This window comes from Corapipo altera, unplaced genomic scaffold, assembly GCF_003945725.1.
Source record: "Corapipo altera isolate COAL_440 unplaced genomic scaffold, ASM394572v1 1b, whole genome shotgun sequence".
Classification (NCBI taxonomy): Eukaryota; Metazoa; Chordata; class Aves; order Passeriformes; family Pipridae; genus Corapipo; species Corapipo altera.
In genome coordinates, this window is record NW_020884881.1 from 4668725 (window position 1) to 4737106 (window position 68382).

Here is a 68382-nt window from a genome sequence, read left to right on the forward strand (position 1 = left end):
GGAAATGGAAATGGAAATGGAAATGGAAATGGAAATGGAAATGGAAAGAGAAGAGATCGGGGACAATATGCTTTTGTCATGTTGCACTTTGTAATTTTCTCTGTACATCTATTTTGTTACTGTTGTGGGAATACAGCAGTACTGAGTTCCTGAACAACAAGTTGTGTAAATTCCAGTTATGAACATATGACCAAACCTTGTATAATCAAAAGCACTGCCTATATTTTGCTTGCGTTCTTGACAAAAATGCATCTGCCTGACTCCTTGCAAAATTTACATTAATTATCAGGTTTGTTTGAACTGCTATGAGATATGCTCCACAGTCCAAAGCCTATAGTTATTTCATCATTTTAGACATTTCACAATGGGGTATTTGAGTGGTTCTCCCACTTCTGTGGTGATATGAATTTTACAGAAGCACTAGAAAGAACAAAATCACTATGATCCCTGTGTTCACTAGAGGTTCACCAGATGTCACTGGGTTCATCCAAAGCCCAGTCTGCCACAGACCTGTCAGGTTCTCCAGAGCAAATCAGGAAACCAGAAGGAGGCTTTGAATAGCAGTGACTATGTGTGGCCACTAAGACCACTAAATTTTCTTGTTAATGTCAGTGTTTTTTATTCCTGAGTCTGGCCTCCAAATTCAATCGGAGGCATGTTAAGAGAGATGTTATGTTAAGAGAGGTGCTTTCCTATGTTAAGAGAGATGCTTTCCTATGTCATACAGGGATAACACCATCCAAGCCAGCTTGTCAAGCACCGGCCAGCCCAAAGGATAAAGCTCAATGGGGCAAATGATCCAAAAATCACAGAGGCTGTTTACAACAAGACTAGATCTAGAACTTAGAAGTCACATCCCTGCCTGTGCTCCACCAGACTGTCTTTTGTCATGGATGTGTTTATGGACATGTTATCTGAACATCCTACACTTTCAAAAAAGTACCTCAAAGGTGGCCCTGGACAAACTCCAAGCAATCTTTGTTATAATCTTGCAGCATGCAACTGACTGATGCCATGCCTTGGTGTGCTGCCATTACACACATCCCCATTCATCAGTTATCCCTCCTTGCTGACAGGTGTAACTCAAAAAGCTTTGAAGACATTTTCCACAGTTCTTCCTGTGGAAGAACCAAGGCAAAATGTCAGCATGCTACTGAAAGGACTTCTGTGGTAAGGGCCTGTTCATTCCATTTCACTGGCATTGCCTTCACCACATATTCAGGATTATTCTTGTTTTCAGAAGATTCTACGTTTCGCTCCACGTCATCACATCTATTTTTTCCTACAGTCGTATTGTCTTTTTAAAAAAATTGTAGAGGTGAAGCTCACCTGCAGTTTGGATACTTTTGTAAAAATCTTCTGCCTATTCATAGAGGACTGCAGGATTAGAAGCAGTGACATTTGCGATGACAAAACTCACCAGTGACGGTTTCCCACAAATTCTTTTTTTAGCAAGTCCCCATCATCTCCTCCTTCAACCTGCTACTACGAATCATAAGGGTTTTATGGCTTTCCTGGAACCTTAAATACAGTTGCCAAGCTTAGTTTGCAGAATTATGACCTCTTTTTCTCTTTCTTTGTATTCGTAAACACAAGGACTGAGAACAAATATTTTGCCTGTCCATTCTTCCACTGGCAAATTCAGAAGACCACAATCCCATGATAAAATCCCTGCCCACTCCAGAGAACAGTGAAACTTTTTGTCATGGGATGAGTATTTCCTGGAACCATTTTTAAGTTCAGAAATAAACAAATTTTTCATGGAAGTTTATTCAACTCCTATTCAAAGAACATTAACTCATATAGTTGCTTCTTTTCAGTACTGTGCTTCTAACTCATGTAAACACTGTGTTCTTACTTCACATTGAGGGAAGTCCAAATATTATTATAATACAGAATGCAAGCCAGTAGGGAGCACGTACCTCTCCAGCTGATGATTTCCCTGGTAAATATCAGCCTATTTTCAGAGTAATAGCCAGTAACTCTTCAGAAGTACTACATATTCTTGTTTATAAAATTCTGTGAAAACTGGCAGGTTTTTAAATTGATGTTAACAGACACATAAGTTCATAGGATTTAAAACACATGCTCTGATACAGCCAAATTCAACAACTGTGCGTGTTTCCCATGGAAGTGTGAGATGTAGAACAGGGATCAGCATCTTTTCCAGTGCACTGTGACAGACTTTATTTTTTTCACCTACTAGAGGCTAAGTGTAGGTTGTAAATTGATAATAGAAGTGGTTCCATTGGTCTCAGTGCTTTAACAATCCTGGGAGCTCTAGATGTGGCATCAAGAATTCTGAAGAGGTTCCAGGTGTTTCTGGTCACCTCATTGCTCTCCATGTGATCTGCATAAAACATACATTTGTAGGCAGGAGGAAAAACTGGCGATACAGCTGACTGGCTGAGGGAAAGACTGAAAAATAGTGAAGGAGAAAGTTGTGCTTTAAATAATCTCTATTTGTACCTATGAGTAATGACATAAATATATAGTTTTTAGAAAAAGATTTGAACCTTTAAAAATAAGTCATACTTCTAATGAGGTTTACATCACCCTGTCAAGAATTGTGAAATGTGTATTTGTACTTTGTACTTGACTATCACATTGCACGAGAGATATGCAAGCTATGTATTATTCTTCTCAAAGTATTATTTTCCAAAGAAAATATAAAACTCTGTTCCTCTGTTATTTGCTGAAAAGTTTAGAATGTATGATCTAATTTTGTAGTATTATTTGTAGTAACTTTGTGTACAAGTCTGTAATCCACAAGTCTACAAAGTTTTAGGATTTATATGTGTATAATAGAGTATTCACTCTATTAAATTTTTTCTATTAAAGGTAGCAGAACTGTTGTTTTGAATAAAAATGGAATGTAAATATAAGAATTAATAGAAAATTTGGATCTAGCCAAGGTGGAGGAATGGTCTAACAGAGACTTATGAAACTCAGAAAGAACAAACTCAAATTGCTGCACTTCGGAAGGAAGAGCCCCTTGCAGTGATACTGGCTGGGGACTGATAGCTGGAGAGTAACTCTGTGGAAAAAGCCCTGGGGATCTGGTGGGCAGTGAGATGAATGTGAGACAGCAGCACCCTCCGAGCAGAGAGGGCCAGAAGCCTCCTGGAATGCATTAGCAGGAGCAGAGCCAGTAGATCAAGGATTCACAGCAACGTGTGGCAAGAGGGCAAGAGAAAACAGGTGTAAGTTTGAACAAGATGGGTTCAGCCTGAATACACAGAAGAACAATTTGACTGTGAGGATAGCTGCCAAAAGAGGATGTGCAGTTTCCATCCTTACTGGTGTTCAGGAGTGGGTAAGGCAGATACTCAGATCTCACAGCGACCCTGCTTCAGCAGGTGGTTGGATGAGAAACATCCTGGAGTACCTTCAAACCTGAATTTCTCCATTTCTAAGATTATATTATACTGAGAAGATCTTGGTTTGTGCTTTTGGAAAGAAAGCAGTGTAGGTTTATTCATAAAGTATATGACCTATTCAACACTTTTACTTAGGTGCAATGAGGCTCATACAATTAAGAGCTCACATTTCCAGCCCCTTCCCTCAGTACCATAACTCTCTTTGAAGCAGTAACCTCATGAAGCATCCAATGTAACAACTTACTCTTGGAAGCTTAAGAGTACCCTCTGCTGGCTTAATACAAAGGTTGTGAAAATCTGCAGCATAACATACTGAAACAGCATCACAGAGATAAACTCCTTTCCCAGAGTAGCACAGCTGTGCATCTCTGCATGGGGCAAACGGCTGTGCGGTAACGTTTATCACCTACAAAGGGAATGCCTGAAGCAACACCGCACCACCCGGGCCACAGAGCTCTCTTTCTCAAACAACTGGAATTCCAGGGCTGTCATCCCATTAGGATGCCTGTCTTGTCAAATAGTCTGTCAAACACCATCTGTGTAAGAGCTTTAACATAAATCAAAACTTATTCTGGGGACCCTCCGTTTGTTTTGAACATGAACAGTGTGCAAGGAATTGATAACAGAATCATGTCCTAAAAGATAGAACAGCTTGTGTCTTAATGACTCATCTTTTCTCCCTTGCAAGCTCATGGAAAGAGTTTATCCAGCTCGTACAGCTCACAATGCAATCAAACTTCTTGTTGCAAAAGTTGACATCAAGTAGGAAGAATTTATTTTAATCGCTGAATATATTATGATGTATAATGAAAAAAACCCCAAAGTTATGAAGTCCTTCAATTGAAAGGTGTTTATCTATACTATAGCACAAAGGTCAATATATATATATATCTACATATGAAAGTGTTTCCTTAAAACATAAGCATTTAGATGTATAGATGAGTACACGTAAAAATGGAGTAGAGACAATTCTTTATTCCCTAACCTGAGAAACTGCTGCTTCAGTACAGGATCTTGGACAAAATTATTAAAGAGATCCAAGAGACCATTGTTGGTGGCTACCCCACCACCCCTTTCTGGTCTCTGCTCCATGCACCTGGTGACTTCCCACATTCCCTCTTTTCCACTCCCAGTGATGTGTGATCTTTCTATTTGCTAATGCTGAGCAGCTACAGCTAACCTTGCTGTTACTTGATAAATAAATGATAATAACTTTCTTAAAGTAAGTTACAAAATCACTGATGGATGCACTCACACAGTAAAAATTCTGAATTTCCCAAGAGTAAGCTGATCTTAGCTCTGAAACTAAGTTTCACTGCTGCCAAGAGTTATGGTTAGACATTTTCTTTACATAACTGCTTTTCATATGAAAATGTCAGCTGTTGTAATGCTTTTCTAAATGGTAGTTTCTGGCTTTCTTAGCTTCAGTGTTTGATAATGTGGCACTGCTTATTCCAGAAACCAAAAACTTTGAAAGTGAACTGAAAAATATGCCTATTTTTTATGTTAAAGGTCAAAGATGAGTCTCAGTTCTCTGAACCTGTTCCTCTTCCACCTTTTGCAAAGCAAAGATCTTACACAGGACCACATTTTTTTCTGTGCATTACCTCAAACAAATGTGGCATGATCAGAGCTGCATGTGGGAGAGTTCTTGTTTATTGTCCTAGTCATTAAAAAGAATCACTGTCAAATGAGTACCTGATCATATATTATGACAGATAAAATAATAGGGAATTATGGAAAAGACATTACCTCAGCAGTTTTGTAATTAGATACTGCATTTCCAAGCAGTACAGAGAGAATAATTCCACACTGGCAAGAGAAGAATAAGATGATGTACAAGGTCTCACCTTGTTTTATTTATTCACGCATCCCTGTTTTTGGGTAGCCATTTTTATCTAGGAAGAAAAAACCCAAAACCTAATAAAAGCCCCCAATAAGTAGGACACCTTATTTCTTAAAGTTTGCATTCCTTATTCCTCCTCGTCATTAAAAAAAAAAAAAAGAGAAAACTTTTTTTTTTTTTTAAGTAAGAAATATTTAAGAAAAACTGTTTGGTTTTTCATCAGAAGTAACTTATTATAGGTATGCAAAATGGGCAAGAATAAAAGGATCTGGACCACACTCCTAGAAGACACTGAAAAAATCAATGTGAAGCAGAACTGATTTTATTTAAGTTGCCTTTTCTTTTTTTCCTCAAAAAGATAAATTTGCTTAGTCCAGGTATGGTATCTATCAAAAAGAGAACAGAAAGTACAGAAAGATTTATAAAGTTATTGTATACATAATCTACCAAAAATGATACACTATGTGGACATCACAGATTTGCAAAAAAAGAACCACCACTACCACAGCATCCATAATTTCTCAAATATGCTTAGAAATACTGACATAGCAGTCCCAAGATGTATTTAAATAATAGATAATTGTCCAAACATTGACAAGTGTAACATTCATCTTACAGTTAGTATGAAATCCAACTCTTTTCTTTTTGTTTTTTTTTTTCTTCCCTCTTGGACTTACTGTGCACTGTGAATACAGAAGAATTTAGCAAGAGAAGTGTGTTTCTCCTAGCTGCACAACTTTCCAGATACTACTCATGCAGTTTCTTCACTGGTGGATTCACTGGTAGATGTGAATCCTACATATTGAATGCTGTGATGCAAACTCAGGGACATGTGAGGATTAGGCCATGACTAATAAAAGCAAATCAAAAAGATAACCCTCAGTCCCAAGGATCCTACAGTCACCTTACTGACCAAGGTTAAATTAAAAGGGTTGAATTCAACAAAAAAGCGTCATTAAGTAGAGAGACAACATTTTTACCTCATCAGCAGACCAAGTAGTGTAACCAAAGACTATTTTGCCTTCAAAGCTATAGCAGGATCATAACCCTTTATGTTAGAAGAGCAGGCCTTGGCCAGTTCAGGGATCAGCATGGGAGGAAAGCTAAGGCGGACAATCCTAGACAGAAGGGTCCAGGGGAGTTGGTTGATTTTCAGTGGTCGCCTTCTCCAATCCTGATGTGTGGGAAATCAAGGAAGGTAGCAGGAAGCTGACAAGAATGAACAATGAGGTCCTGACTAAACTCAAGACATAAAAACGAACACACAAGGTGGAAAGAGTAGCAAGTTACCCTGGAGGAATACAGAGCCATTCTCTCAACATGAAGGAATGGAGTCAAGAAAGCCAAAGCTCACCTGGAGAAGAACCGGCAAGGGATTTGAAGGGTATCGAGGGTTGCTATAGGCATGTCTGCAGCAAATGAAACCCTAAAATTAGACAAGGTGTGAAGTTGCTAAAAAGGATGAGAATTCCATTTTGGTCCAAGGAAGAAAATAAAAAAAAAGCACAGACAGTTTTGAATAACCTCAGAAGATTCAGAATAGAAAAAATATAACCTTAGAAAAAAACCCATGGTAGTCTGACAGACAGAGGGAAGGCAGGAGTATCAGGAACTCAGCTAGCATCATTATGGAGAACTGTTATTTGTATTATTGCTACATATGATCCAGGACAATATGGGGTTCGTTGGTTGGTTTGGTTTTTGGTGTGGGGTTTTTGTTTGTTTTTTTCTCCCCACACATTCTTTTCAGTTAGTCACTTTTTAAGGCAAACTTGAATTATCTGTGTGCCTAACTCTGTGTTGTATTAAGAATGGCCTGAAAGCAACCTGAGGGGCATCGAGGACCCTGTTTGTCAGGGAGAATTATCTTAACATATGCACATAGAGCTGCACACAACAGCATATGCTCAAGATGTGATTTGGCAATTTTCACAATTCTTAATGCTTTTTCAACTTGCAAATGTCATTGTTTGCCTTTTGAACTGACAATTGCCTGAATAGTACCTCTCTCATACATATTAGGATGATGCATGATCAGTTCTCAGCATTCTTAAAAGGAAAAAGGGTTGTGTTTGTACACTACGACTCATATATTTTACAGTTACCTGTATCCTGATCTTGTCTATAACCTCTTGGCTTTGTCATCTTTCTTGAGAAAGAAGATAGTGATTTGAACACTTTCAGGTTATCTCTGACTTCCTGAATTACCTAAATTATTAAGGTATTCTGCAAAACAGACTTCATTTACCCTATTTATGAATAGATGGTATTATCCTTTGCAGAGAACTCAGTTCTATTACAGACATGCTGGCAATTCACATCAAAGAAAAAATTCACTATTTATGTCCCGATGTTCAGATGAAAACATTTCAGCACATACTTTGATTTCTAAGTTTAGACACTGCGGGAAGATTGTGGTATACATGCTGCATATTTCAGACTGCTTTCCTGGCCTTGTTTAGAGCTTGAAACATGCAGGTCTCCAGATTTGCTTGCTACTGGAAAGTGTTCCTGGACTTTCTGTGGATTCCAGTTATCACACACCAGAGAACCTTGTCCTTTAAAGGGCAAGATAGTACTGAATAATGTACTTCTCATTGCAAAAAGCACTTAGTCTTAGGTCAAGAAGCTCCAAAGTAGTAGCAAAACAATCTAGCAAAAGGGATGCCACTTTCAGTTTGATACCACACAGTATGAAGTTTACAAAATAAATAATAGGTGTGAATCTAGTAGTTCAAGGTTCACCTTGGTATTTATGATGAAAGTACCCAACTAGCACTTCACTAAGGAACAAATCTTGTTTACTGGGTATCTTAGATGATTTCTGAAGTATTTACCAACATAGTTATATAGTTTGACTAGAGACCTATAATTTCAGGTTACCACAAGTATAACATCTTTTACAACATAACCATATGTCCCTACAAACGCAATGAAAAATTTAATGGCAACGGCTCATTTTTTTTAGCACTAAGCTGTTAATACATACAGTAGAATGCATTGATAGCCTGGACTGGTTTGATTATCACAAAGCACTTAACCTTCATTGTCAGTTTCTGCTAATCAGTTTAAATCCTGCTTCTCCTATCCCTCCATTCTGATTACAAAGGGCAAAACCCAAGACAACCAAGTCCAATCCCCACTTTATTCAAGGTAAAGGGGGGAAAAAAGAGTAAGTTCAGTCAAAACAGTTTCTGTTCCAACCTTTAAAACAGAGCAGTAATTACAGTCTGAAGTAGTGAAAGAAGGATACAGAATAAAACAAGAGAACTAACTCTTTAGAACCTCAGCATTGAGAGGGCTTAAGGTAGTAGCATAGTATTAAATATTTATCACATACGTAACTTGGTCAATATTCCTTCAGAGAAAGCTCTAACTATTTGAATTCACCTTTTTGGACCCCAAAATAACTTAATGCAGAGCAACAAGTGTCTATAATTGGTGGGCAGGGGAGGATTGAGGAAAGACTATTATTGACTTCTAATACCTAATGACTAACAAAGACAAGTTACACTCCTGCAAGATCCTTGAAGGTTAATGCTATTGTAACTGGCTACACGTGTATGAAAAAACCCTAAAGATCCTTGATCTGTATTCCCTGTGTTCTCCAAACTGCATGCTTTTCCTCCTTTTAATTTAGCACTTATTAGATACAACACCTACCCTATAACTTGCAACACATGTGGTCCATGGGCCCAGGTCCGGCAATTACAGCTGTGAGAAGCTGTGAAGATTTCATTCTCAGACTAGAAAGTTAAGAAATATCTAAATAAAACAGCTGAAGGCAACTGACTTACAGAAAGCTGTAACAGATACTTTAATATGACTAGGTATTTAGACTACCACACACAATATCAGCTTAGACAGTTTTTAATGTAAGAATCCAACAGAATCCTTTTCTATAAAATATTCACATAAGAATCTATTGCACATACAAATCCTACATGCAGTGTTCACAAACTGAACTGTGACTTAGTCTAAACAAAGAAGTCTTCAGAAGAATAGAGATGTCTGGCCTTCAGTGCTCAACAGGCCAATCCTATGTATAGCCTTTCTATTTGCCCTTACCTCAGGGTACTGTTCATAATGTCTTCATAGCCAAACCTAAGCTATGCTCTTTTTAGCTGTATTCTACAAGCCCTCTTTATACTCCCTGTATCCACCACCACAATGTATTCTAAGCTTTACTCACTTCCACCAGATCTTTAAACACTGAACCTGGATCGTCCTTACCTTATTCACAGCTGTGAGAGTCCTACAGAATATACCCATTTTAGCTTTTATACTTGTCTTTAACCTTAGAGACAACACATAGTAAACTGTGTTTATGCTATTCTTATAAGCTTTCCCACTGAAATGGCACAAGAGACAAGATGATAAACTGATTGTGGTATGCTTGGTTTGCAAAAGACAGGAAGCTATTATACATAGCAGTAGACTGTAGTTAAAGTCATCTATTCATCAATTTTAGAGAGTATTCACATAACAACTGTGAGCCACTGAGTGCAGGTGTTAGCCAAACCTGCTTTTCATCACTGCATAAACTAGTTTACATAGTTAATGCAACTTCTGGAAGAAAGACTTGTCTACCTGCCTTTGAAAAGCAAAGTTTGACATAATTCTTCCTTTAGAGGAGTGTGTATGAGAGGGGGATGTTGTTAGGTTTTTCTTTTTTTTTCCATATACATTCCAACTGAGTGCTGGAATTCAGTCGTGAACTGAGAAATACAGTTTACAAGTTTCTGGGGTTTTGTTTTTTTGAGGGTTGTTTGGTTTTGTTTGAGGTTGGTTTTCCTTTTTTCAGATTTAAAAGAAAAACAGACATGACAACACACAGTAAGGTATTAACATCTTAAAAATTTTAAGGCACATTCGAACAAAATAAACTTTTATTGAATGCAATATTAGGCATTCTATTTTGTTTAAGGGAAGTGCTTCCCCCCCAAAGAGATTCCCTTTGACAGTTTCCAAAAGCTGTATTTCAGTTACAGAAATATTTCTCATTATTAGAAACATCAAACTTAAGTCTAAATTTTCCTTGAATTATGAAGTGCAACTCAATTCTTCCAAAAGATAACAGTTTTCAGTAGGCACTAGAACAAGAAGCCTGTAAATTGTTTACATTTGCTGGGTACAATGTTATGTTCATTCAAATTTTATACTAACCCATCTAAGTGTTGCTCTTGAAGAATTATATAAAAAGTGGGATTTAAGAATAAAGAAATGCAGCTTAAAGAGCAGGTTATCACCATTTAAAAAAAATCTTAATGGCAACCTGCATATCTAATACCATTTCCACAGTATGTCAGCTAGGAGAGGCTTAGTCCAATAATTTAAAACTTTAGATAGGAATGTCTTTTGGTTCTGAATGAAGATCATAAGTCATCATGTCCATTATGTGAAGGCTCAGTGTTTTCACTCTCTAATTCCTCTCCTGTGAAGATAAATATCACAATTAGAATATAAATCTACTATTAATTATACCATATGATTTTTTTAAGAGAAACCCAAAACATGTTTATCAAGACCAGAGAAGCAATTTTAAGCCATATAGAAGAGCTACTTGCACCATCCTCCTAGTCTAAGCTTACTTTCTTTTTTTTTTTACCAGATGCAAACAAAATATTTCAAATAAACCAGTATTATACTGTTAGAGGAAGGGAAAAAAATCAGCACAGATATTTCTATTCTAATCTTTTGTTTTCAGCTTTTCACAGTGAATTTTCTCCTTTCCACATGACCCATCAGAAGTAGTTCTGGTATTTGAAAAAATAAGGCAAGTCTTACTCAGAGTTGTTTTCTATAGTACAAATTGCTCCATTCAGACATTAAAACAGCTTTTAAAAAAGCAGTATGATTTTATTATATTGGGAAACGTATTATCTAAGAAAAAAAACTAAGCCAATTTGTCAACTTTTCATTTTACTTTTAGTCTCATAAAATGTCAGGCCACGTTAAAAACACAGTAACTGATATCCTGAGTATCTGCATTGGAGAAGCACGTAACTGATTTTAAAGGACTAATAACAGTGATTACTGAGAGTATAAGGCATGAACTAAGTGGCCTTGAGTAGCAACACAACACAGATCTTTACAACTTATTAGTACAAGAGCAATAAGCAGTCTTGGGGATGGAATGAGGGGACAAAATAACCAAACAAGCTAAGAAATACAAAGAAAATAAAGGTATGAAATTCAGTGTCTCTCATCTATTCTTCTACAACAGTTATTGCAAAATAATTCCAGTTTCCACTTTGGAATTGTAGATGGAGTTTGGCCTAGATGGAGTAATGAAACATTTATGAACGTAACGCTGTCTGTAATGTGTCAATAGATCCTAGAAAAAAATTGAATTTCTTGACTGAAGGTATAGTTTATGTCAAGCTAAACAGTTCCCTATTGAGAGACCACAGCTGTAGGATGGTGAGAAATTATACAGAGGAGGTTATAAGCAATTAGACCCTTAGACTCAAACAGAACTGTTGATGTGGCATATTTTTAAAAAAATTGTCACTGAAAAGCTACTTGCCTGGTTTTACAGTTTGAATACATGTGCCATCCTTATCTTCAAACCCTTTTGAACATACACACTTGTAACTACCTGATGTATTAACACAGTCCTGATTCTCTTTCAGGCAGACCTTTTCAGGAAGGTTACATTCATCTATATCTAGAGACAGAATAGGGAAAGAAAGAGTTCACTGCTGTTTTGTTACAAAAGTTACTCATGCTCAGTCATATAAACAAAATTCTATTCAAATACAAAAAACACTGAGTAGCAGAATGCTGCTGCAACAGATTTAACTTCTGTTAAAATAATCCGATTCCTCATGCTTTAGACTGTGTTTCAAAGTAATTCAGACAGTACTGGGGGTTTTTTTATGTTTTGCAGGTCCCTGTGTGGGGAAATGTACTAAGCAATTACATTCCTCACAATTAAGCAATTCCTCTTAATCCACTGAACATTTCCCCCACAGTCATCTTCTATTTATGCCATCAAAGTATAGCTAAAGGGAACAGAGCCTGTAAATACTACATCATCATAGTTAATAGTTACTTAAGATTATGCATATGTTCTGCTCTTCCCCACAGAGAAAGTCTAATGTCACGTTATAATTCACTACGAATGAATATCATTTGAACTTGGACACTAACGGATTAACAGAAAGGCAGCAGAATCCACACTGTGTTCCAGCCTTTCTGTTACAAAATGAATAGAGATGCACACACCCGATGACGGGGTAGATGACTGAAAAGAGACTCACGTGGCTGTTTCCCAAACATGCTATATAATACTTTGTTCCCTTGTACAAGTGGTTCATTTTAAGCCTTGTCAAGCATATTAGCTCAGTAATATAGAGAAAGTTATTATGAACATCTTTGCAGCCAACACCAGAATGACTAGGTTCATTCTGACAGGCTTGGAAATAGAAGCACACAAACATGAACATACTTATCTGCTCCTCAGCATGGCATGGCTAACCAAGAGTGAGCTAACCAGTGGTCTACCATGTACTGCTAAATCCACCAACCTGTGCACTTTTCATCTTCCTTCACATATCCAGATGCACAGGTCTTACATTTGTCAGAACCTTCTCCCGTGCAACCTACACAGCTGGCATCACATCCTAAAGACAAAATATTTTATGAATAAAAAAAATTATGTGTCCGAGGTTTAAAATACCACCTTAAAGCCAGACATCTTACCCACATAAGGAATCATAGAATGGTTTGGGCTGGAAGTTGACCTTAAAAGATCATCTAGTTCTAACCCTGCTGCCATGGGAAGAGACACCTTTCACTAGACCAGGTTACTCAGAGATCCATCCAACCTGTCCTTGAACACTTCCAGGGATGGAGCATTCACAGCTTCTCTGGTTCAGTTCCCCACTACCCTCACAGTAAAGAATTTCTTCCTAGTATCTAATCTAAACCTACTCTCATTCAGTTTGAAGCCATTCCCCCTTCTTCTGTCCATTTGTAAAAAGTCCCACTCCACCTTTATTGAAAGCCCCTTTAGGTACTGAAGGGCTGCTACAAGGTTTCCCTGGAGCCTTCTCTTCTCCAGGCTGAACAATCCCAGTTCTCTCAGTCTGTCTTCATAGGAGAGGTGCTCCAGTTCCTCGATCAAAGTCTTCATGGTCACATCCTCTGGACCCACTCAAGCAGGTCCATGGCTTCCTTATTTTGGGGGCCCCAGAGTTGGATGCAGTACTCAAGGAGGTCTCACAAGAGCAGAGTAGGAATAACCAGAAATCTCTTGCTTTCATCATACAATAGGTCTAAAGCCTCATCCTCCCCATGCCCAGCCAGAACCAGACCACACTGCACCAAATGCCCAGCACCAGGCCTTTTCTAGCATTACCTCTAGCATTAGATTAGGATTCTAATCAGTAAAATACAACAACAGATTAAAAAGAAACCTTTGCATGAGAAAGATCCATCTGTGTTCAAACAATACTGGTGATCTTTGCAAGGAGAAGTAGCACACTCATCTAAATCTGAAAGATAAAAAGTGACAAGTTACCTAAGAGTTTGGGATCGGATATGCAACATGTTAGACACAGAAGTTGCACGGTAAGATACACTGTTTTGTTCAGCTTAAAACTACATTTAAAAAAAAAAAAATCAAAACTAATTCTTAGAAGATGTTTTGTGATGACACTGATGTATTAGAAATTCAAGAGCTCAAATTAAATAAACTTCCATAATACCTGCAATCCTTGTAATTTTCAAGTCAGTCATTTTCAAGTCTTGCTTTATGCTTTTTATGCAAATATCATAACAAACAAGCAGACACGCTACTGTTCTGGAATACTGTTCTCTCCCCTACTCCTATATTACCAAGCTATTTTAAGCACTAGAAAGCTTATAAAAATACACACAATACAAAGCAAATTGGAGCAAATCAGGTTACGGTTAGGACTGGCCAAGTGAAACCTTCTAATGGAAAATTAAAATGTGCTAGTCTTGTGATTTCGAGGAAAGGGCACAACAGTATTTAATTAAAAAAATTCAGACAAAGAAAGGCTATTTCAGTCCCCTTGCTGTCACTCTCATCCTGTTGCTGCTACTGATTCTATCATTCCTACTGATTACTCAATTGAGTTATACTTGATTAGTGGCAATGATTATTTGGAATAAAAGAGCTGTACAGAAGACAATACTAAAGCATCATAAAAACACTCTTGGAATGTTTCAATAGTTGCCTAAGCAGGCATTGCAGGAGCTGTAATTCCAAGCCCAGGTCTCACTGACACTCTGAAGAGGAAGCAGTGTTCATATAATTTCTAAGATACTGTTTCCAGGCATTATGCTAAGGATCTTTAATGGGTCAAATTCAACCAGTTAAACAGAATGTGTTACTCTCCCCTAGCGCACTCCTGCATTGGGAATATTTTTAGTATTTGCTTTTTTCCTGAAGTGTTTCATTCTTATCTCCTCACAAACCAAATTAAATGCTAAGGCAGAAACAGGTAAGAGATTAATGGAAGCACTGAGCTTGATGCCTCCTGGTATTTTTCTCCGATAACAGGAAAAGTTAGCATGCATAGCTTTTAGTGAAATGTTTGAACTCCATTAGGGTTGAGCATTTATGACAATAAATGTGAAGGCATTTGTGCAATTACTACAAAGTATGCAGGTAAGTTTACAGGAATCTTCCAGTAGTTGACAAAATAGCTTAAATCAAGTGCAGGGCACTGTTTAGCATTTAAACACCAGGAAAACCCATGTCTGAAAAGAGAGTGTATTCCACCAAACTAAAAAGATCTACAGTGAATAGTATTATAAAGACAACCAAAATCACCAGCAATCAATGGTGAGGAAATACTGCTTTCCTGCAACATGAAACAAGTTAGAAGAGAGAGACTACAAAACCTGTAGAAATCTAAACTGACAGAGCTCTTCCATAAAATACAGTAAAACTCAAAGTGATGTCATCTAATGTCACCAGCCATTGTTACAAAACCTCTTTGAAGTCTGCCAAGCATTACTCACCCACACAAGCTCCATCTTCATCTTTAATCCAGCCTTCTTTACAGTCTTGGCAGTCCTTGTTACTTGAACCAGTACAAGTTTTACAGGCAGTGTGGCAGGCTGAGAGTAGAGAAAATTACAACTTGAGGTTTGTTGAGAGATTCCAAGACAAAATTGGGCACACAAACACTCAAACAAATTTATTTAGGATTCACTGAAAGTTATTATATTTTAAGAGCTTGAAACTCCTGTTCACAAGATGGCATCTCCATAAAGTCAAGATTTAATTTATAAACATGCAGCTCTATCCTACCAAAACAAAAGCCTCAAATACCCCCAGAAGCTCCTGGAAGCCAAACCTGGCAATTACAGTCATCTTCACACTGAGAAGAGCACCACTCTAGTGACTAGAAGTGGCAGGTCCAATTTCCAAAATATTTGGGAAGAGGAGATCAAGTAAGTAAACTTTGCTCAGTCCCTCAGGGATGGGACATCAGTTTAAATATCAGACTTTGCAGTTCTACCTAACGAATCCTCACACTACTTCATTTGCAACCAGCTATGAGAGCAATATGTGAAGTGATATCACTCTGAAGAGCTTCAGAAGGAAATAAACTAGAAATTCAGCTGCATATGCACATTATATATATATTACACACATATATAACACACCATATATAACATATGTATGTTATAATATAAAACAAATCATATAGAAGAATTACTACACAGTCAGATTAAAAAAAGAAAAACACAATATAGAGTGTTGAAAAACAATCTTATTAGACCCTGGGATCAGGATGTACGTTGTTGAAGAATCTCATCAATGGTGTAAAAACAGTTAAAAATCTGACCAATTGCAAAAGTTTACTCCTGGGACCTGACTTTGTTTCAAAATTAATCTTAGACATACCTAACTGGAATCTAAGTAGTCTACAGTACAGATCAGCTGTTTCCATGCCCATTTATTCCAGTTAAGCTTATTTGAGACCTGAGGAAAACCTAGCTTTCTAAGTAGTCCAGCAGGCATTAATTTCAGCTCAAGACTTTAGCAGTACATGGGAAGGAGAGGGACAAAGCTACATATGAATTCTGCTTCTTAAATTAAAGCAGAAAAAAAAAACCACCTCAAGGGCAGCCTGGAATTGTAACTTAGCAAAACCTTAGAATTCCACCAAAGTGACTGACATGTCATTTATGCTTAAAGCTGAGTGACCAAACTATGTTTTGTTTCTACATTTGTTAGTTTAAACTGTTTCTAGTTTTCTTTACAAAAACTGAAGTAACATAAAGATATAAACATGTGTTAAGACTCCATTACCTGTACAAACAGAATGTGTCTCATTTCTCAAGGTACTGAAGTAACCACTGGAACAGTCCAAACAAAATTCTCCTGTGTACTCCTTGTTACAGCTACATGAGCCATCTCCACCTCGGGTACCATCACCATCACAGTGGCCATTTCCATGGCAAGGTCTTTCTGATCCACCACGACAAGCTAAAAAGGATCAAAAATACTTTTAAATGAGATGTTAAAGGAAATAACATCCTATTCTCAGACATAAGCACCTGAAGTCCCTCTCTCTTCATATAGAATAAAATAAAATGAAAATTAATAAAAAAGAGTCACACTAAACAAAGATATAATTTCCAAAGTCTTTTCTACCCTTTAGAATAACCAAAAGGTTTGCAACAAGGGAATGTTCAGTAATATACTTAAGTATAAGAGAAACTCAAACCCATCTCCTGGAAAGTTCAGTTATCAATTTAATTTTGGGCAAAGACCACATCTTAGAACTTTTATTTTCCTAGCTTCTTGGACAAAGTTGGAATCTTTCCTTTTTCTGGATCTCTGAGAAGCCTGATATCTCAATGGTAAAAACCCGCCAGAAATCATTTAGATCAATATAGAAAATGGGCACTTAATTTTTAACAATACATAAGAGGCCAAAGTTGATCTCTTAACACCATGTAAGGTTTTAGAGATTTAAAAATTATCCAAGCTTCAGAGGCCAAAATATCTTTTATCACTTTTTCAAAGACCTCATTTTCATTTCCCACCTACTTTTACCCCATTTCTCTCACTGCCTTTTTAACTGATCCTCAGATGCAAACTTCTTAAATTAATTAAATTTCTTAATTTAATTCCCCAACAGTGTCTTGGCTGTTTTACTCTTGCAAGTGAAAAAAGATTCTTGTCTATGAAGCTTCTGAAAAGCCACCTAAACAACAGACTTGATGCCACAGAGAGTCTTTAAAGATGGGTCAGGTGTGGATGTAAGCATCAGATCAGATGGATTCTGTACATCTTGGTACCCTTGACAGCTTCGTACATTACTTCATGCCCAGAAGACTTTTATTCAGGCAGGATATTCACAAGGGAGCCACCTAATTATCAGGCACCAGGCAGGTACGCTACACAGCAGCCAGTGTCTCATGTAAAATATCATACTTCATGTATACGTCAGGAAAGATTAAAGTAAATAGGTAAAAAGAAAATATCTGCTACTGAATTTTTCAGAAGAAAAATTACCAAGGCAATCAGGTCCATAAGTTCCAGCAGGACAGCAAACTTCTATTGTTTCAATGCAAAACCACTTAAACAAATCAGGATACTTCTTCTTTCTGTATATGAAAGACATTAATTTATAAACAAAAAGAACAAAGATTCTTTAAAGGTCAACTCGCACAACTGACCCAGCACAGCAAAGGAGAGAAATCTATTCCACATGACAGATTAGAAACCTACTTCTTCTGAAGATGATCCTATTTCAAGAACCAATTTCTAGAAGTCCTTCAATTTGAACATCTACCTGTTAAGCTACAACACTATTAACAAACTCTACCCAAGTTTTATAGTTTATATTTAAGAAAAATGTGAAATAGGAGCAACAAATAAAATCAATTCATCTTCATACATACACAACTTATTAACACCTTACTTTTAGGGAAGGTTTATATACACTTTAGAGTGTATTATTTATGTCTTCTCTTAAAGATAAATGCTGTGTCTTTATCTCAACTATACAGAAGATAACCCAGGACAGATATTAACATTTGCTCAAAGTATTGGCAACTTGATGATAGGGTTAAAATTTCTCCTCTTTTTTAGCATTAATCAAATATTATTTTAGAGGGATTCTTTTTCTAATATTAAGAAGTTAGTTACGTGCTACTTGAGAACTAGCAGACTCCCCCAATTAACAGTGAAATCATTAGATATAATTTGGCAAGCAATTATGAGGACTACTAGGGTTCTGAATGACAATTCACAGATCTCAGTATTTTTGATGCTGAAGTCTCAAACTTTTTAAGAAAAGACATAGATATTCTGTAGTCTAACAAGAGTATTCAGCAACTCCCAAGGTATGTACAGCTTGTCTTTCTAAGCTATTACATCTACCCATATCAACTCTAAGGCTCAGACCCCGAAAAGTAAATTTACTGAATACCATAGAATATCTCAGAAGGGACACATAAGGATCATCAAGTCCAACTCCCTGTTCCTTGCAGGACTTCCTAACACTAAATCATATGACAAAGAGTGTCCTCCAGATGATTCCTGAACTCTGACAGGCTTGGTGCTGTGGGGAATGTGCTCCAGTGATTGACCACCCTTTAAATAACAACTTGTGAAAAAAAGACTAAGGCATTTACGGACAAAGAAATTGTCTTTTGGAAACTACCACAGAAACATCTGCAGGTTAAAGAGCAAAATAAAATAATAAATTACACTCAAAAGGCCTATTAAATACAGAAACTTGCCAAACTCCAATTTTATGAATGGTTTTGTTTATTTTAGGAAGTCTACTTTGTCAAGTTTTCTAGTTTAAGACCAGTTTCTTTCAGTTCTGCAAATTTAAGCCAAATTCAAGACTCTGGGTTGCATAGCTTACATTTCTGGAAGGCTCATTGCTCTCTGCATCTCACTGAGGTGAAGTGGAGAAGGAGGTGCTGATCTCTTATCTCTTGTACCTAGTGACAGGACACACGTGAATTGTTCACAGCTGCACCAGGGGAGGTTTAGACTGGACATTAGGAAGCATTTCTTACCAAGAAAATGCTCAAACACTGGAAGAGGCTTCCTAGAGAGAAGGTCGATGCTCCAAGTCTGTCAGTGTTTAGAGGTCTTTGGACAATGTCCTTAACAATATGCTCTAACTTTTGGTCAGCCCTGAAGTGATCAGGCAGTTGGACTAGCTGATCACTGCGGGTTCCTTCCAATCAAAATATTCTATTCTATACTCTGCTATTCTATTCTAATCCCTTCAAGTGACATGTTAACATATACACAATCATGTATAGTTAGGTAAAAGGATAAAGCATTCTTTAAGAAGAAAGTGGATTATTAAGAAGCCTTATCCAGTTACAAAACGTTATAATGGCAGTTCACCCTACTGAATTTTAGCTAATTGGGAATGCTGACAGTCTAAATTAGTGAAAAAATACTCAGAAGAAACATGATTACGGAAATAAAAAAAACAGATATTAAAAATCTAAATGCTACACTGCCATCCTTGCACTAATTATATTTTAGACTGGTATATGAAAAGATTTCTGTTGTAACAGAAATCACTGGTTAGCTTAAAAAGCAGATAGAAAAGTTAGTTGCAACTCTACCATTTTCAAGAGATCCAACTTCTACACTGATTAGCATCAACTATTCTTTTGATTGCCAGGAGAGCAAAACAGTTTCAGGGAAAAAAAGCAAACAAACAAAAACCCCACAAGAACCAAAGAGTTGCAGTTTTATGACAAAGGGTAACAAATAAGGGACTAAACCTCACAGTTTTCCAAAGTTAGTTTGCTCGACACCCCACTGGCAAACAAATACACACTGTATGAGAGTGAGACTGGATGTTTTGGTGCAACACTGCTGGAATCAAAAAGAACACAGTGCAGCAGCACATGATACTAAGTCACTTGAACCCAGCTGTACCCAATGCCAGCTCTTGATGAATAATGAAGAATTACCCATATTGCTATTGTTCAGGCACAAGATTATGTCAGTAGTTAATCCTCTTAGATAGCTTATTCACACAGAGACCTCTACCAAAAAAATTATACTTACAGTTTGAACCACCATTTCTCTATATGTTCTTCATGTTCTTCTACCATGTTGTTGCATTCGAAGTTACTACTATCACACAGATTCTCTATGATTTCTACAAGACGAATTTCGCTACAAGCAGAGAAGGAAAGCTGTAAGTTCAAATTAAACATTCAACACAATTCAAGCCATGACAGAGCAGTCAGACTTCAGCCTAGAAAATTTCACCTGTTTATGGTGTGTTCTGATTTAGTTCCAAAACACAGCAAATGTCAAAATAAAGAATGTTATTTCAATCAAAAAAGAAAATAGAAGAATGACCACGAGACTCTCGTGGCTTACTTGCATTTATTATGCCTGCAGATTGTAGCTTTGATAGATTTTTAGCTTCCCAGAAAACTGGAGTGCAGTACTCTTCTCTTATGTTCAACAATAAATTTCATGTATTGTTAATATTTGATAGAAGCCCATGAAGCTCATAGTAACATCTCAATGATCCAACTAAGATAAAAAATGAATTTGAAATTTAGGAGAAAGACATCAGATTACTTTGCTCCGTAATCAAACATAGATATAAATATACATATATATAAAAGAGTACAGTAACCTGTTTTCTGTTTGGCACTGAAATAGTGACAACTCTAGGGGGGAGATACTGCTTTAATTCTAAAACAAGTACTGCAGTACTCTGCACCTTTTATAACTATCAATAAGTGACTATTATTTAGGATCACTTTTTTAGGACTTTAATGAGTAAATAGAAAAAAACTACTATGACCAATGGCAGAATTAGCTTTTGTTGTTTTTAGAAACAAGACAAATAAAGGCATTAATAAGAGGTTTCAGTCTTTACTGTAATCTTTACATTACAATGTAATGTAACAGTTTAGTAATTAGGAATTTAAGGCTTGGTCAAGCAAAACTTTAGTTCAATATTTAAGTTCCAGACAAACACTTGTACAGTGAAATTTCATACAGTGGACACAAAACGTAGCTGAATGAGAAGTACTAAGACAGTTTACCTGGACTCATACTTTGACAGCGTCTTCTCTTCCCAAGCAGTGTTTCCACCACCAAAGTTCTTTTTAGCTGTATCTGCTAAACCCTACAAATAAAAAGTACCAAAAAGTACATAAGGTTTGTTTTTAACAAAAAGTAAGGGCAATAATAAATGCTTACATAAAAATTGTGAAAAGCACCATGCAGAAACTTCAGCAAAGCTCTGAAGCTGCTGATCAAATTGCTAAGTGAAAGAAACAGCTAAGGACAAGATGAGAAGTGAGAAAGTGTATGTTACAACGTAACATGATTTAATTTTCCTAATTGATAATCAAGGCCTTGATACAGTCTTGATTTACAAAAAACCCCATACACGTATGAAACTTTATACCCTTCTTCTTTAAGTTCTCAGAAACTTTATTATAATCTGCTGAACAGGACCTCTACCTCATCTAGCTTTGATAACGCTTAGCCCAGTCTGCGCCGTGTTGTAACTTCAACGCCCAGTGGTACAACAGGGCGATCACACAACTGTCCCCAGCCACAGCCAGAGCCACCAAATCACAACTCGTACAAAAAATCTTCGCAGCTGAAGTGACCCATCGAGCCCGCAGCACCCGATATGCGAGTACCGAGAACATCAAGCACCTGTCACAAGGCGCAGCAGCCCTTCGTTGCCCACGGCGAATGTCCTCTGTCCCAGGCAGGGCTGCTACAGGTGACAACAGGTTGGTGATGGTGTTTTCCACCAGCACTCCCCGCAAAGCCGGACACGCTCCACCTGAGCACGGCCAGCACCAAAATACTTTGGGCTGCAGAGCTGAAGGAGCTCTGCCACCTGCCCGCTTCAGCACCGCGACAGCTGCCGGAGCAGGACCCGCCGCGGCCCCGTCACTCGCCCAGGCGCTGCCAGGGACGCGGCCCCGGCGGAGGCGCTCCCGCAGCGCGGCCCTCGGCGCAGAGCCGGCCCGGCCGGGGACCGGCGTTGCCCTTCGGGGTGAAGCCTCCGCAGGCTCCCTGTCCCACGGCGGGGCCGCCCGACCACCCCCGGCTCGGCCCCACCGCCCACCTGGTTGAACCTGTCCACGATGCCCCGGCAGGTGGAGCACGCCAGGCGCCGCCGCTCGCCGGCTCCTCGGGCGGGCGGCGGCAGCAGCAGCAGCAGCAGCAGCAGCAGCAGGGCGGTGAAGAGCAGCACGGCCAAAGCGGCGCGGGCCGGGCGCGGCGCAGGACCCGGGCGAGCAGAGGGGCCGGGCCCCATGGTGAGGGCTCGGTAGCCCGGGACGCGCAGCGGCGCGGCCCCAATCGAGCCCCCTCAGCGCCGCCGCGCGAGCCCCATTCAGATTTCCGCGTCAGCCGCACGCGCGCCCCGGCCGCGTGCGCTAGTTGGTGGAGCTGGCGGGAGCAGAGGAACGTGGTCCAATCAGCGCCCGCCACGCTCCGGGCCAATGGGAGCGCCCCGCGTGCCAGGCGAGCCGAGCGGGGGGCGCGGCCGAGCCGTCTGAGGGAGCGGTGGGCACCGGGCCTCGGGCGCCACAGCCGCCATCGTGAGAACGGGCAGGCGCGAGCTCCGCCGGGGCTTCGAACCCGCCCGCCATTTGTATTCGGCAGCCGCCGCCTTGGAGATCTTTCGCTGACGGGGCGTGCCCTGCCCTCACCTAACATGGCCGGCCGGGGAGCGGGTCACGTGCTCGCGGGGCGGGCCCGGCTGCTCGCGCGCTGCCGGCGCCCTGCGCGGGGCGGCCACGCGGGCGCGCGCGCGGTGAGTGCGGGCTGGGCCGGGCCGGGCCACGGGCACTGCCCGGGGCTGCGGGAGCGAAAGAGGAAGGGAAGGCGGGAAGGAGGGAGGGAACGACCGACCAAACGGGAGCGGGGCTGCCATCGCCACAGCCCGGCTGCAGCCGGCACACAGGGCGTTCCCGGGAGCCTCGCCGGGCGCTGCCAGGCGGCCGCCCCAGCTCTCCGCCTCCCGGGCGCGGGAGCTGTGGCAGGAGGGAGGGAGAGGGGCCGGGCAGCGCGGGGCAACCGCCTCCTGAGGGGTGTGCGCGGTGCCTGTCCCTGCCCCTGCCGCGGAGAGCCGGAGCGGCCTGGGGGGCGGTGCCGGTACTGCTGGAGTAGCGGGCGGTGTTTGGTGTCGTCCGGGACTCCCCCGGAAGCCCCTCGCACCCCGGCCTGAGCGCGCGGTGTGTGGGGTGTCCCCTGAGGAGCCCGGGGCGCCCCGATGGCGGTGGGGGCGCGGGGAGGGTCCTTGGGTTGGGTTTGCGTATTTTTCAGTCCCGAGCGTTCTGTGTGTTTCTTCCCCAGTCCAAACAGTGAGTGACATTTACTCCACAGCTTCATCGCACCTTCCTGTCGGGTGCCGTCCCACACTTCGTTTCTTGCCTCAACTTTCTCTTCTCTTTTTGTCTTAATTCTTTTATTTTTTTTAGCCAATCCCTAAACTTATGAGTAAGTATATAAAAGAATAGTAACTGTTCAGTTTTTTCTAAGAAAAGATGAAAAAGCAATCCCAGCAACTACAAAGTTTAAATCTGACCTCATTGAGAAGTTAGCTTCAGAGCAAAGTTGTAAGAGTTATTAAAGCACAGGAAAGAAAAACATGAAAATTTAAGATGATACAACATAGGCTTTGCCAAAGCTAGATCAAGCCAAAGAGGGAGGACCTTATGGTGGGATGCACTTTGTGGTTCTGCTTAGATGCCTCTGTGTGAGGGAGTGAAATGAGTCTCTGTAGACAGATTTAACATGCAGTTTGGCTACCATACTGTCATATTTATAGTGAAGAATGTTTGAAAAAACAAAAATGAGCTAAGTATGGTAGATTTTTCATGGGAAGAGTAAAAAGTCCATTTGAACTAATGGCACTTCCACTGAAAAAGTATAGAACAACAATGAACCATTGTTGATGAAAGTACTTCAGCCTTTTTTTTTTTAAGTAAAAAAGCCATTTTTTTTTCACCCGGTTTAATCCCATGAAGAGATGACTTCTTTGTGTTGAAGAATTGCTGCTCTTCTCTGATTTGGTCATGATGTAGGCATCTGGGAGAAGTCAGTGTGGGTGCATTTTAGAGACCTGGGGAGGATTCTACTTAAGTTGTCAGAATGTTAACAGTGGAGAAAACTTATATGTATTTACTTACAATTATTCCTCTAAAGTTCATTATTAAAATAATTAAAATAAGTGAAATCTGTTTCTGTGGTTTTGGGATTTAAAAAAATAAAAATAATTGCAAGTATTTTGCCTTTATATCGAAAATTTATTTTGATCATCAAATTCAGTATCTACCTGTCTTGATAAATTCCACTTGAATTTTGAGGCTTGTCAGCATCAATTTTCAGCAGAGCAAGTTATCTTGAGTCTTGACAAGACAACTGAATTTATTAGGCTTTATCTCAGAAACCTGGATGTTGTCTTTGTGCTTTGGTTTTTCTATCATCTAGCATGTTTTCCTTCAGGGAATCTCAGTATTTATAATGCATGTAATTATCTTCAAGATGTATGAGTGTGCTGGCATGCTTTCTTCAAGCATACACAAGGATTGGAGTCAACAAGATAAAAAAAAGCTTTGTGATAAACTGTGTGTGGGATATATAGCTTCACTTTCATTCTGATTTAGGAAGTTGGGGACTGATTATTCAGGTGGTTATCAGCTAAAGATACCAGGAGCAGGCTATATTGTAGAGTGGTCAGAGGATAATGAATGTAGTATTTATAGGGGAAGGTAAAAGCTCTTATGAAACTGAGGTAGTTAAGAAGGAAAAAATAGAGCTTTTTGGCATGTGCGTCATTTTATAAAGATTTTTTTGGGTCCTAAAATATCTGAAATATTAAGAAGCTGTGAACTGGGAGTGAGGAATACCTGCCTTGCTGGTGAGTGTCTATGTGCTGCTCTGCCTGACACATAAGCTACTCAAATGCCCATGTTGCTTTGTGCAGTGGTGGATTGACCTTGCAGTGTCCATTTTTGTCCTTGGTAAGTTTGGCCAGAAACATTAGATGCCTCTGCATTTATTGGAAGAATTGACCAAGATTGCCTTCTAGAGTCTGTGCAAAATGAATGGCCCTGTGCAGAGGCTTAATTCCTGCCAGACACTTCTGGAGGTGCTCCTCATGTCAGTCCTGTACCTTCTTTGCTACTGCTGTGGAAAAAGGATTCTGTTGTTACATAACCCATATTTAGCCATTTTTTTAAGGAAGTGATATTATGCACAGGTTAAAAAGACTTATTCCCACTTTCTGGGATGTTATGTTGTGTAGGCTTTTAAAAATGCAGAACAAAGCAAGAGTTGTAAGGATGTAATACAGAGCTCCCTGTCTTTAAGCCCAGGCTTAGAGCTTCAATAACAGTCTGTAGCAGAGGCTATCGAAGAAAAAGAGATGCAGTCAGTGAGATATGTAAAATAATATGCAGATACATGCAGTTTACAGGAAGAACGCAAATTTTAGGTGTTATTGGTGTTAATTGTAAATATAAGGAACATGAACATACTCGTATTTATTTTTACTAATGAGCAGCACAAACATCAGTTCAGAAAAAAGGTAACTCTAGGAAGCAGTTGCTAAGTGATCCTAGGAAATCTGCCAGCTATCTTACATCTGTTTGATGGACATATTTAGACCAAAACACAGGAGAAAACATCTCTAACCAAACCCCCAGTTGTACCTCAAAAATGCTATTTTTGTAGTTTTGTTTCTGTGAGAACAGAGCAAGAGTAACAGTAACCAAAATCTCTTGTCTTTTATTAAATTATAAACTTTAAGTGGAAAGCTTAAATTAAAAGAACATGAAATAGATCTGCTCTGGTATCACCTGGACACATGATTTTATCATAATGATAAAATATAATGTAAATGCTACCAGAAGAATGGCTCAGCAGCGTTGTGAAATAAAGCACTAGGGAGAGGTGGCTTTCATTTCTGGGTAGAAGTGTGAAGGATGGGGTTCAGACTGTCTGATGCCATAGTGACACAGGGTGTAAGTGCCAGAGGGGATTCGTCCTTCACTTGAAGAGTCCAGACCTTGCTGCTGGCAAACTCAGAAGATCAAAGTACTCTGTTCTGAGAAATTCCTCATCCTCATGGTTCCTCTCCCACTGATTTTGGAGTCCTGGACAAACGAGAGAGCACATTCTTAAGATTATGTGTAAATCCAGTGCGTGATTAAAATGAGAATAAATAACAAAGTTGTCTCTCCCACAAAGTGCAGACATAATTGAAGTGAAACTTTGTTTAAACTTTTCCACTACTTTAGTACATTGTCCTTGCATTATCAATCTCTTTCTTTGGTTCTACACTTCCTGCAATGTTATTAATGTGTTTTCTCTTTATTTTCTTTTCAATTGTAGAATATTTGTGAATTTCAAGCCCAAGATGGCTCAGAAGAGGAACTCAAGTAGGCAGTCATTCCCATTGCTGCTGCTGCTTATTGTTGTGGCTTTTGTTCATTTAACTGTCTGTCCTTTCACAAAAGTGGAGGAAAGCTTTAACCTACAAGCTATCCATGATGTGGTGTACCACCAACTGGACTTGGATAAGGTAAATTGAAAAGTATGTCTTCATTTCTGGACACTGTTAAAGATGGCAATTCCCTGCACTATGAGTAGATAAATGCGGTGAGAATGATTTATTTTCCTTTGTTTCTGATTTGCTTATCTTACATCAGTTTTCCTTTTTGCAGTATGACCATCATGAATTTCCTGGAGTTGTCCCAAGAACGTTCCTTGGACCAATTTTTATTGCTGCCCTTTCCAGCCCAGCTATATATGTACTTTCTGTGCTAAAAATGTCCAAGTTTTACTCCCAGCTGATAGGTATGAGAACTTCAGATCCTCAGAATAGAGATGTTTTTCCTGCTGCACTAATGGGTGGCATCGTTGTTACATTCAATGTTTGGATCAATTGTTAAAATGTGACATTCTTTTCCTCAATGAGGGATTTTGTAAACTGTAGGTACTTGGGGCCAGCATGGCCGTTCCACTTCCTCTTTGGGGATAACGAACAGCACATGGAAAGTCTGTGCTAAAAGATGTCAGATACTGTAGAAAAAACAAGTGCCTCAATTGTCTTCAGAGAATACACTCCTGTGTGTTCCGAAACATGTTTCTTGTGTGCTTCAGAAAATATCATTTAACTTGGTCATAGAAGCATTGACCTTTGTGCAGAAGGACCAGACCAGTTAAAGGTGGATTAGAATAGATAAACTAATGAAGTTTTGTTTGGGTTTTTGTTTCTTTGAAGATGGTTATACTGTGATATCTTCAGTATTATTCTTCAGAACTTTTTTGCATTACGTTATATAACATGGCTGTTCGTCACTGGTCTGTCTGATACTACTCTTTAATTCCCATTTTTATTCTTCTAATAGTCCGAGGAAGCTTGGGGCTCAGTGTGATTTACACGTTATGGAAGCTGCAGAAAGAAGTTAGAAAACAGTTTGGAGCAACTACAGCATCAATTTTCTGTCTCATCACTGTCACTCAGTTTCATTTGATGTTTTACTGTACACGAACCCTCCCTAATGTGTTTGCACTTCCTTTTGGTAGGTATTTCACAGGAATAATTTTAAAATATAAAACTTATTTCAAATGCATCATAGTTAAAGCACAGAAAAAGTACAGTCAGAATAAATAATGCATGTGGTTGATTAAATTGTGTGATAGCAGGACTAGAAAACTTTAGTTGAGATTTCTTCCTTTCTTTTTATTTTAATCATGTGCTTACAATGACTGTTGAATCGAGTTTTATTGATTCTGAGTGTATGTGGGTTTTGTCAGATGGCTTTGGTTAGGTAGAGGTTTGAGTACACATATCATGCATAAAGCACAGAGATATTGAAAAGGCACTAGGTACACTGCAGTTCAAAAAAACCTATGAACTTAGTGTGTAGAGACATGGTGTGTCTCCAGCTAATCACTGAAATGAATTGTGGTTCTCTCTCCCTGAGCAATAGTCTGTAGTCTCATAGTCGTATTTGAAATCTGTTGCTGTTATCATGAAAATAGAATATACTTAGCCAAGAGAATAAACTAACTGCTCAGCTGATATCAAGCAATGCTAATTATGAATCATACTTTGAAAGGCTTTTAGTACTCCCTTAAGGTTTTTTTTTCTTTTTTCCCCCTCAAAAGCTATTAAATACACTGTCTAGAAAGAGTTCCCATGTGTTCCTTCTGTGGTTATACTTTTCCTAATTAAGCACCAAAAGTGTAAAGCTGTGCATTGTTCCAAATTACCTTCTTCTAGCAGAGGAAAAATTTCTGGACTAGAAATGGTATGAAGACCAAGAGAGGATTGGTGGGAAGTTAGAGGAAGAAGATAGCATTGAGAATAGTGTTGTCCTTTAGAAAAGCAATAATTCAGCATGTCGGGCGATGTGTGTTATTTTTTTTTTTTTGCAGTGCTCCTGGCATTGACATTTTGGATACAGCAAAAGCAAAGGCCATTCATTTGGTTCTCAGCTTTGGCGATTATAGTCTTCAGATCAGAGCTCTGCATATTCTTAGGCCTCATGCTCCTGGTGACTTTATTAACTAAAAGAATCTCCGTTTTCAAGGTCCTTTCCCATGCTGTTCCTGCTGGAATTTTTTGGCTGGGTAAGTGTTTGCTTGGAAAAAAGCAAATGACATTAAATTCAAGAGAAGTGTGGAGTTTTGACTGATTTCTCTGGTAAATAAATGTCCTGTAAGGGGTTTTTTTCTTTTTTTTTTTTTTTTTTTTTTAGTTTTTTTCGTCATTTTTTGGTTGGTTTGGTGGTTTGTTTTGGGGGTTTTGTTTGGTTGTTTTTGTTTGATTGGTTTTTGTTTTGTTTTGGTATTGTTTGTATTTTTGTTTTTGTTCGATTCCATTTGCTAGTCATATGATAAGACTTTTTATTTCCTTGAAAGTTTCCCTGTGAGGAAATAGATGTGCAAGGAGCAGAGAAAGATACTGTGACCTTTGCTTTTAGATGCTTACAGTATAATGTCCTGATCTTAAAGAGGCTTAGATGTGCAAGTTGACTTCAGTATAATTAGTATCTGGCTGTAGCTACTTGTGCATGTTATCAGTTGTAGTATCTATTGCCACGGTGATAAGCTAAAGCCCAGGATAAAATACAATGGTGTGACAGAGATACCAAGCAAGAGGGTTGTGGGGAGAGTTACAGTTCAACTCTATTCCTTTATTACATTAATTTAACAGCTTAAGTGATCTCCATGCTAGGGAGGTTGAAGAATCCCCTTGTCTCTACCCATCCATGGAAGAGCCATGCATATGCACATAGTCTGAGCTTCTCTGCCATCCTATCTAATTAAAAGTGCTGTTGTCAGATATGTGATGATCTCTGGCAGTGTGCTGTCCTTTACACAGCGTGGACAATACAAACACTAAACAACCATGCCATGTGGATTTGGAGGCACCTCATGATGTAAGAGTTTGGAAGTCCAATGGGAATTAGTCACTGACACTGCCATTTCCTACCTGAGCAAAATCTTTAAATACCAGAGTAGAGGTGTGAAGTAGAAGAGATGGGGCTGATGGTTTTGCTGCTCTCCCTTTTTGCCTTTCATCCCTTATCCTCCTCCTGCCTCCCACCAAATAAATAGTAGCAAACTTCTAGAGATTGCTTTTTGTAACCTAACATTTTTACAATAAAAAATTATTTAGTACTATTTGAAGTTAACTTGGGCTTCTTACCATTCATGACTTTTAATGCTCTAAGCATTTGTTTTAAAACAAACTTCAGCTAAACCCCTGCTTTTCACACTTGGGGTCGGAGTAGGGTGAATCCCAACTAGATTAATATGTAACATGTTTCTTTTAAGACTTCTATTAAGAAATGCCTCCCTTCTGTGCATTTCCTCTGCAAGACAGACATATTCAACCTTCTCTGTGGTTTTGGGTGAGGCTTACAATCCGTGTTTCAGTTTATATTGATCTCATCAGTAAATGTGCTATTTGGATATGTTAGTTTGCTTTTTTCCTAGTTTTTAATTCATGCAGATTTGTATTTCTTTAATTCTTTTAGGGCTAACAGTTGCTGTGGATTCTCTATTTTGGAGGCAACTTGTGTGGCCTGAGGGGAAAGTGCTCTGGTATAACACAGTTTTAAACAAAAGTTCCAACTGGGGAGTATCCTTTGAAACATTTGGGGAAAAATAATACTACCAGCCAAAGCAAAGACTTGATGTAACTTATTCCTCAGACTCAGTGAGGGTGCTAAATTCTACTTTTGATCTAATATTTCATTATTTGAAATTTATGACACAGTGTCTGTCCTTTCGATCCTTCTGCAAATTGTAACTTGCCTTTTCTGACTGTTCCTCCTTGCCTCTTTGTGTTCTCCCTATGTAAAACCAGGTTTCTTCCCCCTGGGTTTTCATGTTGCCTATCACTAGTGCCATTTGATGTGCCTCTGTTGGGTGATGTGAATGATGTTAAGCAACTGCTTTTAGTTCTCTAAAGATAAGGCAGGAAACCAAAGGCCTGGAAAAATGCGTGTACAAAAAGTATACTGCTTATTTGCAAAATCTGCATGTACTGCTGTAAAGAATAGTTACTTCACTTGTTAAGAGTGAAAACATCCTTAACTCGCCTTTTCACCTTGAAGACCTCTCCCTTCTTGTGGTATTTCTATTCAGCCCTGCCTCGTGCTTTGGGATGCAGCATTGTATTTGTACCTTTAGGTGTAACAGAAAAGAGAACTCGGATTTTACTTTTGCCAGCACTGGGCTTTATTTTCTTGTATTCGTTTCTCCCACACAAAGAGCTGCGTTTTATCATATATACTTTCCCTGTCTTCAACATAGTGGCTGCTAAAATGTGCTCACGGATGTAAGTTCAAAATTCTGTTTGTTTGGTTTGGGTTTTTTTCCCTCTGAAAATGCAAAAGAAAAGACAAATTATCATTACTGGTTTTATGCACTTTTTCCCATCTTGTACTTTGGATCACCTTGAGATGTTCATATGCTGTAGAAAGGAGGTCGAGATCTATGTCAGTGTACCAAACCATAGAGAGAAGTAGAAACAGAAAAAAGTTAAATGCTTTGACAGGACCATTTGGCAAGTCTGGAGCAGAGTTGAGAACAGAGCCCTGATTTTACTGTTATGTTGTTACAATTCAGTTTATTTTATTCACCAGAAAAAAGACACATTCCAGTGTACTCCTGTGCTGTTAATATAACTTACCTCAGGAGATAGTTTAATATACAGGTGAGGCTCGTGAAGCATGGAGTTAAATGTAGTTGGGTATATTGAGTAAACAAATTGAAGTTATACTCTCAACTTCTTTGACAGACAATACAATCATAGCTAATGGTTTTAAACACAGAAATACTTCGCTTTATTAATGAGCTTGTTTTAGCTATATTAATGAGAATATTCTAATTTAAGTGTCACTAGAAGTTAAATCTTTTAGAAATTGATAATAAATGCATGCCATACATGATTAATAAAATTTGCATTAATCTTTATTATCTAGCAATGGAGTTTCCATAACAGTTCTGTCATGGTAGTCAATGATCACTATGAAAGAAAATAAGTTTATTTTTGTTTTTTCCTTCCTCAACAGTCTGAATAACTACCGGAGATCCTGGCTCTATAAACTTGGATCTTTCTTTGTTATCATGCATCTCCTAGTTAATGCTGCTTATTCAGGAACATCTTTATATGTTTCACATTTCAATTATCCTGGAGGAGTGGCAATTCAGAAGTTGCATGAGTTGGTACCTTCAACAGCAGGTATGTAAAGCTGTCTTGAGGAATGTTCACCTAATTTTAATTTTAGGGTTTTTTTGCTAGTATATCTTTTCACGTATTGGATACTACTTCGCACTAGTTACGTGCATCTTTCTTGTTACTTTTTTTAATTTATTATTAATCAGAGTGCTCTTAGAAGAATGTTGAAACTGTATTCTGTTTTCTTTATTTATGTAGACGTCTCTGTTCATATTGATGTGGCTGCAGCACAAACGGGAGTTTCTCGGTTTCTAGAAATCAATTCTGATTGGAGGTATGTTATGAATTATTTTGATCTGAAGAAAGGAGTCTCCTTTTTCCTTTTTTATATATGTGCAGAGACAAGCATTACAAACACCATTTCTGGTACAGCGTATTTATTAAGCCAGGTCAAGAACAATGTGAATCTTCAGAGAATTTTGGTGCTACCGTTTCAGAAATACAGAACAGTCTTGGTTTTTGTTTTGATTGGTTCTGATTTGCCTAAATAGCATAGAATCTTTCAAAGGGCAAGAAGAAATGGCCTCAAGTTGTCCAGGGGAGGTTTAAATGAGATACTAGGAAAAATTTCTTCATGGAAAGGGTTATCAAGCATTGGAACAGGCTGTTCAGGAAAGTGGTGGAGTCACCATCCCTGGAAGTGAATATGGCACCTGGGGACATGGTTTAATGGTGAACGTGGTGGTGGTGCTAAGTTGATGGTTGAACTTGATAATTTTATATAATTGTGGGGATATCCTCTCATTTTGTTTGTCTTTGAATGATGTGTGGTGATGTGAGGCTCATGTACATATTAATGTTGAAAGTCTGTGTGGAACATCCTTCACATTGAAGCTGCTGTTGTGGACACATTCACTAACTCTGAGAGAAGGCTGTTGAGTGCTTTGTTACTATGATCAGCAGTGCTAGACAGTTTTAAAAATCAGAATATTGGAATGGATAGTAGGAGACATTGTGGGATGGCATCATTTGCTTTTCAGGATACAAACCAAAAAAGTAGGCACCTTTCTGATTCTTAGGCCTACATCTTCTGCTGGAATGTAGGTTTCTAATTTAATGTCATCTTAATGAAAATGACTCACTAGAAAGTGATACAAAGCCTCCCTTCATACTGCACAAAACAAAAGCAATATAAGCAAATTTTGTTTTAAGAAGTTCTTTTTCCCCAGTTACAGTATTCAGGATCAGATGAACATAATTTAATTATTGGTATGTTTAGAGATAAAAGTACTTTGGAAATAATGCAGAAGAAGGGATAAGTATGCTTCTGGGAGAATTACAAAAATCATCAATCTTGCTGTGCCTTATTTATTTTCAAGCTCTCTCATGATGGTACAGACAGTTTAAAGCCTCCACAGTTACCCATCTAGTGTTTATTTCAACTTGTTTTTTTGTATGTTCAATCCAGAGAAAATCTCAAGCCACAAATCATTAAACTGAGTACAAGGGGTAGAACATGCATGATAGCTAAAATGTTCCAATCTTTGTTTTTCTGACTATACTTAAATATACACACTACTCTGAATACAACACTACTCTATAAATAGTGCTTCATATCAATGAGCTTTTTGAGGTTGTGAGTTTTGGGTTGTTTTGGGCTTGTAAGGCATAGTGTAGTGAGATTGGAAGGTGAATGAATAATATCCCTGTCACTGATAGATGTTTCATAGTGTTGTAGCTCCAGAGCAGTTTGTCTCTCTCACTTTTATCTCTACTCAGCAAAACAAAGCCTCAAGGAAGGGCTGATTCATCATGAAGTTTCACATTAAAAAAATTAGGCACAATCCACAACTGAGCATCATACACAAGACTAACACACTGTGTAACAGCACAGTACTGCAAAGTTTAGTGGCACCAACTGTCCATTTTCTCTTTATCCAAGGAAGTGACAGCCGTTCAGATGGTTGAAAACTAATTTACCATCTTCATAGACAGTGTATGTCAGGCAAAAACAGATTTGTGGATGGGGTGGCTGTGAAGGCTGATGATTCATCAGGATGACTGCAATCCATAAATAAAAGTGCCTTAAAGTTAACAGCTTTCAGTGGCATGCTCAGATTAGATCTGTTTGCCTCAAGAAAAATGCAAGTGATCCACTATTTTTCTTCAAGGGTTGACTGAAAGAAGCTTGATGCAGGTTCTTACATAGGACAGGTGTTACAATCTTCCCTTCAATTAGTGCAGTCTCTTTGAACCAGGAATAAATACGCTGTGTAAGCTTAACGTATTTAAAAATAATAAAATTCAGAAATGCTTGCAGCCAGATGAAAGGCCCTTATTTGCTGATGAAGAAAATACAAAATTAGTAGGTGGTAAAGGTGCTACAAAGTATGCCTTTCCTTCTGCTCGTTTGGACGTGTGTACCAACCTAAAGGGATACTGTGATATTTTTGGAAATAGCAGGTGAGATCAGCATGCAATTGTTTTAGAAGAAGAAAGCACCTACTCCCTGTGCAAAATCTAATTCTGCATTACATGGTGTATTTATTGACACCTGGATTCTGTCAGCCTGGGACCTTTTCTGAATTGCCAGAATTTTAGTTAACAATCCACACAAAACCTGTAGTTTGTTGTGAAGTTCTTCCTTTAAATATCTTAAATCTTAGTGACTGCTATCTCAGGGAGCATTGTAAAAATATCAATTGAGATTTTTTTTTCAGAGAATTCAGACAGATGAGAGGCCCAGACCTGCAAAGACATGTTGCCAAAGGTGCAGGCTGTATTTAATCCTGGGTGCATTTAAGGGTATGTAGGGTTGGGATTGCACTGCTTCCCAGTGTCCATGTCTGCAAGGAAAGCCACAGCCTTGAGTAAGATGCTTGTGAAACGTGTAGGAGGAGTCAGGTGCCTAAGAAGAGGAGTGACAAATGCTGATGGAAAACAGTTCATAGAACAGGGCAACAGAAAGGCTGAAGAATGGGGCACTGCTCTTCACTTGGGTTACAGAGCTTAACAGTGGTCTGTGGAGCGTTTTGGGGTGGACTTATCTCATTTTTCTCCTTTGAAGTTGTTGGATTGAAGACTTGATCAGGCTGCCATGACCAATATGAGTATCCTGACCCTTGGGCTATAAATTGCACCTGAACTCTCCTCAGTGAATGAATAAATAACTATTGTGAATTTGAACAGTGTCCTCATGAGATAGTGAGGGAGATGTATCTCAGTTTCTAGAAGATTAGAGACAGCTCTGACAGATAATCATCTTCAGATTTGGGCTTAGATCAGATGGAGAGTGACTGAAGCTAGATCTTTCACATCCCTGCCAAATGGCTAAGTCACTTTTCTCATCCTGTAAACTCCCTCAATAGCTAGGTTGAACATAAGTCTTTATACGAAATAACTGTCAGTGTACCTGTTAAATAGTCTTAGAGCTCACTAGTTACTTTTTAAATATTTCTTTTATATATATAATTTATATATATTTTGGTACTTTAACAAGTTTATGACAGCTGACCCAAAGTGACCTGCCCAAATAGGTAGTAGATCAGGGAGCTGAACTCAGAAATAAGAAGGGCCAAGTTAATACTCTAATTGTCAGGCTGTTCTTTCTTTCCTACAGAGTTCAAGGAGGTCTTCTCGCTGTTATTCTCTGAGGCTTCTACTTTAATGTATGACTACCAGAAGAAAAGTGGTTCTGCTAAAGTACTTTCTTAAAAATTATTAAAAATCCCCACAAACAAAAAAAAATCCACACTTATCCAAACTGCAATTCTGGTAAAGTAAACCTTAAAAATTAGTCCAGTTTCCTACAGTCTTAGGCTTTGGTGTCCTTTCTCAACAGAACTCAAATAGGGGACTAGTAAAAAATTTTCTAGGAATCCTGATTTATATCACAATAGCAGCAGAAAGATTTGCATGGAATGACTGAGTCCCAGAACTCTTCAAAAATACAATTTCCTCCTCTAGTACTAATTATTTAATCAAGAAATATAACTAACAATGTTACAGTTCCTTTTTTGTTTCATTTAGAATGCTACATGACCCTGCAATAATAGAGCTGTTTAATAGGAAAAGTGAGAAATATAAATAAAAGCCTCTTTATTCTTCACAGGTATGACAAAAGGGAAGATGTTAAACCAGGAGACCAGTTGATGTTTTCTTACACGCATATACTGATGGAAACAAACCCTCTTCAAATATCACATTACAAGACAACCCACAGGCCACTGGCAAATATACCTGGCATCAGTAAAATTGGGTTGAACCTTACTGCACTACCTCCTTTTACTTTAAACTTGAAACCAAAATTAGTACTGTTGGAAAAACTTCCTCTATCATCTTGACTGTGAATTTTAAGTCTTTTGATGTGATTTTGCTGATGACTGAACTGTATAAGACAGAAGCAAATCGTCATTCCGGCACTGCAGCTCAGCTTCTGTGGAACGGCACAGAAAATCCTTGTACTAATTGGTATTTAGCTCTGTCTGTTTCTTACATAAATATTACAGTGCATTCTTAGTATATACTCAGTATACTGAGTTGTATTGTTAAATATGTTTGAGAGAGTTACCTCCAAGTTTAGTGATATTAAGTAAAAACTGTCTACTTGGTTTGGGTAGCTGTCTGTTTCACAGCGCAGGGATGTCCTAATTGTCCTATTTAAAATACATAATGGAACAGGTTTGTGCTATGGCAATAATTTGATCTGTAATCTGTGTGTGCAAAGATGTATTACTTAATGTATCTGCAGGATTGTAACTCCCTCAGCTGTCAGAGTGCCTGTGTGAAACCTAATGATGTTATCAACATACGAAAGCCATATTCATTGTTAGCTTCATCATAATAGCTAATAATGCCCTGTAGGCTACCAAACTAATTAAAGTGAAAGATTCACTTAAAAAGCAATTGGACCTCTAGACAAACACTGTCTCATAACAGATTTGAGTATTAAGAAGATCATGAAAAAGCAGCAACTTCGATTTCACAGGAAAAAGCATTTTTAAAATAAGGTTTCCCCTCTTCTGCTGTAATGATATTATCTTAATTTGCAGTCCAAAAATTTACCTTTGAAAATATTCACTTGAATACACTTTAAGATAGGTGCTGTTTTCCTTTTTTTACTAAGTAATCCCTTTGGGAAGGAGTACTCTAATGTGCCATGTGCTTCATTCTGTAAACTAGAATAAGATTGCATGCTCCATAGTGTCTTCTTTATTAGATGTTTTTGTTAAGGATGTCTGCCTAGGTTGCTAAATGGAACAAGGGAAAAAAGAGTTCTGGTTAGGCCAGTTGTAATATGACAAGAGCTCCATTAGTGTAAAATAAGAGAATTGCCGAAATTATCAGGGGCAGAAAACTGTTCCTTGCTGAATGAAAACTTGAGTAAAAAACAATTACGGAATAAAGTGGTTTGGTGGGGTTTTTGGTGGGTTTTTGTTTCCTTCGTTGGTTGGTTGGTTTTGTTTTGGTTTTTTTTAACTCTTAAAAGTGTGCTTGATTCAAGAACAACCTTTACGTGTGTGTATATTTCAGCTTTCGGGACCATGTTTTCTTTTTATTCTCTAGATTATGTATCAGAGGAACTGATCTGGCTGGGTGGAGCCTGCTCCCCTGTGGGTGGCTATTGCTGTTGCCCAGGTTTCCTCAGCCGGAGCTGATCTGGCAAAGGCAACCTGCAGAACTTGTTGGTCCAGTCTCTCCCTGCTCTTGAAATTGAAATCACTCAAGTATTATCTATTTGACTTGTCTTTGAAAAAAAACTCAGCTTCCTCCAGAACCAGTTTGAACATCAAACAATTCACATGAGATAGATGGAAATACATGTGCAAATAGCTGGAAATTTAGAACCACACAGAGGAAAACTTTTGACTAAGGATGTAAGTAGGCCTTTATGTTAAGGCTAATCATTGACTTTATGTAACTCCCCCACACTGTAATCCACAACTCAAGAACCTAAACTAAAATTTATCCTGTCCAGCTGTATACAAATATCGGCACTGCTGCAGTTAGGTCTATGGTTATTCCAGCTTTCCAAGTCTCTGGTTGTCAGAATCCTCTGTGGGAACTTGTCTTCTGTTAACTACAGAGAAAACCTAGGGCTGCTATGCTTGCAACACAGGCACCTCAAGCTAATGCCTGAAGTGGCACAGTGTGTGAGATGAGACATCTGAAGAGTTTCATCTTGCTGAATGATGGACACACACACTGGGTTGGGTCCTTCCACAGACTTTTATTCAGGTGTCAAGGTGCTAGCTGTTGGACTTATACCAGTGATGGTGCTCAGCTGTGGTGCTAATGTGTACTACTGTTGACAGCTTCACCACTGATGGAAGTAGAAGGGATCAGCTCAAATTGGCCTGTTTAGTTTGTTTGGGGGTAGAGAAAGGTAAAATACATAGACGAAGACAGGAAAGAGATACTGGATTGGATTGCAATCAAAAAGTTTTGAACAGTGTTTGAAGTTCATTTGGGTCCTGTTGCATCTTGTTCTACATATATGGTTATTGAAAGTGCTTAGTTTGAAAATCGACAACTTTGGGTTTGTAGGCGAAGAGCTACATTGTACACCATGCAGTGCATACAGCATTGTAGAATTCATGGCTGTATGACTTCTGTGACAGCATGTGTCAGGAGGTTTAGGTTGGATATTAGGAAAAGGTTCTTCACCCAAATGCTAGTTGAGCACTGAAAAAGTGCTTCAGCCCAGGGAAGTGGTCACAGCACCAAGCCTGACAGAGTTCAAGAAGTATCTGGATTATACTCTCAGGCACATAGTGTGACTCTTGGGATGGGTCCCGTGCAGGGCCAGAACTGGGCCTCCGTGATCCCTGTGGGTCCCTTCCAACTCAGGATATGTGATTCTATGGGTAACCACCTCCAACTCAAGCTGTGAATATTATGGTAGGCCACACTCAGAATAAGGGGGAACTGGCAAACTGGGATGAAGATTACTGCAGTTTTTCCCTAAAGGCTGCTTTCAATAAAAAAAACAATCCTTGGAAACTAAAAGCCATCTCTCTCTTAAATGAGTCTTCTCATCTCTAAGTCTTGGGTTGCCTCTAGCTTCACAAGAACCATAGAGCTAATTATTTTCTTTATTATATACTAATATTCAGTGTACTTCCATGGAAGTAAAAAGTCTGAAGTTTCCTTAGATAGAAGAGGGCATTAATAAAGTCTCTCGCTCCTGCTACAAACGTGAAGTGGGGTATTACAAATTCTTCTGCATTTGGGGGGCATAGGGGTAAAACTTAAAGTTACAGAATGAATGGTGGGGGTTGGAGAGAGACTCTGAACAGTTGGTGGAATTTCTAAAGGGACTTTGGAGCAATAAATTTCTCATGACTATTCAAGATCTTAAATACCTCTTGACTGGACTGATTACAAACAATCCCACCATAAAGTACAGCTTTTCTTATCAAAAGTGAGAATAAGGTGAGTGTATTTAAATAACCGAAGATTGAATTAACCTGAATAAAGCAAAAGATAGATAGTACAGTTAATCTGAAATGCTGCTACAGAATGAGATTTATTTTAGGATGTCTTTAGTTAAACTTCCCAAAGGTCAAATAGTGTGTAGCATCATGCACTGCCTTTTAAAGTTTGACTTTTTACAGGAACAAGTATTGCTTGTAAGAAATCTTAAAAGATTATTTGGACTAAAACACATCACCATGTCATTTCACGCAGAGATGGTGAATAATCACGGTCTTACAGCCTGAGATTTAAGACACTCTGAGTTGTAAAAGTTAACTAACACTGAAAAGAAGTTGTGGAACTCGCCGATGCAGGACATTTCTGCCATGATGAAAGTAAAAGCTGCTTAAAAACCAGGTTAAACTGATCACTCTTGCATCAAGAACCAAAAGAACCAAAGATCAAGGAACAATTCCCAGTTCACACAGTCTCAGGTGTTCAGAACTGGGAAAAAATAGCAGATCGCATTCACTTTATACCTCCCCTAAGTACTTGCTATGGGTCTTCTCTCTCATGAGTGTATTTGGGGTGAGGAGACATGGAGAATGATTGTATTGGATCCAACATGAAATACATTTATCTGCTAATGCTGAGAAAAAACAGAACATGTCTCAGGTTCTTCCCTTTGCCATCCATCAGAACACAACCTGAGTGTAATCGATTTGTGCAACATGTTCTGAAACACTGATCGCACTCCCTGGCCATTTCACATGTCCCTTTGGTGAGACAGGTTCCACATTCAAGAGAACAAGATTGAGATTATGCTGCTCCTGCCCTTACAGTTGTTCTAGGACCATTCCTATCTTCCTGAATACTTTAAGTTCTTCCCATAATGGTAAGAAGCTTGAAAACTGATACAAGATCTTAGCACTGGTTTACTGTATCTCAATTTTAATGCAATATTTCCCTTGCATCTGACAGCACTTTTTCACATACAGAAATTATACAGAAGTCTAGTGTTGCTTTCCTTTCTTGACTACCTGTGCTCATTCTTAAATATTCCCCTTCTACCATCACCCCGAAAAAAGCTTTCCTTGTAACTTAGTATTCACAGGCTCTTTTTTGTAAAGTGACTTCACTTTGCCAGAAAAGAAGAAAACCACAAGCTGAGTTTACCACCAATGTAAGCAAGACTGTTTAGCCACATCTCAGCAAGCTGGTTACATAATTAGTGTCAACTATGCCAAGACTAATGCAAAGAGGCTGTGTTACAGTGATACATGAACTGTATCACTACCTGCTTAACATGTAATACCTAAGATTAAAAGGGTGTTTGCAAAAATTCGTTAAGTTAAATGATGAAGAATACCTCTGAATATGTTCTTCATTTTCTGTTTAAATATGTATTATTTCTAAATATAATTGATCGATTTAGTATGCAACTAATTATTTTAGATCAAGCCTTGAGATAAACATGAGCAACAACTACTTTTGGCTGCTCATTTCAGACCTTTGTTTATGATATAAAGGGTGCCCAGTGTTTCCTCTGAAATTCTACATCTTATTGTCATGGGTAGGCTTTCACCAATTCTGCTTTATTTCAGCTGCAGCTGCCCTTGGTTCTGTACCAAGGCTTCATTTGTGTCAGTTTGTGCCAGGAATAAGGTAAAAATGCTGCCTGAAATGGAGTCCACCTTTCCCTTTAAAACTGTCAATTTAAGAAGCTGGAAGAAAGGATTGCTTATAATTAAATCTAATTATAGATTTAATTAAAAAAAAAAGTTGGGAATGCTTAGGCTCGATCCAGCCCTTAGAACCCAAGTTGATACCTGAGTTGGGGACATTGCTGTAGTTACTACTTCTGGCTGGCCTAGTCGTTTTATGAATCAAAGCACTTTTGGGTCAGCTTTGCAAGAAAACCAAGGTAAAGAATCACTTTCTCTTGTTGCTAAGAATGAAGCAAAAGATGAATTTGTATTTTTGTAAAAGAACAAAATGCTTACTTTATAAAATCTAAATAATCTGTAACTAGAAAGTGTTATTTGTTAACTGTATACTATATATTTTTCCCATGTTTGGAGATACTTAAATGAAAATTTAATGTGGTGAGCTCTAAATAGTGGCAGGAAAAAAAAGCTACTTTAAGGAAGAGATCTCAACAGCAGTAAACATTTACTTTGAGTTTGAATTCTATATCTATATTTAATCAGTTACATCCTTATGCTGGTATTGAAACTGCCCTAGATTGAGATTTCAGTTCTTTATAAACTCAGAAGCTTCTTTTGGGAGCAACGAGAAACTGTGAGTATTCCTAGTAAATGCTCACTGGCCAAATTCTGCAAACACATTTCCTTCACTTGGACTTGATGGGTAGGGAAAGAGGCCAAATATAAAGGTGCAAATATGGAGGAAGCATTATCACAGGTTTCTGGAGCATAATATAGACCTCAATAGATACTTTCCATTATATACACTTCACAAGACTTGAGGTCCTTGAAAAGGCTGTTGCAGATCTCTACTGCTTGCCCTTCCTACCTTTATTACTACAAAATATTTCTTGCTATATAGTTGTCACACCTGCCTACTCTTAAAAGAAGCAAAAGCTGTAAGATGTTTATGATGCCACCAAGTATCATCTTTAGTATCATCTACATTTACTTTCAATGCTAAGACCAAAAAATGTCTGCTTACTAAATTTATTTCTAAAGTTGCTAATGTACTGAAACTATCAGTTTAAGTATCACTGTTTCAGGGTCACCATATCATTATGCATTAGGCAATGTCTGCTGCCACAGGGATTGGTGCAGCACAAACTCAGCTCAGTGAAAACTCCCACTGTTTACAGCTTATGCTTTATTAGTCTGAAGGAAAGCGATGTAAAAATAGCAGGGGTTCCTATCCATTACAAAGATGAGAAAGGCTGGAAAAAAACTAAAGTCCTAGCAATCACTGAGAATTTACATTAAAAAAAATAAAGTAAACCCAACACAAACCCCACCTTCTCAACCTTCTCAGTAACTTACCTCACTGCTTCAATGACAGCTTTCAGCCCTTCTCTTGAAGTCATTCTTTTCTCACAGGCAGCAGTGCCTGAACTGAAGAAGATGCTCCCATAACTCCTACAGAAGGATCAGGGCTTACAACCAAAACCAGCAACCTTGTGTTCTCAGTTTCTCCTATTTTTATTTTAAGTATTTCAATTTTAAGGCATTTTGTGCCTGTGTATTATCTTCCAAAAAATTCTAACATACGCCTATAATTGATTCTTAACCAAGCTGACACTGAAACAGTGCAGTCTTAAGAACAAAGCCCTTCAAAAAACCAAACCAAACCAAGGGAAAGAAAAAAACAAAAAGAAAAAGAAAATTGCAGGTGCAAATAAAGTAGACTAACTGATAAAAGTTTACTTTTAAAAATAGTGACTAGTTCTTGTGCTCTCAGGAAAAGTTTTGACAAAAAGGATGACTATACAATTAATTATCCATATGAGTAAGATGCAAATTTGGGGCTACAAAATGCCATCACTACAACTTTCCACACAGGGAATTAGACAGGAGCTACAGCAAAGACTGCTTTCAGAAGAGCCACGATGCTTGCTTCCAGAGAACTGTGGTTTTCAGGTAAGCTTGTTCACTATCAGCACTCCTGGTATGATGTGTTCCACAATGCTTTAAGACATAGGCTTTATTTACATTCAAGCCTTGAGTGAAAATTATATCACTTGCTTAAAAAGAAAAATTTTCTTCATGCTCTACTTCCCTCTCCACTGGTTTGGAGAGATTAAAAATCTCCTTTACAAGGGTCAAGGTTATATTCACAGTTAAAATGTAGGGAAAAAACTGAGATAATAATTAACCAGTAAGCATTCAAATTCACCTACTTCCAGCTATATATAAACGAGAACAAAGAGTTTTATTACTGCAGAAAAACCATGTGCTATTCTCATTTAACCCTAGAAAAACAAAGAAATGCTGACTGTTGATAGAAGTAAAAATTGTCTTTTAAAATACTGGAGGCAAAATGCAGTATTAGTTTTTCCCAAGCACACTGTATAGTAATTTACTTAAATAGTACAGGTGTAAATGTAACTCATGGAATAACAATTGAAATACCTGAAACCATAAAATGTTTTAGAAACATGGAAATCAAAGCCACCTGGGAAATAATTCAACAGATTTTCCTGAGATTAAACCAGCTTTTTTGAAATGAAAAGAACCAGAATCCAGGCTCAAGTCCAAAGAGCTAAATGGAAAACCCATCTTTTCACATACCATGTTCAGTGGTATATTTATGATTACAATTGTATGAAATTTCATTTAATTGTTGCCTTAAATCCATCTGAAAAATAAAAGGCAGTGTTGACTACCACTGGAAAATTGCAAATAAAATGTTTAATTTCAGAAACTGAGTTCACCATTTATAAATACACTAAAACATAGTAAATGCAAAATTAGATTAGGCATAGGTACAGTATTTTAACAAAGCTACAACTTTTCTAAAAGGTCATAGGCAAATGACTTGTTTCCCAAAAAGTATTCAATGAAAACTGAAATGAAAAGATGAATCTTTCTAGAGTTAAACCATGGAGAACATTCCTTTCAAATTAAAATGCTGGCTATTTTTTCCATCTTATTTGAAATTTTAAGGGCTCTATATCCCATTTGCCTGATGGACACCAACAGTTAAGAATCAACCCTACTACATAAAGTTCTAAGCAGTGCACCATACCCATAAGGCTATTACTGAAAACCAGAAGATCAGTTATTTCTGTACTAAGAGCTTTAAGAAAGGCTGTTCTACACAATTGAAATTACATTAGGAGTAAGGGCTCAATTTTTACAAAAGGGACCTTATAGTTTCGATGCACTAAAGATTAGGAAAGGCTTCAGAATGACATTAGGGTCATCATGGTAAGTTTCTTGCCTTTTTTGTACATGGCATTAAATAACAAGCATTAATTCACAAACTTTGATAAGACTTCCAAAGAGCTTTTATAAATACCCAGAATATTTCTGTAGTTCAGTTAAAATGTAAAACCTGAACAGGAGAACCCAGAATGGGGAGTTTTATTACCGATTGCTGTATAACTGACATTCCATATCATCTTAAATTTAAGATTTATTTTCAGATATTAAGTCAACAGTCTCCTGTAAACACATCTTTCTCAATAACTCTTCTTAATCCTGTAAGTACTTTAGGGCTTGCAGTTAAAAACACCGCATGATAAAAGGACAGCTTGAACCCCATCTTTCACGTACAGCTTTCTCTTGACACTACAAAACCTGTTTTCTTGCAATTAAAGCAATGTTCAACTAAAATACAGTACCTGGTTTATGGTTTTTACATAATAATTGAATAAAAAACTACAGAATAGAACTGTTTACATCTTTTTTTTTTTTTTTTTTTTCCATTCTATTAAAACAAACGACTGAGCTTTTTTAAAGTTCATTTACAATTATGGATTAAAACCTACATAATTTTGTATAATTTGACGAGACAGGCTATCTCTAGTGTGAACTTTTAAAAAACATATATACAATATCTGGCCTGAAGTACTATGAATAAGGCACATGTAGACATATTGAAAGCTGAAAAAAAATGATCCTAAAATTTGGAATTATAGTCACTGATTAGATGTCATACATGGCCCCTACTGGAGCAATTTAAAAATCCAAGTTATAGATAGTTAATATCCAGTGAGCAACAATAGATTTCATCTAGCAGTTTGTTCATTAGTTTCAATACTGGAAGTATATTAAAGGAAGATTCACTTTCAAAAAGATAAGCTTTTCAAAGTGTTCAATCGTTAACCTTGACTGACTAAAGTTGTTGCTTTCATTGGATGTATTAAACAATCTCTCTGAAGGAACAATGCTTGGTGGGCAACCCAAGAACCTGACAGCCAATTTTGACAGTACTGGCCAAGATGACTTTTTAAAGTTCCAGTAAGTTAGAGGATCACAGTTATGCTCAAGCACTTCTTCCTCCAAGTAAGAAAGCACCATTTCCTCTGGTAACTTTGCTCTCTCTTTCAGGTCTTTTGTTTTCTTCATGTCACCCATGAGTGACCAAAGACTATCTTCCCCATAGGAATTTGTAGATGGTGAACCTATATCACATCCATTGGAAACAGGTTTATCATCATCTGAGGTAGAACTCATTATTTCCAGCTCCCTGATTAAGTCTTGTTTATATTGTTCAGCCTCCTCTTCTGTAAATAAGGATGTTTTATACCGGGGATCCAGAAGCGTAGCAAAAATGTACCTTGGATCATGAAGTGTGGAGGACAATCTACTCACCATAGCTTCTTTCAAAGATTTCAGCATAGTATCTATGCCCATAGTTTCCTCAAATAGCATTTCTATTTTTCTGTTAAGTATATGAATCATTGGAATCACTTGGCTTAGAGTAGACATGTGTGTACTCATCTCCCTGCTTGCAGCTTCGAAAGGTTTGAGAGCATGACACACTGACTGCATGACTTCCCACTGATCACAACTTATTAGCTCCCGAAAGCTGCACTCTATCGACATTTCATCAATGGCTCTTTTCTGTTCAATAAGACGTTCAAGCATATGAAACGATGTATTCCACTTGGATGGAACATCTTGTATTAGCTGATGCTGAGGCAATTCATACTCTTTTTGCAACTCAGCTAACTTCTCTTTTGCTTTTGCTGACCGATGGACACGTTCACAGATCTTTCTTGCAATACTAAGCAAATTCTGAACCATTCTCTGGCTTTTAATAGCCTCATTTACAATTACATTAACCGTGTGACTAAAACATTGTACACTTGAATGATCACCTTCATTTAAAGTTTTCTCTATACTCTGATTATCAGTAACAGTAATCCCAATCTGAAGTCCAATAGAAGTAATCCATGTTTCCCACCAGTACTCAAGCTGTTTTTGAATACTGATTCCATTGTAGTCACAATCAATCTGTGATACATTTAATAGTGCTGAACAATGGTAATCCTCACACTGTGGTCGAAATGAAGACTCAAATGTTACCCAGTGAGCAGTCAGGGTTAGATATTCTCGTGTTTGGTTGCTCATCCATATTCCAGACGTAAAATGGATCACTCCACTTTCAGCTTCTTTAAGATGTGAAATAATTATTTGCTTTACATTATCATACATATCTGGAATTGCTGTCCTAGAAAAGTAAGATGGAGAAGGTAAAGAATATTGAGGTTGCAAATATTCAAGCAGCCTGTTAAAGCCAACGTTGTCTACAAAAGAATATGGCTGAAGGTCAAGTGCAATCATTTCGGCTACAAGACTTGTGATTTTTTTGGCAACTGGGTGAGAGTCACAAAACTTGTCATTGGTTTCATCAAAATTTGCAGATCCTAGTATTTCTGTGCGCAGTGGCATGTGATTATCCGTAGATGAGGATAATACTGTCTCTGGAACATCCGTTTTCAACACATTGTTATGAAACCGCTGCAAATGTCTTAGAAGGCAACTTGTGCCTAAGTTTGTTGGCTTTTTCCCCCTACTTATTATACGTCCACAGTGCGTACATATTACTTTTGTTGAATCTGCAGAACAAATTGAAAAGTGATTCCACAGTTTTGAGGTCTTCTTACTATTAACAGGAAATATAATTTGATTATCATGTGTAACCATTGTAGGTAAGTCAGTCAACTTTGAGGATGAACATTCTGCAGAAGCCAAAGTGGCATAAGGAGAATTTGCCAAACTCACATCAAGAAAGCTCTTTTGGTTTCCAATTACATCGGGATGGCGTCTGTATAGATGTCTCATTAAGCAGCTTGTGCCAACATCTCCTTTCTTACCACGGCTTATCATGCAACTGCAGTATCTACATACTGCTTTTAGACTGTCTGCAGGTGACAGTGAAAAGTGGTGCCAAACTTCTGATTTAAGCCTTTTCATAATCCTTTTGTTTTGCTGAAACACAGCAGTAGGTTCAAATATTAGTGGACCTAATCCCTCACACTGTTTTTCAGGAGATGAAACAAAGGAGACTTCACCTATATCATCAGAAGATGACAGCATTGAGTCTTCTACTAGAGCATCTCCAGAAGTCAGATTTGTATGGATCTCCTCGGAGATTCTGTCCGGAGAAGAAGAAACAGAAGTTGGTTCTTTCATTAGTTTTCCAGGAGAAGATGAGACAGAATTCAGATCGCTATCTGATGGTAGTAAAGAAGGCAATAGAGTTGGAGGTGTGGTGTAGAGAGGTGGTATGCTGGTACCACCCCCATTCTCTTGCAGGACAATGGAACGATGGGCTCTCCACATGTGTCTTATTAAACAACTTGTACCCAGGTCTTTCCCATTTTTCCCTCTACTGAATTCATTCATGCAGTGGATGCAAACAGCTTTAGAATTATCTAGAGGTGACAAATAAAAGTGTTTCCAGACAGCAGATCTCCTTCTAGAACCTGATGCGCTCTTTGGAATTACAACTGTTTTTTCTGCTACATTCTCAACAGTGTCATCGTACTGGTTGTTGGGTAGCTGTGGAGATGAGCTGACCATGATTTCCTCTTTGCTGCACTTTTCAGAAACTGAGAGATCTGCTATTTCTTCAGAAGAAACAATAGAAACAGATTCCTCAATTATTCGATCTGGAGATGGTATTTTAGAAGCCATTTTCTTTACCAATTTTATGGGGGATAACATAGAACTCAGATCTCCAACATCTGCAGATTGAGGTGGCAGCAATAATGTAGATGAAGAAAAGGAGGATATACCTGGCATAGTTCCATTTTCTTGAATCAGTACAGTGGGATGGGCTCTCCTTACATGTCTCATGAGACAACTTGTACTGAGGTCCTTTTCGTTTTTACCCCTGCTAAATTCTTTCATACAGTACATACATATTGCTTTAGTGCTGTCTCTAGGAGATATAAAAAAATGGTTCCAAGCAGGTGACTTTTTTCTGGAGCTTATGTTTCTGCTAGAAAGGAGGCTTTGTGTCACAGCTTCCATTGCTACATCATACAGCGTATTACTATACTGAGAAAAAAGAGATCCATAATCATCTTCATTTTCTGTGGACAAATATTTGCCAGGGTTGTTGTTAATGAAGTTCTTTTCTTTGTCTTCCTGTTCATCGCTGCTGTCTGCATGTTTGAAATCATCTTGTTCTGTCTTTATATCCGTTCTTTCTAGAGTACAGTTAATGCTGTCTTCCTCTTGCTCTACTTTTACGTTATTGATTTTACCCAATACAAAATTATCATCCATTCCGGGGGACTCTGCTTTACTCTTGTCCATGGATGACAAATTCTTCTTGCCAAGACTTCATTTATTAATAAATATAGATAATTTAAAAGATTATTTAAAATTTGATTAAAATTATGTATCTTGTACACTGAATGCACAAACACAAATGTGCACATGTGTTAAAATAATCTCTGGTTCATGAATCCTGTATCTGAGTTGTGTATAAGCAAATATAATTAGTCATAAAAATGCATTTAAAAATTATAGACTTAATTAATGGAATCTCTTTTTTTTCCCAGGATCAGGACATTTCACATCATAGATGAGTGTTCTCAAAGACAGCTACTGTTAAATGCTTCATGTTGTAGACATAATCCTAAAAAATGAATGTTCTATTTTCTTGTTGAAGGAAGCCATTCTGATGATCTTGATTGGGCAACTGTGATTCTTTTGCACCATCTAGAAATAAAAAAATCGAAGACAAAGTTTATTAACACTTCAGTTACTTTAAGTGACTACAGTAAAGGAACTGAAAATAGGTTCTAAATGTTCTGTAGGTTTTGGGTTTTACTCCTTTGAGATAAAAACAACTCAGTGTACTATTGAAAAAAAAATAGGAAAAGCCCCAACATTTATTCAATACATTTATTGTAGGCAAATATGTGTCTACCCACGAAGTTCTGGTTCAGTTTTGACAAAATCTAGAGTCCAAGCATTGCTTTTGTGTTTGTTTGAACATACCTGTGCCTCATCTGACATCATAATTCAACCACTGCACATGCAGATATATGCTAAAAACATATACTACATAGGTGTCTATATCTGCAGATATATATGAAGACAATCAGGCATTTAATCATCTTAGTGCAGAAATATGTACTTAAAGCCAGATGTTACATCATACTCCTGTACATGTGAGCCCTTCATTATTGACAGCAGTATTTAAAAAAAAAAAAAAACAACAAGAAACTTCTGTTTAAGGGTGTCCAGCATTGTCACACTAATCTCTCTTCCTCTGACCATAGTTTCACGTGGTTGTATTTACTCCGTAAGACTCCCAGACATGCTATAGAAACAAGCTACTTTTAGAGTTTCATGATTAAAAACTGAAATGCTTAATGTAGGGTCTGCGTAAATGCTGTACAGACGCTGAGGTCTTCCAAAAGCACAACAACATTGCTCAGAAGCAAAGACACACATGCTGGTGCCCAGTGCAGCAATGACAGCTCAAGTTCCTTGTGTACCCAAAGGTTACAATAGAAAGCCCCTTCACACCAAGATACACCCTTTCACTTGTGAGTAAAGATTTTTGCCCACCAATTCCAGTACAAAGAGTAGATTTCTGAAGTATAGTTGCATATAAACCACAGGGCCACAACAGGCTACAAAACCAGAACACCCCACTAGTCCCTCACAAACACAAAGTTGTCTGCATTTGTCAGTCACTTTTTTTTCCACTATTGTTATATCAGAATTCTAAATTTTGCCAAACCCTTTTGCATTTATTTTTCTGTGTCATTAATGTAGTTATTAGTGCCTTCATTCAAGATAACAAACATTTTTGGCCACATAGGTGATGTCAACACTATGTACTCCAATTTGTGCAAACTGAATTTTTTACAACTCTTTCTCCACAGCTGAAGCCAAAACACAAATTTGAATCAGCTATTTTAAAAACTTCCCACAACTTTCATTTGTTAGTAAAACACAAGGATTGGGGTGATTTACGGGGTGTCTTGCAATGGGCCAGGAGTTAGACTCGATGACCCTGATGTGTTCCTTTCAACTCAGAATACTCTATGATTCTATGATGTCAGGAGACAAAAGGTGAAAACAGCCATAGCTACAAAACACATTTAAAAAGTCTGTGCTATTCACACAGACATTTCCTCTCTGTATCAAGATCAGTGTTATATTAGCTTTGTAACCGATTTTAATTGATTTTCTCTGAGGTCTGTTTACAAATCAGAAACATTAAATCTGAAATCCACAGAAAATTATGGAAAGCCTATTAGAGTGATAACTTTCTTTCTTTTCCAGTGCAGAGGAAGGAGCAGGAAAAAGGAGGGGTAATTATCTTACCGCAGCTGTTTTAAGAAGAGAGATGGAACAGTCAGAGCGTGCTAAGAGGTAGGGAGCAACTCTGGTTTTCTTTCTGTATAAGTTTTAGTATTTGTGCACTGCCTTTCTTTCTCCTTCTCAAGAAAAAAAAAATTGTTTTCACATACCAAAAGATACCAGGGTTGAGCACGAAGAACATCAGTTTGAATGAAGGGAAAGACTTGAAGAAGAAGAAAAGCTTTAGATTTCGAGACGAAATTTAACATACTACATAGGACATTCCATAGGTTTGTGAAATCACATCTAAGAACAATTCTGGCATCCAGAGACTAAATTTACATGACTCAGTATAAAATTAAATGAAACACAAGCTAGTGATCACACACATACTGATGATACAGAAGCACTTGGATCTGCAACGAGAGAGAGTGTAAGATAGTCAACTATTTTTAATAGGAATCAATCTAAGAGGATTCTTTTTCATCTTTACTTTGATCTAATCCGTGAATTTGAAGCTTGTATTGCAAACAGGAAAAGCAAGAAAACATAGTAAGCTGTTGTGACTTAGGATCACAGAATAGAAAGGCTCACAAGCAAGTGACTCGATGCAGGGCTTACAGAACATAAATTATGCATGGCAGTGCCAAGTTACAGTAAGCACATTACAGATTCCTAGCTAGATTCACACAAAACACACACATCCATCCCCTGGCATCAGGTTCTGACAAACCTGTTCACAATTTCTTTGCCTCAAAACAGGTAATCACATCTCTAGCCTTCGATTCCTGTAATTTCTTAACTATGCAAAACCAATTCTAGGCTTTAAACATAAAAACCCGCAGAGATGCTTCAATTGCTTCTGTCCTGATAAGCAGTTACTGCTTGACACAGTGAAGCTTAAGGTAGCTGTGATGGGAAGATTTGAAAACCTGATAAAAAAGACGAGTTGCAACCTTTATAACCACACTTAACTATACTGACATTCATTAAGACCACACATTGCCAGTGGTTGAGTTCTTAATCGTTATCAGCCATTATCACTACATATTCAAACACTTAGACCCTAATCATCTTATCCTAAATTAGCTTTGAGTACACAACACCACTGAGCCGAGGCTGTAGTTTAATACTGATGGCTGTGGTCCTGATGGTCTTACTTGCTGAAGCTGAGCAAGTGAAAAGGTGAGGGAGCGATTTGGACTCTGAAGCAGGAACTGTGGTGGTAGACTACTTTCTTCTCTATTTCTCCTTGTTGTTGCTGTGTGTTTTTAAAGCTTATAATCTCGTCCACCAAAAAAAGATGTGGGAAGCCATTTCATCTGCTCCTGACCTTAATTATCTTTGTTTCTTTAGGACCAAAAAACTTCTTTAGGACCAGAACAAAGGGAGATGTACATTTAATTGCACAAAGAGGGGATAGAAAAACACGTGAATCAACAATTCAAGTAGTAAAATCTCCAATCAAAATCCAAGGATACAGGATAAGCAAGAAAGATTTCTGGTACAAGTCAGGCTCTTTCCAATGTGCCAAGTGAAAGCACAAGGATTAATGGGTACAAACAAACACGGGAGGTTCATCTTAATACGAGGAAAAACTTCCTTTGAGCGTAACAGAGCCCTGGAAGCAGCTGCCCAGAGAGGGTGTGGAGTCTCCTCTTGAGATGTTCAAAACCCACCTAGACAAAGATCCTGTACAACCTGCTGTAGGTGAATGTGCTTTAGCAAGGGGGGTAGGACTAGATGATCTCCAGAGGTCCCTTCCACCCCCCACCATTCTGTGACCCTGTGTTATGATGTTACTACATCACACTGTAAAATTAAGTTAAACTCCTTCCTTTCAAACACCCCTGTGTGTTCAACCCAATTTTCTTTAGAATACAGTCTCTGGAATGCTCAGGGTTAGAAAGATAGAATGTTTCTCATCTCCTCTCATACCAGCTATATGTATGAGTCTGTTTTAATAAGAAACAAAAAAGGATGGAGTGTTTTAAAATTTTATAGTTACCTTGAACAAAGTATGAATTTGGTTATGACCACCTTTACATAGCTTGTTTACCCTTGGACCCAAGCTACTCAAAATGAAGGAGTACTGCTAAACAAACAGGACATTCAAGGAGAAGAAAAATGTGTTCAAAGGTACAAAAGGCTACAGGCAGACAGCTCAAAATTAAAGTGATTTATGCCTTTGAAATCACCACAATGAGATACAGAATCACCTTGCAACAACAACAACAACAAAAAAAAAAATCAAAGAAAATAAAGGGAACTAGAGTACAATTATCTTTTCAAATGCACTACTCTGGACTATTAGCTCCTGAGTGGCTGCTGTGGTAAGAAACCTGTAGAAACATTTTATAGGATTTTCTATTCAAAATGGTATTACTGGAAGCATATGGTGGTTGACAAGAAATATCATGAGAATGCCACTGCCACAGTAGACTGCTATGACCTGAAGAAATCACTGCTAAAGGAAGGAGGTAAAAAGAGAAATACTAGTGCCTCAGAACCACAGAGACATACATTAACACACAGAGAAATATGAAAAGCATGCAAGAACACTGAACCAGGAGCAGATTATCTGTTTGTAAAGCACATCGTGGCCTGTAAGCTTTAAACAATTTTAGATTGTAGGTTGAGTAATCAGGCAATAATCATGAACTTGATTATATCACAGAAATTTGGTTCAAATAATGGTCTAGAAAAAGTAGTTTAAACCAAAAAACATTATTATAGAAGTGCATGTAGTGTAAATACACAGACCCACAACTGCAAAACACAAGAGCAATTTTTCAAGAAAGATGCAAAATGTGGAGACAGTGAAAGCCAAACCATTTGCTGGTCTGAAAAAAAAAATCAAAAGTAGTATAGATTTTGAGCACAAGATGTACATAAAAGATCATTAAAAATAATTTGTACAAACAGATAACAGTTTTAGAATAAATAGTGCTACCTTTGTTTATTTTCGGAACTCCAAATAAAAAGAAAAACATTAAAAGCAAGCAATACAAGCAATAAGAAGCAGATACTTTGAGAAATTATTTGCTTCAACTGCAATGACAAGTACTATGCTAATGACAGAATATTTACGAAAACAAAATAAAACCACAAAAACCAAACAAAGAAAGCTCCAAAAATCCAGAAAACACATATCTAAACCCTTTAACAAATAAGAAGAACATGTTTCCATAAATGTATAGCCAGATGAACCTCACTGCTTTTGCAAGTTATAAACTCCTTGAAGAAGGAAAACTAAGAACAGTGACTTTTTCCTTAAGAAATGTCCTATGACAAAATGTCAGTACTAGCTCACCCATAAAAAATTACAGAAGTTTGCAAGATACTGAGCAGTTAAAACGTAGAAAAGACTGCAAAATTAGCATGTTAGTCACACTTTGAACAAGATGGGTCCTACTCTTAAGTTTCACTGAAGCTCACAGGAATCGGCACAGACATACAAGCTTGAACTAGGGGATGCAATAGTGTAATCAGGAATAAAGCACAATCAGGCTTAAAAGAAGAAACAAGTTGTTCTGGACTTCATGGGAGGTATAATTTGTTGAGAACTGCTGGGAGAGAAAAGAAGAGAATAGAGATTCCACCTTTACTATTCCATTACTTTTCCAGGCACCTGAAAGGCAGACCTCATGATAACCAATAACTTTTTTTGTTTGTGGTTCCACAAAGGTTTTCTCTCCAAACAGAAAATACCTTCTCTCATGTCCACAACCTCAAACACTCCATCTGGACACAAAAGAATATTGTACCACCAATACTGTACATTGCTCCTTGTTGACATGAATAGTCTCCTGTGAGCTCCCAGGTGTGCTCCTGCTACTTGTCAGGACACGACACAGAGACCTCCGATTTATTCGAGTATAAAGATATTTCATGCCCCTTCATGCTGAAAAACTCAGGGCTTGGTCTAAGCCAGGGCCTAATTCACTCATTGCAGGCAGAGAAAAAACAAGGTGTAGAGAGCCGAGTATTATAGTCACAACTGTCATCATTAGACTCCACGTACTCGACCCTAATTACAAATGCAGAAATTTAGCTGAAGCAGAGACTGAAAAGTTAAAAAGACTACCCAATGAATGTAGATATTCCCCTCTTTCTTGCCTCCTGTCCCCCAAAACATCAAATAATTTTACTGTAAACACAGACTATTTTAAGCAGTAAAAGAGATCTGCTAGGGCTAAGTTATACTTTTTGGTTTAGCGGACTCTTCTCTATGTTCTCTATTTTCCATACTACCTCTAAATTAATAATAATGTAGGAAGGTAACAGCTCAGAAGTGGAAGTTTTAGTCATAGACTACTGTTGAAGGGACAGCGTTGAGTTAAAATCTAACCAGCATACAGAAAACACCGAACATTGTACAAACTCAAACTCCTCAAACTTAACCTCTTACTCCTGAAATATGTTTTATTTTGTACATCTGTTTTCTTCTCTTCCTGCTCTAAACATCAAAAAGTCAATGGGATGCTATTTACTAATCATTTTACTAATACTGAAATATCAAGAAACATTCAAGAACTAAAAGCTCCACCTTCATATCAATATTTCCATCTCAAACCCTAAACTGTCTGCATCACGAATGGAAGAAAGTGTGCATTCCAGTTCCCTCTGCACACAATGGTACTGGCTTACCTTGTTGTGTGAAAGGTTGAAAATAATTTCTGACAGTGGCAAAACTGAAGAAAAATTGTATGATTTCCAGATCAACATCATTTAAAAAATGCTTTGGAACAAAGTGGAAATGAAGATGTAATTTTTTAAAGTAATATCTTTTAAAAAAGAGGATCCAGTTCTTAATTCAGTTCTTACACTAGTATATCCTCAACCATAAAACTTCTTAAAATGATTGAGATAATGTTTTTTAAATATTATACATTTCATATTATTTAAAGATGTGATTTAAATAAAGATGTTAGCATGCATATTATTTACATCTGGCTGACATTTAACTCTGACACCCCTGTTTAGTGCCCAACAGGATTTGCTAAACATGCTCAGTCTCCAAATGCTTCATCAGACCCCAATGATACAGGCTGACTGCTCAATAAAGCAGGTGTCTGATATAGGGTTGGGAGTCAAAGCTCAAGCTTATTTCTGGAGAAATCAGTCTTTGTAGTTTATTTGCCAATTTATTAAGCATATATCTACTTGAAGCATCATCCTGCACCACCTAGGTTTAAGCAGCACTGTTAAACACCCTAAAGCCCACAGCACAGAAATCCCCTTTCCATGTGATTTTAAACAGCATTTATCTTAAAATTAAAATAAATATGTAAAGCTAAAGCAACAATCACCTCAGCAGAAACAATGTCACTCCCAAGTTTTATGTAAAAAAATAAATATCACTGTGTTGCACTACCACCATACATAATATTATGTATCACCAGAAATAGTAGCACTATTCACACCTACAGCCACCTGATAAGCCTTTAATTGTTGCTATTTTTTTCCTTAGTGCACTAAAAATACCATCAGATCTTAAATGGGGCTATATTCCTTCACGTTCCTTTGATAATTTCCCATAGCGGTACACTATAATGAAGGAGGAAAAAACAAAAGCAGGTTGTACACATGCCAGTAATTTCCATCCCAGCCTCTACTAAAAGATTACACATAAAAAACAGATTTAGCACAATAAGTAAATTATGTCAACATTTGCCTAGGATGTCTCTTAAATGTTGAAGTGTTCTTTCTCGTCATCTGGTACGCAATACTTGCAAGATCTGTTTCTAAGCTATTGTTCACACCTACCAAATGTCAGATCTGTCTGTTCTTTGTTAAAATGCCAAAGTTTTAAGCAATAATTCCATTACAACTTAGCAGGATTTTCCCAAGTCTAATAAATCAGCTCAGTGTTACTTCAAAAGAAAGCTACAGCAAATTATATTATTGTGATACTATTATAATTTAAAAAATTTGATAAATATCATATGCTAATAAGATGGGGCATTTCTTATTACAAGAAATAGGGTGGTTTTCATAAGAAAAAAATTAATTTTTTTTTTTTTTAAACAGCTGAAGCATGTATTGTCCAGCTTATAGCACTTTTAGTGCAGGACATCAAAACTGCTTTTAGTATCTCATGCTGTACAATTTGGGGCTGAGGGATGATGAACGAAGGCTGAGGTAACACAACACAAGGGTAAAATGAAGAAGATAAAGATAAGAACTGATTAGGAAAGATGCATCACTATTATCACAGAAAAGGAAAAAACTCACAGTAACAACAGGTAAGCTCGGAAAGAATGAAAGACAAAAGACTGCTAGAGAATAGCAGCCTGCTTTCAGAAAAGAATCAGAAAATGTAAAGCAAAGCTCATCTAACAATTCTTTTCCCCAAGTGATCAATTCTGTGCACAGCCCATTAGACTCTACTCTTCCTCCTCCTGTGCAGCCCACAGCTGACAAAGTAAGCAGGAGGGGATTAGGACAGGAGATTTCTCTGGAGTAGTCCACCTTCCTAGCTTGCAATAAACTAAAAACCATATATTTTTGTGAGTTTTATTTTTTTTAATATCTATCTTTAAATTCAGTAAGAGTGAAACCTCAAGAACTCTAAGGATGATTTCAAACAGGAAGGAATGAGATACCTGTAAAAGAGAAAACAGGGTTACAAAGCAGAATAGGCAGGATGATGAGGAATGAGAAAGCAGTTAGGAGAAGCACACCATGTCTTGTACACAGTACGTCTTCTTGGAACTCCTGCTGAAAACATCTATGTAAGTGTGAAAATCCCTCACAGAACGGAAACTGAGTCCTTTACAGAATATATTATTATATTAACCTATTTGAACTATAATTTTTCTAAGATAAATAAAAAAATGGACCTTTATCAGTTGAACTGCTAAGACTATCATATATTAATACATATTTTCATACTAACCAAATCAAGTCTGGAGAGGTCTGTTCTAAAAACACATTCGCAGCTACTCATCAACCTGATTCTGCGTTCATACTGATGCCAGTTACTTACAAGTCCTCAGATAGTTTCAGCTGTGCTATGGAGAGGTTTTCCATGATTTACATATATCATATTTGTGTATCTGTATCATGACATAGTACTGTGCTTGTACTGAATGTTTGTATCCTGGAATGCCTGTGCACTTAAAGGCAGGTTAGAAAGAAAATGCTCTTAATAGTTCCTGAAAAGACAAAAAATATTTTCAAGAGTATAAACAGTAGTTTAAATGCTTCATAGGGAATTTTTACAGCTAAGCTTAATTGTTCTTTTTTCACAAAACTTTATTTCAAGTCAGAAGACACCTGGTTTGGAGAAGAAACAGATTTCTTTGGAGAATCTTTTACAATTGAGGGCATCCTCTTTCTTCCTCATGTAATAAATTGAAGAAATATGTCCATATTTTTCTTAAAGCACAGAAAGTATCATCATTTTACTAAATATAAAGAAACAATATTCACAGTCTTACTATCCAAAATATTTTTTATAGTTCAGAAACATTCAGTTTCATCACCTTGCCAATGAGCACAAGAATTGCAACAAAAAGAAACAGGTAACTTTAAAACCAAGCTGCCATATCACATGCAGGCATAATCCATCATGCCCACAAAAGGGATGAACTTTTTATGCCTCTTTTAAGTATTTTTTGTCATTCTGTATGTTCTAAGTAAATTGTACATTTCTCGGTAGCATCTGACATTTTCACCTGATATTCCAGGTTTAAAACCAACAAGCACAACACTGTCCCTCTCAAAACAAACATTCCAATTCACAGAACTGGGGAGAGAGAAATGAATGTACACATCTCTGTGTTCACGTGTCAACCAGCCTGTCAGCCAGCCTCCATGAAAAGGGGTACTTTCCCTCTTAACTTCTTTGAGGTAAATATTCTCCTTGCCTTCTTTAAGGCAAGGTGAGACTTCGCTGAGACCCAGCTGACAGGACAACCAAGCCAAAGGAAGCTGACGTTGTTTCCACCAGCACCACACTGAGCAACAAGAGGAAGTACAGAGAGACTCTCCTGTCCCTGGCAAACAAATAGCTCCTTCTTTGAATAGCTTCTTCTCCCAAAAGAAATAGCTTATAGAAGAACCATCCCACTGCTATAATTTGAGCAAATAGGGTTTTGCTCAAGGCGCTAATGAAAAATACAAGAATTTTAATTAAGAATAAAGCTTTTTGTAGTACCTAACTAGTGCAGTTCATGAGCTTTAATTCATGTAATGAAACCTGGATTTTAAATAAATTTTAGAGAATAAGATTACACAGATATCCTATTCAAACCAGGACCCACAACAGTTTTAGTACAAGAAAAGGTGAAGAAAAGGATACTCCTTGCTGTTCCCATTTGCTTGATTTCTATTATTATACATAATTATTTTAATAAATCTAATATTTTGAGAGATATATATAAAAGGTAAATAAATAAAAACATTTAGAGAAAAGAGAGGGATGAGGAATCTTCCTGTTCTTTAAGGCCATCATTTTTTCTGACATTTATGACATTTCCTGTCATAAATGAATTACAGTCTTCCCACTGCACAGTAAAGCCACAGAAGACAACTCGAATCACTAGGAAAAGAACAGAACCCCAATTCCCTGTTTCCCAGTATCAAAAGCAAAGATGCTGCTGACAGCATGGTCTGCACACTGCTTAGCTCCCTGAAAGCTGGTCTGCTCTTCCTACTATTTCAGCAGCTATTAATGCAAGTCACAGCAAATGACAACCTCTCATGTAACGAGTTTTACACTGTTGCCTTTTGGTTGTACTTTTTCCCTCCTGCCTGTAGATATGCTCCCATATCCTGCATATCATGTCCCCACCTTTAATGCAGAAGAAAGAAGGGGAAACGCAGAGAAAAGTATAGAAAATCTGATATGATTGCCATCACATATGCCACATATTAGCATTGGGATTTGCAGTCCCAAATCTTAAAGAAAAGCTCTAAAGACATAGGAGCCAGTAGTCAGGTGTGAGATATAAACAGGCAGCAATTTTCACACTGCTTTTTCCTCTCCTACCTCTTCATCTAGCACTACTAGATCTCTTTAATCAGGAACTAGATTTTCTTCATCTATCTAAACTGCACATAAAAGTTACTGTAAAACTAATTCTTACAGTGTATGCTAAAGGATCTAGGCCTATAACATTTCTGACCTACCAAAATTTAAAATTTTAACAGAGAAAGTAACATCTGGACAGCAGAATACTCCCATGTTTGTTCTCGGGAGACCCCAGGCCTATGTAAGTACTCATTCTTAGGGTACCCGTTCTCAAGAGAGTGTTGCCTTAATCATAAATTGGGATTTCATGGACAGAAAGACCATTTGCAAAATGCCAACTCTCTGGAACACACTACAACACCAAGAGCTGGTGTGCAACAACTGCACTGCACTGCATGTACAATCTGTACTGGTGAATACATGATATACTGCATATTGATACACTGAAACACAGAGGAAAAACCAAGTCAGTCTTGAACTACCAAGCCATGAAGGAAAAATATCTCAGCAGGAAGCAGTATGAGATCACTTACAAAATTATGGATTTGATATATTCCTCATATATCCCCAAATAAACACATATAAATTATGGTGTAAAAAAAATGTTGCAAACTCAAAATACAGTCTATAAATGCATTTTTAGCCTGACAAAATTTATGTTAGCTCTGTTCCCGAGAGCTTACAACCTGAATTTCAATGAAGTACATGAATATGACAAAAAAGAGGTGATGAAGCATAGAAACTTTCCTGTTGGAGTTCATATTGGCATTTATTTTAACACTAACGACTTACAGATTTTATTATCTATCAGAACAACCTTATTTGCAGTCAACAATTATTTCCTATGGGAATATAATTCAAGAAATAGTTCTTGAAGATCCTAAGAGCAGATATTCATTTTCATTAGACAGGTAGTACTAAAGTGGATACTTTTATTGAAGGTGTTTAACCTTGAGAGTCAAAATAGAAAGCCACTTTAAATAGAAGTATAAAACACTACAGTGCTTGACATCATGTAAAGAAACGGTGCAAAGCATTTGGTGACCTCAAGGTGAGTACAATAGAATTCAGCATTAACTACATAGAGAGTGAACTTTTGGATATCCTGGCAAAACCAGGGCCTGTAGCGATTGGGCAAGAGGTAATGTTTTGAACTAAAGAGGGTAGATTCAAACTACATATAAGGACTAAATTTTTTACAATGAGGATGGTGAAACACTGGAACAGATTTTTCAGAGAGGTGGTAGATGTCCCGTCTCTGGAAACATTCAAAGTCAGGTTGGAGGCTCTGAGCAATGTGGTCTAGTTGAAGATGTTCCTGATTGTTGCAAGGGGTTGGACTAGGTGGCCTTTAGAGGTCCCTTCCAACCCCAACCATTCTGATTCCATGACCCCACCAAGACTTCCTATCTCAACAACTTCCTGGTCTTAAACATTTTGTCCATCTGTTGTTAACATGCATGTTAACCAATCACATGGGAAGCTTAAAAACTGAACTATTTTATTCAGGGTAGGGAGGGATGGGACACAAGAAATAAAGAGAAAGCTCTGAAACACCACACAATAACAACACTTATTGTTATTCTACATATAAATGCTGATCTGCATATGAACTTCTTATTTCTACCGCATCTATTCGGGAATCTCAGGCTTCCAAAGAATCTGTGCACAACAGCTCAAAATGAATACATGAAGTTTTAATATTTTAAGACAAAAACCCTAGAAAAAATATTAAAACTAACTTTATCAGTGAAGATAGGAAAATCTGATTAAGATGCATGTAATTTGAATATAGAATGAATATAGAATAGCACATAAGTTTCCTCCCCATTTTTAAGCAGTATACTTCAGGGTAAGGATGTATATATGCCAGCTGATACCAGAGAGTAAAAGGTGCCCCATAAATCATAAAATAGTTACTATTTCTGTAACACCATAAAGATATCCAGACTTCCAAACTTAATTTTTAAGGCTTGGGCACTCATACAAACCTCCTGCTAAATTATTAAGCTCCACACAAGTCAATGCATAGGCATACAATTATTCACTCCTTTTATCCATTGTCTTACTCTAAATAAATAAAAACAATGATACAAGACTCAAGATAAACAAGCTGCCCACTAGTTTATTGAGCAAAACAAACAAACTTACACATCTGTTCCAATGCACGCAGGCTGCTTCATTTGAGGTTAAATACTTGCTACTCAAAGTTAATGATGAGATGATTGTATCTAAGGAAAAGAAGAAAGTAATTACTTTTAGTGTGTTTTTTTTTTTAAACACTTAGCTGTCACAGTGGCAAGTCATGGGATGTTTCAAGTTTCTCTTCAGGTGAGAGCTCCAGGAGTCAGTTACATGACTGGCTCTTGCCTGTTTTCAAATCCCTAGCCCGCATAACTGAAAAAGCAAAATTAGACATTTTCACCTCTAGAGCTCCAGAGAAAAAAAAAAATGCCTCCCACATGATTACTAAAAAAATTTAAAAGTCAAATTTTTATACTTATCTTGGCACTGCTCCATTATTTATGCCTAAGCTTAATGAAATGGAGTCTACACTACATGCAAGACTTCAAAGGAGCATGCCAACACCTTTCAATGCACTACAGGATTCACCTGGCAGCTTGTTACACCTCCTCTTCATGAGCTAAACATATTGCTTACACACTGCACCTACTGTGTGTATTAATCAACATGCAATAGTATAGGATCAACACAAGATTATCATTCCCCATATATGAGAAAGGAGCAATTGCAACTGGAGCACATTAGGTCACACATTTTGACTTAGCAACAAAACAGACTAAAACAGTCTATCACAGGACACATTTTCAGAGTTTTGCAACTTCAGTCCCACTGACCGTCATACACACACGAGTGCCACTGTGCAGAGGTCCCAGCTCTTACACTGCCCCAGTACACTGAAAAAACCAAACACAACCAACTAAGAAATCTTTTTGTCACCTCAGAAAATCCAGAAAGTAAGCTTTGACTCCAATTCCAAATGCAGAAAGAGTTGGACTCTGAAATGTTTAGTGGTCACAATGTCACTTTGTCCTCTTTTCTAAACTTCATATGGGTCAAGTATCAACAGGAGTTAAATCAGCAAAGCATTCTCCCCACCAGTCAGTGATTACTGCTCTTAATCAGACTGTGAGATGTTTAATTATATATATATATACACACACACACACACATATATATCCACACTTAGGTTTTTTTTTCCTTAGGAAGGAGAACACTTCTCAGAAGGTAGAGTCCTGACAGACGGCTTACTGTGCGTTATGAAATGAATTATATGTAACTTCTTTGACTAACATTTTGAAGTAAAAATACCCCTATAGTGCCCCTTAAACAAGGGAAACATCTCCAGAGCTGTGCTGCTGGTTAATTTGACTGTTGAGACGCTTCAGCTATCCCTATTACAGCAACATTTAAATAATATATACAGAGAAGAAGGTGTCAGGCAAGCAGACAGAGACCCACCCGCTCGACACAGGGTGCTCAGTGGAGCGGTTCGGGAACTCTCCCCAGATGTGGATTAAGTTCCTCAGGCAAAGCAGGGAAGTGAACCTGGCTCTCCCACATTCCTTGCAAGTGCCCGAGCCATCAGACTACAGGCAAGATACAACTAGAAATATGCATCTTTATGCTCCCTGATGTCTTTAAAAAACAACACCAAAACCCCTCACTGCTTTCATTCCCATTTTCCCATTCTTTGATTTGTTAAAGATGACTATAGTTTCAAGTCAGGTCAAAGATTTCACTAAATTCAAATCAACGCTTGATTGTTTATTTTAGTGAGAAGAATAACACAAAAAAAAGTCATTTTAGCTGGATCTCATCTTATTTTCTTTAGAGGCAAACACTGATTCAGAAAACAGTATACAGAATTGTAGCAACAGGTCAGCAGCATAATTATTGACAAGCTATTTGAATGAACATATTTGGGGCAAAACTGGCACAAATTCTTTGATCATTGTCACATGAGAGAAATATATGATTAATTTGAAATCCCTTTTCCCATACATTTTGTAAAGAATTGCAAAAAAGTATTGCTAAATATGTCCAGCTGTTAAACCAAGCCTATTTTCAGCCATAATTTTCAAGCTATTGACTACTGAAACCCAGAATTAGCTTTTGTATTGAACGTACAGAAAATCTGAGCACTCAGGGCACAAATTACTCTAACACACCAAAGGAAAAATATATCTGTATGACACTAGTGAAGGCAAACTAACAGACATGACTCAAAAAAAAAAAAGAGAATCAAACAAACTTTCAGGCAGCTGTAACAACAGACTAGCAATGCTCTAAACCTTCAGAGAGGGATTGTCCAACCCTACATGTCCTTAAACAGTAGAGAAAGGGAAAGAGGTGAGAGATGGAAGGGACACAACTGTGCAGTAATTGCTAAAGAGAGCACACAGGTTGCAAGTTTATATAAAGATTATAGTAATATAATAATATTTCTTATGTCAACATCCACTGAAAACCAGTATTAAAGAGATTATAGGAAAGACTTCACTTTTCAACATAAAAAAATTCACTATTTATTCTGAATTATCACACTTGAATGAAAATAAATCGAGCTGTCTCCCTGTTGTTGCTTTAACAGCCCATCATATTGTGAACTATCCCATCACAAAAAAAACCCAAACAAAAACCCAAACAAACCTACAGCAATACTACCATGGTTAAACTATGTATCACACTAATTTAGGAGAGAAGTTCCTTCACTTCAGTGGAAAAAAACCCAACAAACCCAAACCAAAAAAGCCCAAAATAAAAGCTTTAGTTGTTCTTGCCTCTTGACATATGAGCTTTAAACTCTGGATTTCACTTGAAAACTACCTTTAGGCCACAGAAACTACTCAATTTTTTCACTAATTGATTGAAATCAAACAATTCCATAGTTGTGAATTGACCAATACTGAAGTTGCCAGTAGCAAATGCAAAATAAACAGCCAAAAATGTGCAGAAAACAATACACAACTTCCACATGAGAACGCTCTCTTTGGGAAGTCTGTTTTGAAAGTGTACACTACAACAGATAATATTATGTAAATTACATTAATTTATGCCAATACTACTAAAATACCTAGATTGTCCCTACTTAGGGAAAATATGCCAGTCGTGAAGATGAGTTAAACATCCTGCTCTGTATTTTGCAAAATTCCCCACTAAACTATCTACAATACTGTTTCTTATATAAGCCTAAGCCAATATATATGTATCATCATGTTATTTGAATAAAGCTGATTATTTTAACTGTACATTAGTGGCAACCCCATAGCACAATATGCTCACTTTGAAGATAAGAACTCATAAAATTATATGCAAGTTGCAAAAAACCAGGATTTACAAAAATCTCCTCTATGCAGTCTTCACTGTAAGTGGTGGTAAAATGCAGCAAGCTGTTGGGAGATAAAACATGTGCATTCTTTAACTCAAACTTTCTCAGAGCAAAAAAAAAAAAATTCTAAGAAGTTAATGCATTTAGGGTTCTAAAAACTAGAAGAGAACAAATTCCAAGAAAAAAGGGAGAAGAAAACAGAAAGACCCAATAGGTTCAAAGGACACTTCCTTTTATAATACCTTGTTTTTAAAAATATTTGACAGGTGGATATTCTACTTCAGTGGATGAACAATTTCAAAAAAAGTGCAAAGTTCTGTATCTTCAAAGGCCCTGTTTAAGTCTTAGTGATGTCTTATGTCTTCTGAAGTAGACTCCCTCTGCACTAACCACCTTTGACACTGGCTGTTCTGCAAACACAATTCTTGCTCAGGACATTTACTGTCTTTGTTTAAAATGAGCCTTAATAGGTGAAAACATCAGAGAGAGGGTGTAGAAGACAAGGTAACAAAGACAGCAAACATTCTGCTAAGCTCATCACCTGTCTAGCCTTTTGCTGCTCTATACTTTGCTTTTCACATTATCAGTGTGTATGCTGTACCTGTCACAATTTGGCTTTATATAGATGTCAGGAGTGAGTGGTTTGGTTGCTTAAAGAAACACCATCAAAGGTACTGGCAAAAGCAGGGTTTAATATCAATATATGAAAACACAACTTTACAGAGTTTGATGGTAAGGCTCACTCTACTACTTACTACACAGACTAAAGCACACAAAGGAAGATCAAATAAGAAGTAATTTGTCATGATTTACACAAAAGCTGGGAATGCAAAAGAGGGTAAGAGTGCAAAGGATATGTTTGCAAAGATAAGCATGAAAAAGAGTTTAGCAGCACTTATTCATTCAGTACTTTAACATTTACAAAGCAATTTGATAAATTTTATTACAATTATAACAATGATTTAACTAGATTTGAAAGAGTAAAATTCCTACTATAATCAATTCACACACACAAAGGTAAGACAATGTGTGCAGCTATTTCTATGTGTGTAAAGGTACCTATCACAAAGTCCCCTCAATTTCAGTGAAATACTTCAAAGCCCTTTGCATTTCCCCATAGGCAAGGGCTGCACCTTGAGGAATATGGTGATGGAGGGGACAGTCCTCTGAGTATCAGACTTGAGGGTTTGTGAGCTCTGAGAGGTGTCCCACCAGAGGAAGGTGCTGGCACAGCCCACTGGGGTCCGGTAGAGCACAAAGGGCCTCACTTAGGAGGGCTGTTTATAGGGTCGCAAGATGATTGACTTTGGTCATCAGTAAGTTTCCATCCTGGCCATAAACCAAGCCCGTAAGTACTGGGCTTTTTTACCCAAAGTGCAGTAACAATGGTACCGTTCCACTTGGGCTACCATTCAGGTAAATGGTTTACCAAGGCTACAAAGGATAATTGCTTATCCTTTGTTTCCCACCTTTACCATGCCAGAGCTCCTGGTAAGATCAGGGAGTGCCTCACGGCCCAGCTGGTACGGTCAAGGGACGCTTCACCGTTCAGCCAGTTCGGACAGGGCTTATCAGGAGCTTCCAAGTAGGCAGAGCAGTCACGAGGATGGGGGGGTGGTACACCACCAGAAGTAAAAGAGTCATTGTTATTCAAAAGTACATAAGTTTAGAAAACTTGTCTCTGAAACGCTTAGTTTAGATATTTTGTTTTACTTTCATTTTACTTATTCTCAGTCAATTCTTACATTTGACTGCTCTGGAGAACTTCTATGGAATAAATTCCTCAACACCTGTGAAAGTTGGAAGATACTTGCAACACCAAGTACCAAAGTAGACAGATATTCAACTATATGAAAACTGTCAGCACCTTGCCTGTTGGTCTTATACCTAGCAAACAGCACTCAAGTTTCTAATAGTCCACAAAAGAATTTACACTGCTTTTAACATACAGTGAAAAGACATAAGACTTTTTCCTCTGCAAAACCCATCTCCATAGCAAATAATAACTAGAATGCCCCTACCCAGTATTGTACAAACACAGGCTTCCTAGGAGCAGTGTGGTATCTTGGGGATAGCAGATAAAGTCTTCCAGACTTCACTCCCCCAATATGTGTTTCCACGAACATCCTCCCAAGGGTGCACATCTGTGCTTTAAGTGAAATGCTGCATTACTGGAAATAACCTTTAGAAGAAAAGAGCTGCGCTCACCCACTTGAAAAGCAAAACACATGCACATGCAGAGTGGGTCTTACAGACAACACTACCTAAAGCAGGTCTGAGAAGTACATTCATGTTATGGGGGCTTGAAAGGCTTTCTCTGCTTGTCAGTACAGTTGTAGCATGACAGCTCAGGCTAAATTACTGAAATCTCTCAAAGATACCCCCCCGGAAACAAGACACAACCGCTTCTAACATGTAAGTGCCAGAGAGAAAGATCTCTACACTGCAAAGCCAAACTCTACTAAACTTAGCAATGATAAGTAGAATGACCATTAATGTAAAACAAAAGACCTTTTACCTTTCATTGCAATAATAAGTGTTTTTACACTTTCAGTAGGCTGTACGTGCAGCAAACAACTTTAAGTGTATCGGACACCCTCTGGAATCCAGCACGCATTCTAACACAGCCAGTCTAACATAGGCAGCTGTCTCTGAGTAGGTCCAGGAGTTACAGAAGACATTTTTCAGCAAAATTACCAAATAGAAAACGAGAGCAGCAGTACACGAAAGCTAAATCCTCCACTTTTCCCAGGCATCTCACTTGGAGCGACTCTGCTCAAGAGGGACAGGAGCCTCCCCGCACAGACGCGGTGTTTACGCGGCGGCCGAAGCCCTGGCGGGCGCCTGCCCATCTCGTGTCCCGTGTTCTCGGGGGGAAACGTTTTTGGGGATTTCCGAGGCTTTCCGGCGCCCGACAAGGGAGCCTAAACTCGAGCGGCCCGCCGAGCCCGGGCAGGGCCGGTCTGCACCGTGCGGGGTGCGGTGAGGTCCCCGCTCCGGGCTGCCGGGCCATCTTGGATCGGGGTGGCAGCGGCCACATGGTCCCCGCTCCTTCCGCGGGCTCAGCTCCCGCGGCCCCGCCAGGGGGGCCCGGGGGCGAAGCCCCAGCGGGTCCCGCCGGCCCGGCCCGCACACAAAGCCGAGCGGGCTCCGTGCTCGGGGCGCGGCCGGCGCCAGGGCGGGCACCGCTCCCGGGCAGGGGGCGATGGAGCCCCTAGAGCGGCCCGGCCAGCGCCGGGTCCTCAAGTCCCTGGGCACCGGCGACCTCCGCCCGTCGGACCGGCCGGGCCCCCCGCGGGGCCCCGCAGACAATGGAACCGGCACCGCGGGCCTGGTCCCCGGCTCCGTGCGCCGCCCCGCCGCCACACGCCCTCTGCCCGGCCTGGCGGCGCTGTCCCGCGGGCGCTCCCGGCCGGGACGCGGCGCCGGGCCCGGGGTGCGGGCCCGCGGCCGCACAAGGCA

General features: G+C 38.3%; 3 protein-coding genes across 6 annotated transcripts; 1 reads left to right on the forward strand and 2 right to left on the reverse strand.

Moving 5' to 3' along the window:
- Positions 1-10085: 10085 nt before the first annotated feature.
- On the reverse strand, positions 10086-22529 carry CRELD2 (cysteine rich with EGF like domains 2). 2 transcript variants are annotated; one of them, XM_027640036.1, is made up of 10 exons: positions 22323-22529; positions 21277-21359; positions 20276-20386; positions 17738-17829; positions 16526-16702; positions 15226-15324; positions 13650-13727; positions 12759-12854; positions 11756-11896; positions 10086-10660 (listed from the first exon to the last, which is right to left on the reverse strand). In XM_027640036.1, exons 1-10 carry the CDS (start codon positions 22512-22514, stop codon positions 10602-10604), a joined length of 1128 nt encoding a protein of 375 aa, XP_027495837.1. In that variant the 5' UTR covers positions 22515-22529; the 3' UTR covers positions 10086-10601. The 2 variants fall into 2 exon arrangements, with proteins under 2 accessions (XP_027495837.1, XP_027495838.1); XM_027640037.1 differs by lacking the exon at positions 11756-11896.
- Positions 22530-22795: 266 nt separating this feature from the next.
- On the forward strand, positions 22796-37328 carry ALG12 (ALG12, alpha-1,6-mannosyltransferase). 3 transcript variants are annotated; one of them, XM_027640035.1, is made up of 10 exons: positions 22796-22814; positions 26600-26789; positions 26932-27064; positions 27619-27792; positions 28652-28846; positions 30259-30362; positions 30841-31064; positions 31801-31970; positions 32166-32241; positions 36019-37328. In XM_027640035.1, exons 2-10 carry the CDS (start codon positions 26625-26627, stop codon positions 36248-36250), a joined length of 1473 nt encoding a protein of 490 aa, XP_027495836.1. In that variant the 5' UTR covers positions 22796-22814; positions 26600-26624; the 3' UTR covers positions 36251-37328. The 3 variants fall into 3 exon arrangements, with proteins under 3 accessions (XP_027495836.1, XP_027495833.1, XP_027495834.1); XM_027640032.1 differs by lacking the exon at positions 22796-22814 and adding an exon at positions 22948-23015; XM_027640033.1 differs by lacking the exon at positions 22796-22814 and adding an exon at positions 23373-23701.
- A 6366-nt stretch (positions 37329-43694) lies between these two features.
- ZBED4 (zinc finger BED-type containing 4) lies at positions 43695-63069 on the reverse strand. The gene is made up of 3 exons (XM_027640031.1): positions 63051-63069; positions 61719-61798; positions 43695-48988 (listed from the first exon to the last, which is right to left on the reverse strand). The coding sequence occupies exon 3, from the start codon at positions 48578-48580 to the stop codon at positions 45062-45064; it is 3519 nt and encodes a 1172-aa protein (XP_027495832.1). The 5' UTR covers positions 48581-48988; positions 61719-61798; positions 63051-63069; the 3' UTR covers positions 43695-45061.
- Positions 63070-68382: the final 5313 nt, after the last annotated feature.

Coding starts and splice junctions, on each gene's coding strand:
- ALG12 (XM_027640035.1), top strand. CDS start 26,625: ATGGCTCAGAAGAGGAACTCAAGTAGGCAGTCATTCCCATTGCTGCTG. Junction 26,790..26,931: donor ACCAACTGGACTTGGATAAG/GTAAATTGAAAA, acceptor TCCTTTTTGCAG/TATGACCATCATGAATTTCC. Junction 30,363..30,840: donor ACAAAAGTTCCAACTGGGGA/GTATCCTTTGAA, acceptor TTCACCTTGAAG/ACCTCTCCCTTCTTGTGGTA.
- ZBED4 (XM_027640031.1), bottom strand. CDS start 48,580: ATGGACAAGAGTAAAGCAGAGTCCCCCGGAATGGATGATAATTTTGTA.
- CRELD2 (XM_027640036.1), bottom strand. CDS start 22,514: ATGGGGCCCGGCCCCTCTGCTCGCCCGGGTCCTGCGCCGCGCCCGGCC. Junction 15,325..16,525: donor GACACATTCTGTTTGTACAG/GTAATGGAGTCT, acceptor CTCTACTCTCAG/CCTGCCACACTGCCTGTAAA. Junction 13,728..15,225: donor TGAAGATGGAGCTTGTGTGG/GTGAGTAATGCT, acceptor TTTATCTTTCAG/ATTTAGATGAGTGTGCTACT.